Source organism: Mus caroli, unplaced genomic scaffold (assembly GCF_978045245.1).
Source record: "Mus caroli unplaced genomic scaffold, Mus_caroli_1 scaffold_25, whole genome shotgun sequence".
NCBI lineage: Eukaryota > Metazoa > Chordata > Mammalia > Rodentia > Muridae > Mus > Mus caroli.
The window spans coordinates 235537-307625 of record NW_028227280.1 but is presented as its reverse complement, the minus strand read 5'-3'; positions in this window follow the sequence as shown (position 1 = coordinate 307625).

Here is a 72089-nt window from a genome sequence, read left to right as displayed (position 1 = left end):
AGTGAGTTGCACTGAAAAACTTAGAATATAAGAAACGCACAGTGTAGTACATAGTATATGAGTGAGTTGCACAGAAAAACTTAGAATATAAGAAACGCACAGTGTAGTACATTGTATATGAGTGAGTTGCACTGAAAAACTTAGAATTTAAGAAACGCACAGTGTAGTACATAGTATATGAGTGAGTTGCACTGAAAAACTTAGAATATAAGAAACGCACAGTGTAGTACATAGTATATGAGTGAGTTGCACTGAAAAACTTAGAATATAAGAAACGCACAGTGTAGTACATAGTATATGAGTGAGTTGCACTGAAAAACTTAGAATATAAGAAACGCACAGTGTATAGTATATGAGTGAGTTGCACTGAAAAACTTAGAATATAAGAAACGCACAGTGTAGTACATAGTATATGAGTGAGTTCCACTGAAAAACTTAGAATATAAGAAACGCACAGTGTAGTACATAATATATGAGTGAGTTGCACTGAAAAACTTAGAATTTACTGAAAAACCCGCATTACACGAAATGCACAGTGTAGTACATAGTATATGAGTGAGATGCACTGAAAAACTTAGAATATAAGAAACGCACAGTGTAGTACATAGTATATGAGTGAGTTGCACTGAAAAACTTAGAATATAAGAAACGCACAGTGTAGTACATAGTATATGAGTGAGTTGCACTGAAAAACTTAGAATATAAGAAACGCACAGTGTACTACATAGTATAAGAGTGAGTTGCACTGAAAAACTTAGAATATAAGAAACGCACAGTGTAGTACATAGTATATGAGTGAGTTGCACTGAAAAACTTAGAATTTACTGAAAAACCCGCATTACACGAATTGCACAGTGTAGTACATAGTATATGAGTGAGTTGCAAAGAAAAACTTAGAATATAAGAAACGCACAGTGTAGTACATAGTATATGAGTGAGTTGCACTGAAAAACTTAGAATATAAGAAACGCACAGTGTAGTACATAGTATATGAGTGAGTTGCACTGAAAAACTTATAATATAAGAAACGCACAGTGTAGTACATAGTATAAGAGTGAGTTGCACTGAAAAACTTAGAATATAAGAAACGCACAGTGTAGTACATAGTATATGAGTGAGTTGCACTGAAAAACTTAGAATTTACTGAAAAACCCGCATTACACGAATTGCACAGTGTAGTACATAGTATATGAGTGAGTTGCACTGAAAAACTTAGAATATAAGAAACGCACAGTGTAGTACATAGTATATGAGTGAGTTGCACTGAAAAACTTAGAATATAAGAAACGCACAGTGTAGTACATAGTATATGAGTGAGTTGCACTGAAAAACTTAGAATATAAGAAACGCACAGTGTATAGTATATGAGTGAGTTGCACTGAAAAACTTAGAATATAAGAAACGCACAGTGTAGTACATAGTATATGAGTGAGTTGCACTGAAAAACTTAGAATATAAGAAACGCACAGTGTAGTACATAGTATATGAGTGAGTTGCACTGAAAAACTTAGAATATAAGAAACGCACAGTGTAGTACATAGTATATGAGTGAGTTGCACTGAAAAACTTAGAATATAAGAAACGCACAGTGTAGTACATAGTATATGAGTGAGTTGCACTGAAAAACTTAGAATATAAGAAACGCACAGTGTAGTACATAGTATATGAGTGAGTTGCACTGAAAAACTTAGAATATAAGAAACGCACAGTGTAGTACGTAGTATATGAGTGAGTTGCACTGAAAAACTTAGAATTTAGAGAAACGCACAGTGTAGTACATAGTATATGAGTGAGTTGCACTGAAAAACTTAGAATTTAGAGAAACGCACAGTGTAGTACATAGTATATGAGTGAGTTGCACTGAAAAACTTAGAATATAAGAAACGTACAGTGTAGTACATAGTATATGAGTGAGTTGCACTGAAAAACTTAGAATATAAGAAACGCACAGTGTAGTACATAGTATATGAGTGAGTTGCACTGAAAAACTTAGAATTTACTGAAAAACCCGCATTACACGAAATGCACAGTGTAGTACATAGTATATGAGTGAGTTGCACTGAAAAACTTAGAATATAAGAAACGCACAGTGTAGTACATAGTATATGAGTGAGTTGCACTGAAAAACTTAGAATATAAGAAACGCACAGTGTAGTACATAGTATATGAGTGAGTTGAACTGAAAAACTTAGAATATAAGAAACGCACAGTGTAGTACTTAGTATATGAGTGAGTTGCACTGAAAAACTTAGAATATAAGAAACGCACAGTGTAGTACATAGTATATGAGTGAGTTGCACTGAAAAACTTAGAATATAAGAAACGCACAGTGTAGTACATAGTATATGAGTGAGTTGCACTGAAAAACTTAGAATATAAGAAACGCACAGTGTAGTACATAGTATATGAGTGAGTTGCATTGAAAAACTTAGAATATAAGAAACGCACAGTGTAGTGCATAGTATATGAGTGAGTTGCCCTGAAAAACTTAGAATATAAGAAACGCACAGTATAGTACATAGTATATGAATGAGTTGCACTGAAAAACTTAGAATTTACTGAAAAACCCGCATTACACGAAATGCACAGTGTAGTACATAGTACATGAGTGAGTTGCACTGAAAAACTTAGAATATAAGAAACACACAGTGTAGTACATAGTATATGAGTGAGTTGCACTGAAAAACTTAGAATATAAGAAACGCAGTGTAGTACATAGTATATGAGTGAGTTGCACTGAAAAACTTAGAATATAAGAAACGCACAGTGTAGTACATAGTATATGAGTGAGTTGCACTGAAAAACTTAGAATATAAGAAACGCACAGTGTAGTACATAGTATATGAGTGAGTTGCACTGAAAAACTTAGAATATAAGAAACGCACAGTGTAGTACATAGTATATGAGTGAGTTGCACTGAAAAACTTGGAATATAAGAAACGCACAGTGTAGTACATAGTATATGAGTGAGTTGCACTGAAAAACTTGGAATATAAGAAACGCACAGTGTAGTACATAGTATATGAGTGAGTTGCACTGAAAAACATGGAATATAAGAAACGCACAGTGTAGTACATAGTATATGAGTGAGTTGCACTGAAAAACTTAGAATATAAGAAACGCACAGTGTAGTACATAGTATATGAGTGAGTTGCACTGAAAAACTTAGAATATAAGAAACGCACAGTGTAGTACATAGTATATGAGTGAGGTGCACTGAAAAACTTAGAATTTACTGAAAAACCCGCATTACACGAAATGCACAGTGTAGTACATAGTATATGAGTGAGTTGCACTGAAAAACTTAGAATATAAGAAACGCACAGTGTAGTACATAGTATATGAGTGAGTTGCACTGAAAAACTTAGAATATAAGAAACGCACAGTGTAGTACATAGTATATGAGTGAGTTGAACTGAAAAACTTAGAATATAAGAAACGCACAGTGTAGTACATAGTATATGAGTGAGTTGCACTGAAAAACTTAGAATATAAGAAACGCACAGTGTAGTACATAGTATATGAGTGAGTTGCACTGAAAAACTTAGAATATAAGAAACGCACAGTGTAGTACATAGTATATGAGTGAGTTGCACTGAAAAACTTAGAATATAAGAAACGCACAGTGTAGTACATAGTATATGAGTGAGTTGCACTGAAAAACTTAGAATATAAGAAACGCACAGTGTAGTACATAGTATATGAGTGAGTTGCACTGAAAAACTTGGAATATAAGAAACGCACAGTGTAGTACATAGTATATGAGTGAGTTGCACTGAAAAACTTGGAATATAAGAAACGCACAGTGTAGTACATAGTATATGAGTGAGTTGCACTGAAAAACATGGAATATAAGAAACGCACAGTGTAGTACATAGTATATGAGTGAGTTGCACTGAAAAACTTAGAATATAAGAAACGCACAGTGTAGTACATAGTATATGAGTGAGTTGCACTGAAAAACTTAGAATATAAGAAACGCACAGTGTAGTACATAGTATATGAGTGAGGTGCACTGAAAAACTTAGAATTTACTGAAAAACCCGCATTACACGAAATGCACAGTGTAGTACATAGTATATGAGTGAGTTGCACTGAAAAACTTAGAATATAAGAAACGCACAGTGTAGTACATAGTATATGAGTGAGTTGCACTGAAAAACTTAGAATATAAGAAACGCACAGTGTAGTACATAGTATATGAGTGAGTTGAACTGAAAAACTTAGAATATAAGAAACGCACAGTGTAGTACATAGTATATGAGTGAGTTGCACTGAAAAACTTAGAATATAAGAAACGCACAGTGTAGTACATAGTATATGAGTGAGTTGCACTGAAAAACTTAGAATATAAGAAACGCACAGTGTAGTACATAGTATATGAGTGAGTTGCACTGAAAAACTTAGAATATAAGAAACGCACAGTGTAGTACATAGTATATGAGTGAGTTGCACTGAAAAACTTAGAATATAAGAAACGCACAGTGTAGTACATAGTATATGAGTGAGTTGCACTGAAAAACTTAGAATATAAGAAACGCACAGTGTAGTACATAGTATATGAGTGAGTTGCACTGAAAAACTTAGAATATAAGAAACGCACAGTGTAGTACATAGTATATGAGTGAGTTGCACTGAAAAACTTAGAATATTAGAAACGCACAGTGTAGTACATAGTATATGAGTGAGTTGCACTGAAAAACTTAGAATTTAAGAAACGCACAGTGTAGTACATAGTATATGAGTGAGTTGCACTGAAAAACTTAGAATTTAAGAAACGCACAGTGTAGTACAAAGTATAAGAGTGAGTTGCACTGAAAAACTTAGAATATAAGAAACGCACAGTGTAGTACATAGTATATGAGTGAGTTGCACTGAAAAACTTAGAATATAAGAAACGCACAGTGTACTACATAGTATATGAGTGAGTTGCACTGAAAAACTTAGAATATAAGAAACGCACAGTGTAGTACATAGTATATGAGTGAGTTGCACTGAAAAACTTAGAATTTACTGAAAAACCCGCATTACACGAAATGCACAGTGTAGTACATAGTATATGAGTGAGTTGCACTGAAAAACTTAGAATATAAGAAACGCACAGTGTAGTACATAGTATATGAGTGAGTTGCACTGAAAAACTTAGAATATAAGAAACGCACAGTGTAGTACATAGTATATGAGTGAGTTGCACTGAAAAACTTAGAATATAAGAAACGCACAGTGTAGTACATAGTATATGAGTGAGTTGCACTGAAAAACTTAGAATATAAGAAACGCACAGTGTAGTACATAGTATATGAGTGAGTTGCACTGAAAAACTTAGAATATAAGATACGCACAGTGTAGTACATAGTATATGAGTGAGTTGCACTGAAAAACTTAGAATATAAGAAACGCACAGTGTAGTACATAGTATATGAGTGAGTTGCACTGAAAAACTTAGAATATAAGAAACGCACAGTGTAGTACATAGTATATGAGTGAGTTGCACTGAAAAACTTAGAATATAAGAAACGCACAGTGTAGTACATAGTATATGAGTGAGTTGCACTGAAAAACTTAGAATATAAGAAACGCACAGTGTAGTACATAGTACATGAGTGAGTTGCACTGAAAAACTTAGAATATAAGAAACGCACAGTGTAGTACATAGTATATGAGTGAGTTGCACTGAAAAACTTAGAATATAAGAAACGCACAGTGTAGTACATAGTATATGAGTGAGTTGCACTGAAAAACTTAGATTATAAGAAATGCACAGTGTAGTACATAGTATATGAGTGAGTTGCACTGAAAAACTTAGAATATAAGAAACGCACAGTGTAGTACATAGTATATGAGTGAGTTGCACTGAAAAACTTAGAATTTACTGAAAAACCCGCATTACACGAAATGCACAGTGTAGTGAATATTATATGAGTGAGTTGCACTGAAAAACTTAGAATATAAGAAACGCACAGTGTAGTACATAGTATATGAGTGAGTTGCACTGAAAAACTTAGAATATAAGAAACGCACAGTGTAGTACATAGTATATGAGTGAGTTGCACTGAAAAACTTAGAATATAAGAAACGCACAGTGTAGTACATAGTATATGAGTGAGTTGCACTGAAAAACTTAGAATATAAGAAACGCACAGTGTAGTACATAGTATATGAGTGAGTTGCACTGAAAAACTTAGAATATAAGAAACGCACAGTGTAGTACATAGTATATGAGTGAGTTGCATTGAAAAACTTAGAATATAAGAAACGCACAGTGTAGTACATAGTATATGAGTGAGTTGCACTGAAAAACTTAGAATTTAAGAAACGCACAGTGTAGTACATAGTATATGAGTGAGTTGCACTGAAAAACTTAGAATATAAGAAACGCACAGTGTAGTACAAAGTATATGAGTGAGTTGCACTGAAAAACTTAGAATATAAGAAACGCACAGTGTAGTACATAGTATATGAGTGAGTTGCACTGAAAAACTTAGAATTTACTGAAAAACCCGCATTACACGAAATGCACAGTGTAGTACATATTATATGAGTGAGTTGCACTGAAAAACTTAGAATATAAGAAACGCACAGTGTAGTACATAGTATATGAGTGAGTTGCACTGAAAAACTTAGAATATAAGAAACGCACAGTGTAGTACATAGTATATGAGTGAGTTGCACTGAAAAACTTAGAATATAAGAAACGCACAGTGTAGTACATAGTATACGAGTGAGTTGCACTGAAAAACTTAGAATATAAGAAACGCACACTGTAGTACATAGTATATGAGTGAGTTGCACTGAAAAACTTAGAATATAAGAAACGCACAGTGTAGTACATAGTATATGAGTGAGTTGCACTGAAAAACTTAGAATATAAGAAACGCACAGTGTAGTACATAGTATATGAGTGAGTTGCACTGAAAAACTTAGAATATAAGAAACGCACAGTGTAGTACATAGTATATGAGTGAGTTGCACTGAAAAACTTAGAATATAAGAAACGCACAGTGTAGTACATAGTATATGAGTGAGTTGCACTGAAAAACTTAGAATTTAGAGAAACGCACAGTGTAGTACATAGTATATGAGTGAGTTGCACTGAAAAACTTAGAATATAAGAAACGCACAGTGTAGTACATAGTATATGAGTGAGTTGCACTGAAAAACTTAGAATATAAGAAACGCACAGTGTAGTACATAGTATATGAGTGAGTTGCACTGAAAAACTTAGAATATAAGAAACGCACAGTGTAGTACATAGTATATGAGTGAGTTGCACTGAAAAACTTAGAATATAAGAAACGCACAGTGTAGTACATAGTATATGAGTGAGTTGCACTGAAAAACTTAGAATATAAGATACGCACAGTGTAGTACATAGTATATGAGTGAGTTGCACTGAAAAACTTAGAATATAAGAAACGCACAGTGTAGTACATAGTATATGAGTGAGTTGCACTGAAAAACTTAGAATATAAGAAACGCACAGTGTAGTACATAGTATATGAGTGAGTTGCACTGAAAAACTTAGAATATAAGAAACGCACAGTGTAGTACATAGTATATGAGTGAGTTGCACTGAAAAACTTAGAATATAAGAAACGCACAGTGTAGTACATAGTACATGAGTGAGTTGCACTGAAAAACTTAGAATATAAGAAACGCACAGTGTAGTACATAGTATATGAGTGAGTTGCACTGAAAAACTTAGAATATAAGAAACGCACAGTGTAGTACATAGTATATGAGTGAGTTGCACTGAAAAACTTAGATTATAAGAAATGCACAGTGTAGTACATAGTATATGAGTGAGTTGCACTGAAAAACTTAGAATATAAGAAACGCACAGTGTAGTACATAGTATATGAGTGAGTTGCACTGAAAAACTTAGAATTTACTGAAAAACCCGCATTACACGAAATGCACAGTGTAGTACATATTATATGAGTGAGTTGCACTGAAAAACTTAGAATATAAGAAACGCACAGTGTAGTACATAGTATATGAGTGAGTTGCACTGAAAAACTTAGAATATAAGAAACGCACAGTGTAGTACATAGTATATGAGTGAGTTGCACTGAAAAACTTAGAATATAAGAAACGCACAGTGTAGTACATAGTATATGAGTGAGTTGCACTGAAAAACTTAGAATATAAGAAACGCACAGTGTAGTACATAGTATATGAGTGAGTTGCACTGAAAAACTTAGAATATAAGAAACGCACAGTGTAGTACATAGTATATGAGTGAGTTGCACTGAAAAACTTAGAATATAAGAAACGCACAGTGTAGTACATAGTATATGAGTGAGTTGCACTGAAAAACTTAGAATTTAAGAAACGCACAGTGTAGTACATAGTTTATGAGTGAGTTGCACTGAAAAACTTAGAATATAAGAAACGCACAGTGTAGTACAAAGTATATGAGTGAGTTGCACTGAAAAACTTAGAATATAAGAAACGCACAGTGTAGTACATAGTATATGAGTGAGTTGCACTGAAAAACTTAGAATTTACTGAAAAACCCGCATTACACGAAATGCACAGTGTAGTACATATTATATGAGTGAGTTGCACTGAAAAACTTAGAATATAAGAAACGCACAGTGTAGTACATAGTATATGAGTGAGTTGCACTGAAAAACTTAGAATATAAGAAACGCACAGTGTAGTACATAGTATATGAGTGAGTTGCACTGAAAAACTTAGAATATAAGAAACGCACAGTGTAGTACATAGTATATGAGTGAGTTGCACTGAAAAACTTAGAATATAAGAAACGCACAGTGTAGTACATAGTATATGAGTGAGTTGCACTGAAAAACTTAGAATATAAGAAACGCACAGTGTAGTACATAGTATATGAGTGAGTTGCACTGAAAAACTTAGAATTTAGAGAAACGCACAGTGTAGTACATAGTATATGAGTGAGTTGCACTGAAAAACTTAGAATATAAGAAACGCACAGTGTAGTACATAGTATATGAGTGAGTTGCACTGAAAAACTTAGAATATAAGAAACGCACAGTGTAGTACATAGTATATGAGTGAGTTGCACTGAAAAACTTAGAATATAAGAAACGCACAGTGTAGTACATAGTATATGAGTGAGTTGCACTGAAAAACTTAGAATATAAGAAACGCACAGTGTAGTACATAGTATATGAGTGAGTTGCACTGAAAAACTTAGAATATAAGATACGCACAGTGTAGTACATAGTATATGAGTGAGTTGCACTGAAAAACTTAGAATATAAGAAACGCACAGTGTAGTACATAGTATATGAGTGAGTTGCACTGAAAAACTTAGAATATAAGAAACGCACAGTGTAGTACATAGTATATGAGTGAGTTGCACTGAAAAACTTAGAATATAAGAAACGCACAGTGTAGTACATAGTATATGAGTGAGTTGCACTGAAAAACTTAGAATATAAGAAACGCACAGTGTAGTACATAGTACATGAGTGAGTTGCACTGAAAAACTTAGAATATAAGAAACGCACAGTGTAGTACATAGTATATGAGTGAGTTGCACTGAAAAACTTAGAATATAAGAAACGCACAGTGTAGTACATAGTATATGAGTGAGTTGCACTGAAAAACTTAGATTATAAGAAATGCACAGTGTAGTACATAGTATATGAGTGAGTTGCACTGAAAAACTTAGAATATAAGAAACGCACAGTGTAGTACATAGTATATGAGTGAGTTGCACTGAAAAACTTAGAATTTACTGAAAAACCCGCATTACACGAAATGCACAGTGTAGTACATATTATATGAGTGAGTTGCACTGAAAAACTTAGAATATAAGAAACGCACAGTGTAGTACATAGTATATGAGTGAGTTGCACTGAAAAACTTAGAATATAAGAAACGCACAGTGTAGTACATAGTATATGAGTGAGTTGCACTGAAAAACTTAGAATATAAGAAACGCACAGTGTAGTACATAGTATATGAGTGAGTTGCACTGAAAAACTTAGAATATAAGAAACGCACAGTGTAGTACATAGTATATGAGTGAGTTGCACTGAAAAACTTAGAATATAAGAAACGCACAGTGTAGTACATAGTATATGAGTGAGTTGCACTGAAAAACTTAGAATATAAGAAACGCACAGTGTAGTACATAGTATATGAGTGAGTTGCACTGAAAAACTTAGAATATAAGAAACGCACAGTGTAGTACATAGTATATGAGTGAGTTGCACTGAAAAACTTAGAATATAAGAAACGCACAGTGTAGTACATAGTATATGAGTGAGTTGCACTGAAAAACTTAGAATTTAAGAAACGCACAGTGTAGTACATAGTTTATGAGTGAGTTGCACTGAAAAACTTAGAATATAAGAAACGCACAGTGTAGTACAAAGTATATGAGTGAGTTGCACTGAAAAACTTAGAATATAAGAAACGCACAGTGTAGTACATAGTATATGAGTGAGTTGCACTGAAAAACTTAGAATTTACTGAAAAACCCGCATTACACGAAATGCACAGTGTAGTACATATTATATGAGTGAGTTGCACTGAAAAACTTAGAATATAAGAAACGCACAGTTTAGTACATAGTATATGAGTGAGTTGCACTGAAAAACTTAGAATATAAGAAACGCACAGTGTAGTACATAGTATATGAGTGAGTTGCACTGAAAAACTTAGAATATAAGAAACGCACAGTGTAGTACATAGTATATGAGTGAGTTGCACTGAAAAACTTAGAATATAAGAAACGCACAGTGTAGTACATAGTATATGAGTGAGTTGCACTGAAAAACTTAGAATATAAGAAACGCACAGTGTAGTACATAGTATATGAGTGAGTTGCACTGAAAAACTTAGAATTTAGAGAAACGCACAGTGTAGTACATAGTATATGAGTGAGTTGCACTGAAAAACTTAGAATATAAGAAACGCACAGTGTAGTACATAGTATATGAGTGAGTTGCACTGAAAAACTTAGAATATAAGAAACGCACAGTGTAGTACATAGTATATGAGTGAGTTGCACTGAAAAACTTAGAATATAAGAAACGCACAGTGTAGTACATAGTATATGAGTGAGTTGCACTGAAAAACTTAGAATATAAGAAACGCACAGTGTAGTACATAGTATATGAGTGAGTTGCACTGAAAAACTTAGAATATAAGATACGCACAGTGTAGTACATAGTATATGAGTGAGTTGCACTGAAAAACTTAGAATATAAGAAACGCACAGTGTAGTACATAGTATATGAGTGAGTTGCACTGAAAAACTTAGAATATAAGAAACGCACAGTGTAGTACATAGTATATGAGTGAGTTGCACTGAAAAACTTAGAATATAAGAAACGCACAGTGTAGTACATAGTATATGAGTGAGTTGCACTGAAAAACTTAGAATATAAGAAACGCACAGTGTAGTACATAGTACATGAGTGAGTTGCACTGAAAAACTTAGAATATAAGAAACGCACAGTGTAGTACATAGTATATGAGTGAGTTGCACTGAAAAACTTAGAATATAAGAAACGCACAGTGTAGTACATAGTATATGAGTGAGTTGCACTGAAAAACTTAGATTATAAGAAATGCACAGTGTAGTACATAGTATATGAGTGAGTTGCACTGAAAAACTTAGAATATAAGAAACGCACAGTGTAGTACATAGTATATGAGTGAGTTGCACTGAAAAACTTAGAATATAAGAAACGCACAGTGTAGTACATAGTATATGAGTGAGTTGCACTGAAAAACTTAGAATATAAGAAACGCACAGTGTAGTACATAGTATATGAGTGAGTTGCACTGAAAAACTTAGAATTTACTGAAAAACCCGCATTACACGAAATGCACAGTGTAGTACATATTATATGAGTGAGTTGCACTGAAAAACTTAGAATATAAGAAACGCACAGTGTAGTACATAGTATATGAGTGAGTTGCACTGAAAAACTTAGAATATAAGAAACGCACAGTGTAGTACATAGTATATGAGTGAGTTGCACTGAAAAACTTAGAATATAAGAAACGCACAGTGTAGTACATAGTATATGAGTGAGTTGCACTGAAAAACTTAGAATATAAGAAACGCACAGTGTAGTACATAGTATATGAGTGAGTTGCACTGAAAAACTTAGAATATAAGAAACGCACAGTGTAGTACATAGTATATGAGTGAGTTGCACTGAAAAACTTAGAATATAAGAAACGCACAGTGTAGTACATAGTATATGAGTGAGTTGCACTGAAAAACTTAGAATATAAGAAACGCACAGTGTAGTACATAGTATATGAGTGAGTTGCACTGAAAAACTTAGAATATAAGAAACGCACAGTGTAGTACATAGTATATGAGTGAGTTGCACTGAAAAACTTAGAATTTAAGAAACGCACAGTGTAGTACATAGTTTATGAGTGAGTTGCACTGAAAAACTTAGAATATAAGAAACGCACAGTGTAGTACAAAGTATATGAGTGAGTTGCACTGAAAAACTTAGAATATAAGAAACGCACAGTGTAGTACATAGTATATGAGTGAGTTGCACTGAAAAACTTAGAATTTACTGAAAAACCCGCATTACACGAAATGCACAGTGTAGTACATATTATATGAGTGAGTTGCACTGAAAAACTTAGAATATAAGAAACGCACAGTGTAGTACATAGTATATGAGTGAGTTGCACTGAAAAACTTAGAATATAAGAAACGCACAGTGTAGTACATAGTATATGAGTGAGTTGCACTGAAAAACTTAGAATATAAGAAACGCACAGTGTAGTACATAGTATATGAGTGAGTTGCACTGAAAAACTTAGAATATAAGAAACGCACAGTGTAGTACATAGTATATGAGTGAGTTGCACTGAAAAACTTAGAATATAAGAAACGCACAGTGTAGTACATAGTATATGAGTGAGTTGCACTGAAAAACTTAGAATTTAGAGAAACGCACAGTGTAGTACATAGTATATGAGTGAGTTGCACTGAAAAACTTAGAATATAAGAAACGCACAGTGTAGTACATAGTATATGAGTGAGTTGCACTGAAAAACTTAGAATATAAGAAACGCACAGTGTAGTACATAGTATATGAGTGAGTTGCACTGAAAAACTTAGAATATAAGAAACGCACAGTGTAGTACATAGTATATGAGTGAGTTGCACTGAAAAACTTAGAATATAAGAAACGCACAGTGTAGTACATAGTATATGAGTGAGTTGCACTGAAAAACTTAGAATATAAGATACGCACAGTGTAGTACATAGTATATGAGTGAGTTGCACTGAAAAACTTAGAATATAAGAAACGCACAGTGTAGTACATAGTATATGAGTGAGTTGCACTGAAAAACTTAGAATATAAGAAACGCACAGTGTAGTACATAGTATATGAGTGAGTTGCACTGAAAAACTTAGAATATAAGAAACGCACAGTGTAGTACATAGTATATGAGTGAGTTGCACTGAAAAACTTAGAATATAAGAAACGCACAGTGTAGTACATAGTACATGAGTGAGTTGCACTGAAAAACTTAGAATATAAGAAACGCACAGTGTAGTACATAGTATATGAGTGAGTTGCACTGAAAAACTTAGAATATAAGAAACGCACAGTGTAGTACATAGTATATGAGTGAGTTGCACTGAAAAACTTAGATTATAAGAAATGCACAGTGTAGTACATAGTATATGAGTGAGTTGCACTGAAAAACTTAGAATATAAGAAACGCACAGTGTAGTACATAGTATATGAGTGAGTTGCACTGAAAAACTTAGAATTTACTGAAAAACCCGCATTACACGAAATGCACAGTGTAGTACATATTATATGAGTGAGTTGCACTGAAAAACTTAGAATATAAGAAACGCACAGTGTAGTACATAGTATATGAGTGAGTTGCACTGAAAAACTTAGAATATAAGAAACGCACAGTGTAGTACATAGTATATGAGTGAGTTGCACTGAAAAACTTAGAATATAAGAAACGCACAGTGTAGTACATAGTATATGAGTGAGTTGCACTGAAAAACTTAGAATATAAGAAACGCACAGTGTAGTACATAGTATATGAGTGAGTTGCACTGAAAAACTTAGAATATAAGAAACGCACAGTGTAGTACATAGTATATGAGTGAGTTGCACTGAAAAACTTAGAATATAAGAAACGCACAGTGTAGTACATAGTATATGAGTGAGTTGCACTGAAAAACTTAGAATTTAAGAAACGCACAGTGTAGTACATAGTTTATGAGTGAGTTGCACTGAAAAACTTAGAATATAAGAAACGCACAGTGTAGTACAAAGTATATGAGTGAGTTGCACAGAAAAACTTAGAATATAAGAAACGCACAGTGTAGTACATAGTATATGAGTGAGTTGCACTGAAAAACTTAGAATTTACTGAAAAACCCGCATTACACGAAATGCACAGTGTAGTACATATTATATGAGTGAGTTGCACTGAAAAACTTAGAATATAAGAAACGCACAGTGTAGTACATAGTATATGAGTGAGTTGCACTGAAAAACTTAGAATATAAGAAACGCACAGTGTAGTACATAGTATATGAGTGAGTTGCACTGAAAAACTTAGAATATAAGAAACGCACAGTGTAGTACATAGTATACGAGTGAGTTGCACTGAAAAACTTAGAATATAAGAAACGCACACTGTAGTACATAGTATATGAGTGAGTTGCACTGAAAAACTTAGAATATAAGAAACGCACAGTGTAGTACATAGTATATGAGTGAGTTGCACTGAAAAACTTAGAATATAAGAAACGCACAGTGTAGTACATAGTATATGAGTGAGTTGCACTGAAAAACTTAGAATATAAGAAACGCACAGTGTAGTACATAGTATATGAGTGAGTTGCACTGAAAAACTTAGAATATAAGAAACGCACAGTGTAGTACATAGTATATGAGTGAGTTGCACTGAAAAACTTAGAATTTAGAGAAACGCACAGTGTAGTACATAGTATATGAGTGAGTTGCACTGAAAAACTTAGAATTTAGAGAAACGCACAGTGTAGTACATAGTATATGAGTGAGTTGCACTGAAAAACTTAGAATATAAGAAACGCACAGTGTAGTACATAGTATATGAGTGAGTTGCACTGAAAAACTTAGAATATAAGAAACGCACAGTGTAGTACATTGTATATGAGTGAGTTGCACTGAAAAACTTAGAATTTAAGAAACGCACAGTGTAGTACATAGTATATGAGTGAGTTGCACTGAAAAACTTAGAATATAAGAAACGCACAGTGTAGTACATAGTATATGAGTGAGTTGCACTGAAAAACTTAGAATATAAGAAACGCACAGTGTAGTACATAGTATATGAGTGAGTTGCACTGAAAAACTTAGAATATAAGAAACGCACAGTGTAGTACATAGTATATGAGTGAGTTGCACTGAAAAACTTAGAATATAAGAAACGCACAGTGTAGTACATAGTATATGAGTGAGTTGCACTGAAAAACTTAGAATATAAGAAACGCACAGTGTAGTACATAGTATATGAGTGAGTTGCACTGAAAAACTTAGAATATAAGAAACGCACAGTGTAGTACATAGTATATGAGTGAGTTGCACTGAAAAACTTAGAATATAAGAAACGCACAGTGTAGTACATAGTATATGAGTGAGTTGCACTGAAAAACTTAGAATATAAGAAACGCACAGTGTAGTACATAGTATATGAGTGAGTTGCACTGAAAAACTTAGAATATAAGAAACGCACAGTGTAGTACATAGTATATGAGTGAGTTGCACTGAAAAACTTAGAATTTAGAGAAACGCACAGTGTAGTACATAGTATATGAGTGAGTTGCACTGAAAAACTTAGAATTTAGAGAAACGCACAGTGTAGTACATAGTATATGAGTGAGTTGCACTGAAAAACTTAGAATATAAGAAACGCACAGTGTAGTACATAGTATATGAGTGAGTTGCACTGAAAAACTTAGAATATAAGAAACGCACAGTGTAGTACATAGTATATGAGTGAGTTGCACTGAAAAACTTAGAATTTACTGAAAAACCCGCATTACACGAAATGCACAGTGTAGTACATATTATATGAGTGAGTTGCACTGAAAAACTTAGAATATAAGAAACGCACAGTGTAGTACATAGTATATGAGTGAGTTGCACTGAAAAACTTAGAATATAAGAAACGCACAGTGTAGTACATAGTATATGAGTGAGTTGAACTGAAAAACTTAGAATATAAGAAACGCACAGTGTAGTACATAGTATATGAGTGAGTTGCACTGAAAAACTTAGAATATAAGAAACGCACAGTGTAGTACATAGTATATGAGTGAGTTGCACTGAAAAACTTAGAATATAAGAAACGCACAGTGTAGTACATAGTATATGAGTGAGTTGCACTGAAAAACTTAGAATATAAGAAACGCACAGTGTAGTACATAGTATATGAGTGAGTTGCACTGAAAAACTTAGAATATAAGAAACGCACAGTGTAGTACATAGTATATGAGTGAGTTGCACTGAAAAACTTAGAATTTAAGAAACGCACAGTGTAGTACATAGTATATGAGTGAGTTGCACTGAAAAACTTAGAATATAAGAAACGCACAGTGTAGTACAAAGTATATGAGTGAGTTGCACTGAAAAACTTAGAATATAAGAAACGCACAGTGTAGTACATAGTATATGAGTGAGTTGCACTGAAAAACTTAGAATTTACTGAAAAACCCGCATTACACGAAATGCACAGTGTAGTACATATTATATGAGTGAGTTGCACTGAAAAACTTAGAATATAAGAAACGCACAGTTTAGTACATAGTATATGAGTGAGTTGCACTGAAAAACTTAGAATTTAGAGAAACGCACAGTGTAGTACATAGTATATGAGTGAGTTGCACTGAAAAACTTAGAATATAAGAAACGCACAGTGTAGTACATAGTATATGAGTGAGTTGCACTGAAAAACTTAGAATATAAGAAACGCACAGTGTAGTACATAGTATATGAGTGAGTTGCACTGAAAAACTTAGAATATAAGAAACGCACAGTGTAGTACATAGTATATGAGTGAGTTGCACTGAAAAACTTAGAATATAAGAAACGCACAGTGTAGTACATAGTATATGAGTGAGTTGCACTGAAAAACTTAGAATATAAGATACGCACAGTGTAGTACATAGTATATGAGTGAGTTGCACTGAAAAACTTAGAATATAAGAAACGCACAGTGTAGTACATAGTATATGAGTGAGTTGCACTGAAAAACTTAGAATATAAGAAACGCACAGTGTAGTACATAGTATATGAGTGAGTTGCACTGAAAAACTTAGAATATAAGAAACGCACAGTGTAGTACATAGTATATGAGTGAGTTGCACTGAAAAACTTAGAATATAAGAAACGCACAGTGTAGTACATAGTACATGAGTGAGTTGCACTGAAAAACTTAGAATATAAGAAACGCACTGTGTAGTACATAGTATATGAGTGAGTTGCACTGAAAAACTTAGAATATAAGAAACGCACAGTGTAGTACATAGTATATGAGTGAGTTGCACTGAAAAACTTAGATTATAAGAAATGCACAGTGTAGTACATAGTATATGAGTGAGTTGCACTGAAAAACTTAGAATATAAGAAACGCACAGTGTAGTACATAGTATATGAGTGAGTTGCACTGAAAAACTTAGAATTTACTGAAAAACCCGCATTACACGAAATGCACAGTGTAGTACATATTATATGAGTGAGTTGCACTGAAAAACTTAGAATATAAGAAACGCACAGTGTAGTACATAGTATATGAGTGAGTTGCACTGAAAAACTTAGAATATAAGAAACGCACAGTGTAGTACATAGTATATGAGTGAGTTGCACTGAAAAACTTAGAATATAAGAAACGCACAGTGTAGTACATAGTATATGAGTGAGTTGCACTGAAAAACTTAGAATATAAGAAACGCACAGTGTAGTACATAGTATATGAGTGAGTTGCACTGAAAAACTTAGAATATAAGAAACGCACAGTGTAGTACATAGTATATGAGTGAGTTGCACTGAAAAACTTAGAATATAAGAAACGCACAGTGTAGTACATAGTATATGAGTGAGTTGCACTGAAAAACTTAGAATTTAAGAAACGCACAGTGTAGTACATAGTTTATGAGTGAGTTGCACTGAAAAACTTAGAATATAAGAAACGCACAGTGTAGTACAAAGTATATGAGTGAGTTGCACTGAAAAACTTAGAATATAAGAAACGCACAGTGTAGTACATAGTATATGAGTGAGTTGCACTGAAAAACTTAGAATTTACTGAAAAACCCGCATTACACGAAATGCACAGTGTAGTACATATTATATGAGTGAGTTGCACTGAAAAACTTAGAATATAAGAAACGCACAGTGTAGTACATAGTATATGAGTGAGTTGCACTGAAAAACTTAGAATATAAGAAACGCACAGTGTAGTACATAGTATATGAGTGAGTTGCACTGAAAAACTTAGAATATAAGAAACGCACAGTGTAGTACATAGTATACGAGTGAGTTGCACTGAAAAACTTAGAATATAAGAAACGCACACTGTAGTACATAGTATATGAGTGAGTTGCACTGAAAAACTTAGAATATAAGAAACGCACAGTGTAGTACATAGTATATGAGTGAGTTGCACTGAAAAACTTAGAATATAAGAAACGCACAGTGTAGTACATAGTATATGAGTGAGTTGCACTGAAAAACTTAGAATATAAGAAACGCACAGTGTAGTACATAGTATATGAGTGAGTTGCACTGAAAAACTTAGAATATAAGAAACGCACAGTGTAGTACATAGTATATGAGTGAGTTGCACTGAAAAACTTAGAATTTAGAGAAACGCACAGTGTAGTACATAGTATATGAGTGAGTTGCACTGAAAAACTTAGAATTTAGAGAAACGCACAGTGTAGTACATAGTATATGAGTGAGTTGCACTGAAAAACTTAGAATATAAGAAACGCACAGTGTAGTACATAGTATATGAGTGAGTTGCACTGAAAAACTTAGAATATAAGAAACGCACAGTGTAGTACATTGTATATGAGTGAGTTGCACTGAAAAACTTAGAATTTAAGAAACGCACAGTGTAGTACATAGTATATGAGTGAGTTGCACTGAAAAACTTAGAATATAAGAAACGCACAGTGTAGTACATAGTATATGAGTGAGTTGCACTGAAAAACTTAGAATATAAGAAACGCACAGTGTAGTACATAGTATATGAGTGAGTTGCACTGAAAAACTTAGAATATAAGAAACGCACAGTGTAGTACATAGTATATGAGTGAGTTGCACTGAAAAACTTAGAATATAAGAAACGCACAGTGTAGTACATAGTATATGAGTGAGTTGCACTGAAAAACTTAGAATATAAGAAACGCACAGTGTAGTACATAGTATATGAGTGAGTTGCACTGAAAAACTTAGAATATAAGAAACGCACAGTGTAGTACATAGTATATGAGTGAGTTGCACTGAAAAACTTAGAATATAAGAAACGCACAGTGTAGTACATAGTATATGAGTGAGTTGCACTGAAAAACTTAGAATATAAGAAACGCACAGTGTAGTACATAGTATATGAGTGAGTTGCACTGAAAAACTTAGAATATAAGAAACGCACAGTGTAGTACATAGTATATGAGTGAGTTGCACTGAAAAACTTAGAATTTAGAGAAACGCACAGTGTAGTACATAGTATATGAGTGAGTTGCACTGAAAAACTTAGAATTTAGAGAAACGCACAGTGTAGTACATAGTATATGAGTGAGTTGCACTGAAAAACTTAGAATATAAGAAACGCACAGTGTAGTACATAGTATATGAGTGAGTTGCACTGAAAAACTTAGAATATAAGAAACGCACAGTGTAGTACATAGTATATGAGTGAGTTGCACTGAAAAACTTAGAATTTACTGAAAAACCCGCATTACACGAAATGCACAGTGTAGTACATATTATATGAGTGAGTTGCACTGAAAAACTTAGAATATAAGAAACGCACAGTGTAGTACATAGTATAAGAGTGAGTTGCACTGAAAAACTTAGAATATAAGAAACGCACAGTGTAGTACATAGTATATGAGTGAGTTGAACTGAAAAACTTAGAATATAAGAAACGCACAGTGTAGTACATAGTATATGAGTGAGTTGCACTGAAAAACTTAGAATATAAGAAACGCACAGTGTAGTACATAGTATATGAGTGAGTTGCACTGAAAACTTAGAATATAAGAAACGCACAGTGTAGTACATAGTATATGAGTGAGTTGCACTGAAAAACTTAGAATATAAGAAACGCACAGTGTAGTACATAGTATATGAGTGAGTTGCACTGAAAAACTTAGAATATAAGAAACGCACAGTGTAGTACATAGTATATGAGTGAGTTGCACTGAAAAACTTAGAATTTTAGAAACGCACAGTGTAGTACATAGTATATGAGTGAGTTGCACTGAAAAACTTAGAATATAAGAAACGCACAGTGTAGTACAAAGTATATGAGTGAGTTGCACTGAAAAACTTAGAATATAAGAAACGCACAGTGTAGTACATAGTATATGAGTGAGTTGCACTGAAAAACTTAGAATTTACTGAAAAACCCGCATTACACGAAATGCACAGTGTAGTACATATTATATGAGTGAGTTGCACTGAAAAACTTAGAATATAAGAAACGCACAGTGTAGTGCATAGTATATGAGTGAGTTGCACTGAAAAACTTAGAATATAAGAAACGCACAGTGTAGTGCATAGTATATGAGTGAGTTGCACTGAAAAACTTAGAATATAAGAAACGCACAGTGTAGTACATAGTATACGAGTGAGTTGCACTGAAAAACTTAGAATATAAGAAACGCACAGTGTAGTACATAGTATACGAGTGAGTTGCACTGAAAAACTTAGAATATAAGAAACGCACAGTGTAGTACATAGTATATGAGTGAGATGCACTGAAAAACTTAGAATATAAGAAACGCACAGTGTAGTACATAGTATATGAGTGAGTTGCACTGAAAAACTTAGAATATAAGAAACGCACAGTGTAGTACATAGTATATGAGTGAGTTGCACTGAAAAACTTAGAATATAAGAAACGCACAGTGTAGTACATAGTATATGAGTGAGTGGCACTGAAAAACTTAGAATTTAGAGAAACGCACAGTGTAGTACATAGTATATGAGTGAGTTGCACTGAAAAACTTAGAATTTAGAGAAACGCACAGTGTAGTACATAGTATATGAGTGAGTTGCACTGAAAAACTTAGAATATAAGAAACGCACAGTGTAGTACATAGTATATGAGTGAGTTGCACTGAAAAACTTAGAATATAAGAAACGCACAGTGTAGTACATTGTATATGAGTGAGTTGCACTGAAAAACTTAGAATTTAAGAAACGCACAGTGTAGTACATAGTATATGAGTGAGTTGCACTGAAAAACTTAGAATATAAGAAACGCACAGTGTAGTACATAGTATATGAGTGAGTTGCACTGAAAAACTTAGAATATAAGAAACGCACAGTGTAGTACATAGTATATGAGTGAGTTGCACTGAAAAACTTAGAATATAAGAAACGCACAGTGTATAGTATATGAGTGAGTTGCACTGAAAAAACTTAGAATATAAGAAACGCACAGTGTAGTACATAGTATATGAGTGAGTTGCACTGAAAAACTTAGAATATAAGAAACGCACAGTGTAGTACATAGTATATGAGTGAGTTGCACTGAAAAACTTAGAATATAAGAAACGCACAGTGTAGTACATAGTATATGAGTGAGTTGCACTGAAAAACTTAGAATATAAGAAACGCAAAGTGTAGTACATAGTATATGAGTGAGTTGCACTGAAAAACTTAGAATATAAGAAACGCACAGTGTAGTACATAGTATATGAGTGAGTTGCACTGAAAAACTTAGAATATAAGAAACGCACAGTGTAGTACATAGTATATGAGTGAGTTGCACTGAAAAACTTAGAATTTAGAGAAACGCACAGTGTAGTACATAGTATATGAGTGAGTTGCACTGAAAAACTTAGAATTTAGAGAAACGCACAGTGTAGTACATAGTATATGAGTGAGTTGCACTGAAAAACTTAGAATATAAGAAACGCACAGTGTAGTACATAGTATATGAGTGAGTTGCACAGAAAAACTTAGAATATAAGAAACGCACAGTGTAGTACATTGTATATGAGTGAGTTGCACTGAAAAACTTAGAATTTAAGAAACGCACAGTGTAGTACATAGTATATGAGTGAGTTGCACTGAAAAACTTAGAATATAAGAAACGCACAGTGTAGTACATAGTATATGAGTGAGTTGCACTGAAAAACTTAGAATATAAGAAACGCACAGTGTAGTACATAGTATATGAGTGAGTTGCACTGAAAAACTTAGAATATAAGAAACGCACAGTGTATAGTATATGAGTGAGTTGCACTGAAAAACTTAGAATATAAGAAACGCACAGTGTAGTACATAGTATATGAGTGAGTTCCACTGAAAAACTTAGAATATAAGAAACGCACAGTGTAGTACATAATATATGAGTGAGTTGCACTGAAAAACTTAGAATTTACTGAAAAACCCGCATTACACGAAATGCACAGTGTAGTACATAGTATATGAGTGAGATGCACTGAAATACTTAGAATATAAGAAACGCACAGTGTAGTACATAGTATATGAGTGAGTTGCACTGAAAAACTTAGAATATAAGAAACGCACAGTGTAGTACATAGTATATGAGTGAGTTGCACTGAAAAACTTAGAATATAAGAAACGCACAGTGTACTACATAGTATAAGAGTGAGTTGCACTGAAAAACTTAGAATATAAGAAACGCACAGTGTAGTACATAGTATATGAGTGAGTTGCACTGAAAAACTTAGAATTTACTGAAAAACCCGCATTACACGAATTGCACAGTGTAGTACATAGTATATGAGTGAGTTGCAAAGAAAAACTTAGAATATAAGAAACGCACAGTGTAGTACATAGTATATGAGTGAGTTGCACTGAAAAACTTAGAATATAAGAAACGCACAGTGTAGTACATAGTATATGAGTGAGTTGCACTGAAAAAATTAGAATATAAGAAACGCACAGTGTAGTACATAGTATAAGAGTGAGTTGCACTGAAAAACTTAGAATATAAGAAACGCACAGTGTAGTACATAGTATATGAGTGAGTTGCACTGAAAAACTTAGAATTTACTGAAAAACCCGCATTACACGAATTGCACAGTGTAGTACATAGTATATGAGTGAGTTGCACTGAAAAACTTAGAATATAAGAAACGCACAGTGTAGTACATAGTATATGAGTGAGTTGCACTGAAAAACTTAGAATATAAGAAACGCACAGTGTAGTAGATAGTATATGAGTGAGTTGCACTGAAAAACTTAGAATATAAGAAACGCACAGTGTATAGTATATGAGTGAGTTGCACTGAAAAACTTAGAATATAAGAAACGCACAGTGTAGTACATAGTATATGAGTGAGTTGCACTGAAAAACTTAGAATATAAGAAACGCACAGTGTAGTACATAGTATATGAGTGAGTTGCACTGAAAAACTTAGAATATAAGAAACGCACAGTGTAGTACATAGTATATGAGTGAGTTGCACTGAAAAACTTAGAATATAAGAAAAGCACAGTGTAGTACATAGTATATGAGTGAGTTGCACTGAAAAACTTAGAATATAAGAAACGCACAGTGTAGTACATAGTATATGAGTGAGTTGCACTGAAAAACTTAGAATATAAGAAACGCACAGTGTAGTACGTAGTATATGAGTGAGTTGCACTGAAAAACTTAGAATTTAGAGAAACGCACAGTGTAGTACATAGTATATGAGTGAGTTGCACTGAAAAACTTAGAATTTAGAGAAACGCACAGTGTAGTACATAGTATATGAGTGAGTTGCACTGAAAAACTTAGAATATAAGAAACGCACAGTGTAGTACATAGTATATGAGTGAGTTGCACTGAAAAACTTAGAATATAAGAAACGCACAGTGTAGTACATAGTATATGAGTGAGTTGCACTGAAAAACTTAGAATTTACTGAAAAACCCGCATTACACGAAATGCACAGTGTAGTACATAGTATATGAGTGAGTTGCACTGAAAAACTTAGAATATAAGAAACGCACAGTGTAGTACATAGTATATGAGTGAGTTGCACTGAAAAACTTAGAATATAAGAAACGCACAGTGTAGTACATAGTATATGAGTGAGTTGAACTGAAAAACTTAGAATATAAGAAACGCACAGTGTAGTACTTAGTATATGAGTGAGTTGCACTGAAAAACTTAGAATATAAGAAACGCACAGTGTAGTACATAGTATATGAGTGAGTTGCACTGAAAAACTTAGAATATAAGAAACGCACAGTGTAGTACATAGTATATGAGTGAGTTGCACTGAAAAACTTAGAATATAAGAAACGCACAGTGTAGTACATAGTATATGAGTGAGTTGCACTGAAAAACTTAGAATATAAGAAACGCACAGTGTAGTACATAGTATATGAGTGAGTTGCACTGAAAAACTTAGAATTTAAGAAACGCACAGTGTAGTACATAGTATATGAGTGAGTTGCACTGAAAAACTTAGAATATAAGAAACGCACAGTGTAGTACAAAGTATATGAGTGAGTTGCACTGAAAAACTTAGAATATAAGAAACGCACAGTGTAGTACATAGTATATGAGTGAGTTGCACTGAAAAACTTAGAATTTACTGAAAAACCCGCATTACACGAAATGCACAGTGTAGTACATATTATATGAGTGAGTTGCACTGAAAAACTTAGAATATAAGAAAAGCACAGTGTAGTGCATAGTATATGAGTGAGTTGCACTGAAAAACTTAGAATATAAGAAACGCACAGTGTAGTACATAGTATATGAGTGAGTTGCACTGAAAAACTTAGAATATAAGAAACGGACAGTGTAGTACATAGTATACGAGTGAGTTGCACTGAAAAACTTAGAATATAAGAAACGCACAGTGTAGTACATAGTATATGAGTGAGTTGCACTGAAAAACTTAGAATATAAGAAACGCACAGTGTAGTACATAGTATATAGGTGAGTTGCACTGAAAAACTTAGAATATAAGAAACGCACAGTGTAGTACATAGTATATGAGTGAGTTGCACTGAAAAACTTAGAATATAAGAAACGCACAGTGTAGTACATAGTATATGAGTGAGTTGCACTGAAAAACTTAGAATATAAGAAACGCACAGTGTAGTACATAGTATATGAGTGAGTTGCACTGAAAAACTTAGAATATAAGAAACGCACAGTGTAGTACATAGTATATGAGTGAGTTGCACTGAAAAACTTAGAATTTAGAGAAACGCACAGTGTAGTACATAGTATATGAGTGAGTTGCACTGAAAAACTTAGAATATAAGAAACGCACAGTGTAGTACATAGTATATGAGTGAGTTGCACTGAAAAACTTAGAATATAAGAAACGCACAGTGTAGTACATTGTATATGAGTGAGTTGCACTGAAAAACTTAGAATTTAAGAAACGCACAGTGTAGTACATAGTATATGAGTGAGTTGCACTGAAAAACTTAGAATATAAGAAACGCACAGTGTATAGTATATGAGTGAGTTGCACTGAAAAAACTTAGAATATAAGAAACGCACAGTGTAGTACATAGTATATGAGTGAGTTGCACTGAAAAACTTAGAATATAAGAAACGCACAGTGTAGTACATAGTATATGAGTGAGTTGCACTGAAAAACTTAGAATATAAGAAACGCACAGTGTAGTACATAGTATATAGGTGAGTTGCACTGAAAAACTTAGAATATAAGAAACGCACAGTGTAGTACATAGTATATGAGTGAGTTGCACTGAAAAACTTAGAATATAAGAAACGCACAGTGTAGTACATAGTATATGAGTGAGTTGCACTGAAAAACTTAGAATATAAGAAACGCACAGTGTAGTACATAGTATATGAGTGAGTTGCACTGAAAAACTTAGAATATAAGAAACGCACAGTGTAGTACATAGTATATGAGTGAGTTGCACTGAAAAACTTAGAATTTAGAGAAACGCACAGTGTAGTACATAGTATATGAGTGAGTTGCACTGAAAAACTTAGAATTTAGAGAAACGCACAGTGTAGTACATAGTATATGAGTGAGTTGCACTGAAAAACTTAGAATATAAGAAACGCACAGTGTAGTACATAGTATATGAGTGAGTTGCACTGAAAAACTTAGAATATAAGAAACGCACAGTGTAGTACATTGTATATGAGTGAGTTGCACTGAAAAACTTAGAATTTAAGAAACGCACAGTGTAGTACATAGTATATGAGTGAGTTGCACTGAAAAACTTAGAATATAAGAAACGCACAGTGTAGTACATAGTATATGAGTGAGTTGCACTGAAAAACTTAGAATATAAGAAACGCACAGTGTAGTACATAGTATATGAGTGAGTTGCACTGAAAAACTTAGAATATAAGAAACGCACAGTGTATAGTATATGAGTGAGTTGCACTGAAAAACTTAGAATTTAGAGAAACGCACAGTGTAGTACATAGTATATGAGTGAGTTGCACTGAAAAACTTAGAATATAAGAAACGCACAGTGTAGTACATAGTATATGAGTGAGTTGCACTGAAAAACTTAGAATATAAGAAACGCACAGTGTAGTACATTGTATATGAGTGAGTTGCACTGAAAAACTTAGAATTTAAGAAACGCACAGTGTAGTACATAGTATATGAGTGAGTTGCACTGAAAAACTTAGAATATAAGAAACGCACAGTGTATAGTATATGAGTGAGTTGCACTGAAAAAACTTAGAATATAAGAAACGCACAGTGTAGTACATAGTATATGAGTGAGTTGCACTGAAAAACTTAGAATATAAGAAACGCACAGTGTAGTACATAGTATATGAGTGAGTTGCACTGAAAAACTTAGAATATAAGAAACGCACAGTGTAGTACATAGTATATAGGTGAGTTGCACTGAAAAACTTAGAATATAAGAAACGCACAGTGTAGTACATAGTATATGAGTGAGTTGCACTGAAAAACTTAGAATATAAGAAACGCACAGTGTAGTACATAGTATATGAGTGAGTTGCACTGAAAAACTTAGAATATAAGAAACGCACAGTGTAGTACATAGTATATGAGTGAGTTGCACTGAAAAACTTAGAATATAAGAAACGCACAGTGTAGTACATAGTATATGAGTGAGTTGCACTGAAAAACTTAGAATTTAGAGAAACGCACAGTGTAGTACATAGTATATGAGTGAGTTGCACTGAAAAACTTAGAATTTAGAGAAACGCACAGTGTAGTACATAGTATATGAGTGAGTTGCACTGAAAAACTTAGAATATAAGAAACGCACAGTGTAGTACATAGTATATGAGTGAGTTGCACTGAAAAACTTAGAATATAAGAAACGCACAGTGTAGTACATTGTATATGAGTGAGTTGCACTGAAAAACTTAGAATTTAAGAAACGCACAGTGTAGTACATAGTATATGAGTGAGTTGCACTGAAAAACTTAGAATATAAGAAACGCACAGTGTAGTACATAGTATATGAGTGAGTTGCACTGAAAAACTTAGAATATAAGAAACGCACAGTGTAGTACATAGTATATGAGTGAGTTGCACTGAAAAACTTAGAATATAAGAAACGCACAGTGTATAGTATATGAGTGAGTTGCACTGAAAAAACTTGGAATATAAGAAACGCACAGTGTAGTACATAGTATATGAGTGAGTTGCACTGAAAAACTTAGAATATAAGAAACGCACAGTGTAGTACATAGTATATGAGTGAGTTGCACTGAAAAACTTAGAATATAAGAAACGCACAGTGTAGTACATAGTATATGAGTGAGTTGCACTGAAAAACTTAGAATATAAGAAACGCACAGTGTAGTACATAGTATATGAGTGAGTTGCACTGAAAAACTTAGAATTTAGAGAAACGCACAGTGTAGTACATAGTATATGAGTGAGTTGCACTGAAAAACTTAGAATTTAGAGAAACGCACAGTGTAGTACATAGTATATGAGTGAGTTGCACTGAAAAACTTAGAATATAAGAAACGCACAGTGTAGTACATAGTATATGAGTGAGTTGCACAGAAAAACTTAGAATATAAGAAACGCACAGTGTAGTACATTGTATATGAGTGAGTTGCACTGAAAAACTTAGAATTTAAGAAACGCACAGTGTAGTACATAGTATATGAGTGAGTTGCACTGAAAAACTTAGAATATAAGAAACGCACAGTGTAGTACATAGTATATGAGTGAGTTGCACTGAAAAACTTAGAATATAAGAAACGCACAGTGTAGTACATAGTATATGAGTGAGTTGCACTGAAAAACTTAGAATATAAGAAACGCACAGTGTATAGTATATGAGTGAGTTGCACTGAAAAACTTAGAATATAAGAAACGCACAGTGTAGTACATAGTATATGAGTGAGTTCTACTGAAAAACTTAGAATATAAGAAACGCACAGTGTAGTACATAATATATGAGTGAGTTGCACTGAAAAACTTAGAATTTACTGAAAAACCCACATTACACGAAATGCACAGTGTAGTACATAGTATATGAGTGAGATGCACTGAAAAACTTAGAATATAAGAAACGCACAGTGTAGTACATAGTATATGAGTGAGTTGCACTGAAAAACTTAGAATATAAGAAACGCACAGTGTAATACATAGTATATGAGTGAGTTGCACTGAAAAACTTAGAATATAAGAAACGCACAGTGTAGTACATAGTATATGAGTGAGTTGAACTGAAAAACTTAGAATATAAGAAACGCACAGTGTAGTACATAGTATATGAGTGAGTTGAACTGAAAAACTTAGAATATAAGAAACGCACAGTGTAGTACATAGTATATGAGTGAGTTGCACTGAAAAACTTAGAATATAAGAAACGCACAGTGTAGTACATAGTATATGAGTGAGTTGCACTGAAAACTTAGAATATAAGAAACGCACAGTGTAGTACATAGTATATGAGTGAGTTGCACTGAAAAACTTAGAATATAAGAAACGCACAGTGTAGTACATAGTATATGAGTGAGTTGCACTGAAAAACTTAGAATATAAGAAACGCACAGTGTAGTACATAGTATATGAGTGAGTTGCACTGAAAAACTTAGAATATAAGAAACGCACAGTGTAGTACATAGTATATGAGTGAGTTGCACTGAAAAACTTAGAATATAAGAAACGCACAGTGTAGTACATAGTATATGAGTGAGTTGCACTGAAAAACTTAGAATATAAGAAACGCACAGTATAGTACATAGTATATGAGTGAGTTGCACTGAAAAACTTAGAATTTAAGAAACGCACAGTGTAGTACATAGTATATGAGTGAGTTGCACTGAAAACTTAGAATTTAAGAAACGCACAGTGTAGTACAAAGTATAAGAGTGAGTTGCACTGAAAAACTTAGAATATAAGAAACGCACAGTGTAGTTCATAGTATATGAGTGAGTTGCACTGAAAAACTTAGAATATAAGAAACGCACAGTGTAGTACATAGTATATGAGTGAGTTGCACTGAAAAACTTAGAATATAAGAAACGCACAGTGTAGTACATAGTATATGAGTGAGTTGCACTGAAAAACTTAGAATTTACTGAAAAACCCGCATTACACGAAATGCACAGTGTAGTACATAGTATATGAGTGAGTTGCACTGAAAAACTTAGAATATAAGAAACGCAATGTGTAGTACATAGTATATGAGTGAGTTGCACTGAAAAACTTAGAATATAAGAAACGCACAGTGTAGTACATAGTATAAGAGTGAGTTGCACTGAAAAACTTAGAATATAAGAAACGCACAGTGTAGTACATAGTATATGAGTGAGTTGTACTGAAAAACTTAGAATTTACTGAAAAACCCGCATTACACGAATTGCACAGTGTAGTACATAGTATATGAGTGAGTTGCACTGAAAAACTTAGAATATAAGAAACGCACAGTGTAGTACATAGTATATGAGTGAGTTGCACTGAAAAACTTAGAATATAAGAAACGCACAGTGTAGTACATAGTATATGAGTGAGTTGAACTGAAAAACTTAGAATATAAGAAACGCACAGTGTAGTACATAGTATATGAGTGAGTTGCACTGAAAAACTTAGAATATAAGAAACGCACAGTGTAGTACATAGTATATGAGTGAGTTGCACTGAAAAACTTAGAATATAAGAAACGCACAGTGTAGTACATAGTATATGAGTGAGTTGCACTGAAAAACTTAGAATATAAGAAACGCACAGTGTAGTACATAGTATATGAGTGAGTTGCACTGAAAAACTTAGAATATAAGAAACGCTCAGTGTAGTACATAGTATATGAGTGAGTTGCACTGAAAAACTTAGAATATAAGAAACGCACAGTGTAGTACATAGTATATGAGTGAGTTGCACTGAAAAACTTAGAATATAAGAAACGCACAGTGTAGTACATAGTATATGAGTGAGTTGCACTGAAAAACTTAGAATATAAGAAACGCACAGTATAGTACATAGTATATGAGTGAGTTGCACTGAAAAACTTAGAATATAAGAAACGCACAGTGTAGTACAAAGTATATGAGTGAGTTGCACTGAAAAACTTAGAATATAAGAAACGCACAGTGTAGTACATAGTATATGAGTGAGTTGCACTGAAAAACTTAGAATTTACTGAAAAACCCGCATTACACGAATTGCACAGTGTAGTACATAGTATATGAGTGAGTTGCACTGAAAAACTTAGAATATAAGAAACGCACAGTGTAGTACATAGTATATGAGTGAGTTGCACTGAAAAACTTAGAATATAAGAAACGCACAGTGTAGTACATAGTATATGAGTGAGTTGCACTGAAAAACTTAGAATATAAGAAACGCACAGTATAGTACATAGTATATGAGTGAGTTGCACTGAAAAACTTAGAATATAAGAAACGCACAGTGTAGTACAAAGTATATGAGTGAGTTGCACTGAAAAACTTAGAATATAAGAAACACACAGTGTAGTACATAGTTTATGAGTGAGTTGCACTGAAAAACTTAGAATTTACTGAAAAACCCGCATTACACGAAATGCAGAGTGTAGTACATATTATATGAGTGAGTTGCACTGAAAAACTTAGAATATAAGAAACGCACAGTGTAGTACATAGTATATGAGTGAGTTGCACTGAAAAACTTAGAATATAAGAAACGCACAGTGTAGTACATAGTATATGAGTGAGTTGCACTGAAAAACTTAGAATATAAGAAACGCACAGTGTAGTACATAGTATACGTGTGAGTTGCACTGAAAAACTTAGAATATAAGAAACGCACAGTGTAGTACATAGTATATGAGTGAGTTGCACTTAAAAACTTAGAATATAAGAAACGCACAGTGTAGTACATAGTATATGAGTGAGTTGCACTGAAAAACTTAGAATATAAGAAACGCACAGTGTAGTACATAGTATATGAGTGAGTTGCACTGAAAAACTTAGAATATAAGAAACGCACAGTGTAGTACATAGTATATGAGTGAGTTGCACTGAAAAACTTAGAATATAAGAAACGCACAGTGTAGTACATAGTATATGAGTGAGTTGCACTGAAAAACTTAGAATTTAGAGAAACGCACAGTGTAGTACATAGTATATGAGTGAGTTGCACTGAAAAACTTAGAATTTAGAGAAACGCACAGTGTAGTACATAGTATATGAGTGAGTTGCACTGAAAAACTTAGAATATAAGAAACGCACAGTGTAGTATATAGTATATGAGTGAGTTGCACTGAAAAACTTAGAATATAAGAAACGCACAGTGTAGTACATTGTATATGAGTGAGTTGCACTGAAAAACTTAGAATTTAAGAAACGCACAGTGTAGTACATAGTATATGAGTGAGTTGCACTGAAAAACTTAGAATATAAGAAACGCACAGTGTAGTACATAGTATATGAGTGAGTTGCACTGAAAAACTTAGAATATAAGAAACGCACAGTGTAGTACATAGTATATGAGTGAGTTGCACTGAAAAACTTAGAATATAAGAAACGCACAGTGTATAGTATATGAGTGAGTTGCACTGAAAAACTTAGAATATAAGAAACGCACAGTGTAGTACATAGTATATGAGTGAGTTCCACTGAAAAACTTAGAATATAAGAAACGCACAGTGTAGTACATAATATATGAGTGAGTTGCACTGAAAAACTTAGAATTTACTGAAAAACCCACATTACACGAAATGCACAGTGTAGTACATAGTATATGAGTGAGATGCACTGAAAAACTTAGAATATAAGAAACGCACAGTGTAGTACATAGTATATGAGTGAGTTGCACTGAAAAACTTAGAATATAAGAAACGCACAGTGTAATACATAGTATATGAGTGAGTTGCACTGAAAAACTTAGAATATAAGAAACGCACAGTGTAGTACATAGTATAAGAGTGAGTTGCACTGAAAAACTTAGAATATAAGAAACGCACAGTGTAGTACATAGTATATGAGTGAGTTGAACTGAAAAACTTAGAATATAAGAAACGCACAGTGTAGTACATAGTATATGAGTGAGTTGCACTGAAAAACTTAGAATATAAGAAACGCACAGTGTAGTACATAGTATATGAGTGAGTTGCACTGAAAACTTAGAATATAAGAAACGCACAGTGTAGTACATAGTATATGAGTGAGTTGCACTGAAAAACTTAGAATATAAGAAACGCACAGTGTAGTACATAGTATATGAGTGAGTTGCACTGAAAAACTTAGAATATAAGAAACGCACAGTGTAGTACATAGTATATGAGTGAGTTGCACTGAAAAACTTAGAATATAAGAAACGCACAGTGTAGTACATAGTATATGAGTGAGTTGCACTGAAAAACTTAGAATATAAGAAACGCACAGTGTAGTACATAGTATATGAGTGAGTTGCACTGAAAAACTTAGAATATAAGAAACGCACAGTATAGTACATAGTATATGAGTGAGTTGCACTGAAAAACTTAGAATTTAAGAAACGCACAGTGTAGTACATAGTATATGAGTGAGTTGCACTGAAAACTTAGAATTTAAGAAACGCACAGTGTAGTACAAAGTATAAGAGTGAGTTGCACTGAAAAACTTAGAATATAAGAAATGCACAGTGTAGTTCATAGTATATGAGTGAGTTGCACTGAAAAACTTAGAATATAAGAAACGCACAGTGTAGTACATAGTATATGAGTGAGTTGCACTGAAAAACTTAGAATATAAGAAACGCACAGTGTAGTACATAGTATATGAGTGAGTTGCACTGAAAAACTTAGAATTTACTGAAAAACCCGCATTACACGAAATGCACAGTGTAGTACATAGTATATGAGTGAGTTGCACTGAAAAACTTAGAATATAAGAAACGCAATGTGTAGTACATAGTATATGAGTGAGTTGCACTGAAAAACTTAGAATATAAGAAACGCACAGTGTAGTACATAGTATAAGAGTGAGTTGCACTGAAAAACTTAGAATATAAGAAACGCACAGTGTAGTACATAGTATATGAGTGAGTTGTACTGAAAAACTTAGAATTTACTGAAAAACCCGCATTACACGAATTGCACAGTGTAGTACATAGTATATGAGTGAGTTGCACTGAAAAACTTAGAATATAAGAAACGCACAGTGTAGTACATAGTATATGAGTGAGTTGCACTGAAAAACTTAGAATATAAGAAACGCACAGTGTAGTACATAGTATATGAGTGAGTTGAACTGAAAAACTTAGAATATAAGAAACGCACAGTGTAGTACATAGTATATGAGTGAGTTGCACTGAAAAACTTAGAATATAAGAAACGCACAGTGTAGTACATAGTATATGAGTGAGTTGCACTGAAAAACTTAGAATATAAGAAACGCACAGTGTAGTACATAGTATATGAGTGAGTTGCACTGAAAAACTTAGAATATAAGAAACGCACAGTGTAGTACATAGTATATGAGTGAGTTGCACTGAAAAACTTAGAATATAAGAAACGCTCAGTGTAGTACATAGTATATGAGTGAGTTGCACTGAAAAACTTAGAATATAAGAAACGCACAGTGTAGTACATAGTATATGAGTGAGTTGCACTGAAAAACTTAGAATATAAGAAACGCACAGTGTAGTACATAGTATATGAGTGAGTTGCACTGAAAAACTTAGAATATAAGAAACGCACAGTATAGTACATAGTATATGAGTGAGTTGCACTGAAAAACTTAGAATATAAGAAACGCACAGTGTAGTACAAAGTATATGAGTGAGTTGCACTGAAAAACTTAGAATATAAGAAACACACAGTGTAGTACATAGTTTATGAGTGAGTTGCACTGAAAAACTTAGAATTTACTGAAAAAACGCATTACACGAAATGCACAGTGTAGTACATATTATATGAGTGAGTTGCACTGAAAAACTTAGAATATAAGAAACGCACAGTGTAGTACATAGTATATGAGTGAGTTGCACTGAAAAACTTAGAATATAAGAAACGCACAGTGTAGTACATAGTATATGAGTGAGTTGCACTGAAAAACTTAGAATATAAGAAACGCACAGTGTAGTACATAGTATATGAGTGAGTTGCACTGAAAAACTTAGAATATAAGAAACGCACAGTGTAGTACATAGTATATGAGTGAGTTGCACTGAAAAACTTAGAATATAAGAAACGCACAGTGTAGTACATAGTATATGAGTGAGTTGCACTGAAAAACTTAGAATTTAGAGAAACGCACAGTGTAGTACATAGTATATGAGTGAGTTGCACTGAAAAACTTAGAATTTAGAGAAACGCACAGTGTAGTACATAGTATATGAGTGAGTTGCACTGAAAAACTTAGAATATAAGAAACGCACAGTGTAGTATATAGTATATGAGTGAGTTGCACTGAAAAACTTAGAATATAAGAAACGCACAGTGTAGTACATTGTATATGAGTGAGTTGCACTGAAAAACTTAGAATTTAAGAAACGCACAGTGTAGTACATAGTATATGAGTGAGTTGCACTGAAAAACTTAGAATATAAGAAACGCACAGTGTAGTACATAGTATATGAGTGAGTTGCACTGAAAAACTTAGAATATAAGAAACGCACAGTGTAGTACATAGTATATGAGTGAGTTGCACTGAAAAACTTAGAATATAAGAAACGCACAGTGTATAGTATATGAGTGAGTTGCACTGAAAAACTTAGAATATAAGAAACGCACAGTGTAGTACATAGTATATGAGTGAGTTCCACTGAAAAACTTAGAATATAAGAAACGCACAGTGTAGTACATAATATATGAGTGAGTTGCACTGAAAAACTTAGAATTTACTGAAAAACCCACATTACACGAAATGCACAGTGTAGTACATAGTATATGAGTGAGATGCACTGAAAAACTTAGAATATAAGAAACGCACAGTGTAGTACATAGTATATGAGTGAGTTGCACTGAAAAACTTAGAATATAAGAAACGCACAGTGTAATACATAGTATATGAGTGAGTTGCACTGAAAAACTTAGAATATAAGAAACGCACAGTGTAGTACATAGTATAAGAGTGAGTTGCACTGAAAAACTTAGAATATAAGAAACGCACAGTGTAGTACATAGTATATGAGTGAGTTGAACTGAAAAACTTAGAATATAAGAAACGCACAGTGTAGTACATAGTATATGAGTGAGTTGCACTGAAAAACTTAGAATATAAGAAACGCACAGTGTAGTACATAGTATATGAGTGAGTTGCACTGAAAACTTAGAATATAAGAAACGCACAGTGTAGTACATAGTATATGAGTGAGTTGCACTGAAAAACTTAGAATATAAGAAACGCACAGTGTAGTACATAGTATATGAGTGAGTTGCACTGAAAAACTTAGAATATAAGAAACGCACAGTGTAGTACATAGTATATGAGTGAGTTGCACTGAAAAACTTAGAATATAAGAAACGCACAGTGTAGTACATAGTATATGAGTGAGTTGCACTGAAAAACTTAGAATATAAGAAACGCACAGTGTAGTACATAGTATATGAGTGAGTTGCACTGAAAAACTTAGAATATAAGAAACGCACAGTATAGTACATAGTATATGAGTGAGTTGCACTGAAAAACTTAGAATTTAAGAAACGCACAGTGTAGTACATAGTATATGAGTGAGTTGCACTGAAAACTTAGAATTTAAGAAACGCACAGTGTAGTACAAAGTATAAGAGTGAGTTGCACTGAAAAACTTAGAATATAAGAAACGCACAGTGTAGTTCATAGTATATGAGTGAGTTGCACTGAAAAACTTAGAATATAAGAAACGCACAGTGTAGTACATAGTATATGAGTGAGTTGCACTGAAAAACTTAGAATATAAGAAACGCACAGTGTAGTACATAGTATATGAGTGAGTTGCACTGAAAAACTTAGAATTTACTGAAAAACCCGCATTACACGAAATGCACAGTGTAGTACATAGTATATGAGTGAGTTGCACTGAAAAACTTAGAATATAAGAAACGCAATGTGTAGTACATAGTATATGAGTGAGTTGCACTGAAAAACTTAGAATATAAGAAACGCACAGTGTAGTACATAGTATAAGAGTGAGTTGCACTGAAAAACTTAGAATATAAGAAACGCACAGTGTAGTACATAGTATATGAGTGAGTTGTACTGAAAAACTTAGAATTTACTGAAAAACCCGCATTACACGAATTGCACAGTGTAGTACATAGTATATGAGTGAGTTGCACTGAAAAACTTAGAATATAAGAAACGCACAGTGTAGTACATAGTATATGAGTGAGTTGCACTGAAAAACTTAGAATATAAGAAACGCACAGTGTAGTACATAGTATATGAGTGAGTTGAACTGAAAAACTTAGAATATAAGAAACGCACAGTGTAGTACATAGTATATGAGTGAGTTGCACTGAAAAACTTAGAATATAAGAAACGCACAGTGTAGTACATAGTATATGAGTGAGTTGCACTGAAAAACTTAGAATATAAGAAACGCACAGTGTAGTACATAGTATATGAGTGAGTTGCACTGAAAAACTTAGAATATAAGAAACGCACAGTGTAGTACATAGTATATGAGTGAGTTGCACTGAAAAACTTAGAATATAAGAAACGCTCAGTGTAGTACATAGTATATGAGTGAGTTGCACTGAAAAACTTAGAATATAAGAAACGCACAGTGTAGTACATAGTATATGAGTGAGTTGCACTGAAAAACTTAGAATATAAGAAACGCACAGTGTAGTACATAGTATATGAGTGAGTTGCACTGAAAAACTTAGAATATAAGAAACGCACAGTATAGTACATAGTATATGAGTGAGTTGCACTGAAAAACTTAGAATATAAGAAACGCACAGTGTAGTACAAAGTATATGAGTGAGTTGCACTGAAAAACTTAGAATATAAGAAACACACAGTGTAGTACATAGTTTATGAGTGAGTTGCACTGAAAAACTTAGAATTTACTGAAAAACCCGCATTACACGAAATGCACAGTGTAGTACATATTATATGAGTGAGTTGCACTGAAAAACTTAGAATATAAGAAACGCACAGTGTAGTACATAGTATATGAGTGAGTTGCACTGAAAAACTTAGAATATAAGAAACGCACAGTGTAGTACATAGTATATGAGTGAGTTGCACTGAAAAACTTAGAATATAAGAAACGCACAGTGTAGTACATAGTATACGAGTGAGTTGCACTGAAAAACTTAGAATATAAGAAACGCACAGTGTAGTACATAGTATATGAGTGAGTTGCACTGAAAAACTTAGAATATAAGAAACGCACAGTGTAGTACATAGTATATGAGTGAGTTGCACTGAAAACTTAGAATATAAGAAACGCACAGTGTAGTACATAGTATATGAGTGAGTTGCACTGAAAAACTTAGAATATAAGAAACGCACAGTGTAGTACATAGTATATGAGTGAGTTGCACTGAAAAACTTAGAATATAAGAAACGCACAGTGTAGTACATAGTATATGAGTGAGTTGCACTGAAAAACTTAGAATATAAGAAACGCACAGTGTAGTACATAGTATATGAGTGAGTTGCACTGAAAAACTTAGAATATAAGAAACGCACAGTGTAGTACATAGTATATGAGTGAGTTGCACTGAAAAACTTAGAATATAAGAAACGCACAGTATAGTACATAGTATATGAGTGAGTTGCACTGAAAAACTTAGAATTTAAGAAACGCACAGTGTAGTACATAGTATATGAGTGAGTTGCACTGAAAACTTAGAATTTAAGAAACGCACAGTGTAGTACAAAGTATAAGAGTGAGTTGCACTGAAAAACTTAGAATATAAGAAACGCACAGTGTAGTTCATAGTATATGAGTGAGTTGCACTGAAAAACTTAGAATATAAGAAACGCACAGTGTAGTACATAGTATATGAGTGAGTTGCACTGAAAAACTTAGAATATAAGAAACGCACAGTGTAGTACATAGTATATGAGTGAGTTGCACTGAAAAACTTAGAATTTACTGAAAAACCCGCATTACACGAAATGCACAGTGTAGTACATAGTATATGAGTGAGTTGCACTGAAAAACTTAGAATATAAGAAACGCAATGTGTAGTACATAGTATATGAGTGAGTTGCACTGAAAAACTTAGAATATAAGAAACGCACAGTGTAGTACATAGTATAAGAGTGAGTTGCACTGAAAAACTTAGAATATAAGAAACGCACAGTGTAGTACATAGTATATGAGTGAGTTGTACTGAAAAACTTAGAATTTACTGAAAAACCCGCATTACACGAATTGCACAGTGTAGTACATAGTATATGAGTGAGTTGCACTGAAAAACTTAGAATATAAGAAACGCACAGTGTAGTACATAGTATATGAGTGAGTTGCACTGAAAAACTTAGAATATAAGAAACGCACAGTGTAGTACATAGTATATGAGTGAGTTGAACTGAAAAACTTAGAATATAAGAAACGCACAGTGTAGTACATAGTATATGAGTGAGTTGCACTGAAAAACTTAGAATATAAGAAACGCACAGTGTAGTACATAGTATATGAGTGAGTTGCACTGAAAAACTTAGAATATAAGAAACGCACAGTGTAGTACATAGTATATGAGTGAGTTGCACTGAAAAACTTAGAATATAAGAAACGCACAGTGTAGTACATAGTATATGAGTGAGTTGCACTGAAAAACTTAGAATATAAGAAACGCTCAGTGTAGTACATAGTATATGAGTGAGTTGCACTGAAAAACTTAGAATATAAGAAACGCACAGTGTAGTACATAGTATATGAGTGAGTTGCACTGAAAAACTTAGAATATAAGAAACGCACAGTGTAGTACATAGTATATGAGTGAGTTGCACTGAAAAACTTAGAATATAAGAAACGCACAGTATAGTACATAGTATATGAGTGAGTTGCACTGAAAAACTTAGAATATAAGAAACGCACAGTGTAGTACAAAGTATATGAGTGAGTTGCACTGAAAAACTTAGAATATAAGAAACACACAGTGTAGTACATAGTTTATGAGTGAGTTGCACTGAAAAACTTAGAATTTACTGAAAAACCCGCATTACACGAAATGCACAGTGTAGTACATATTATATGAGTGAGTTGCACTGAAAAACTTAGAATATAAGAAACGCACAGTGTAGTACATAGTATATGAGTGAGTTGCACTGAAAAACTTAGAATATAAGAAACGCACAGTGTAGTACATAGTATATGAGTGAGTTGCACTGAAAAACTTAGAATATAAGAAACGCACAGTGTAGTACATAGTATACGAGTGAGTTGCACTGAAAAACTTAGAATATAAGAAACGCACAGTGTAGTACATAGTATATGAGTGAGTTGCACTGAAAAACTTAGAATATAAGAAACGCACAGTGTAGTACATAGTATATGAGTGAGTTGCACTGAAAAACTTAGAATATAAGAAACGCACAGTGTAGTACATAGTATATGAGTGAGTTGCACTGAAAAACTTAGAATATAAGAAACGCACAGTGTAGTACATAGTATATGAGTGAGTTGCACTGAAAAACTTAGAATATAAGAAACGCACAGTGTAGTACATAGTATATGAGTGAGTTGCACTGAAAAACTTAGAATTTAGAGAAACGCACAGTGTAGTACATAGTATATGAGTGAGTTGCACTGAAAAACTTAGAATTTAGAGAAACGCACAGTGTAGTACATAGTATATGAGTGAGTTGCACTGAAAAACTTAGAATATAAGAAACGCACAGTGTAGTATATAGTATATGAGTGAGTTGCACTGAAAAACTTAGAATATAAGAAACGCACAGTGTAGTACATTGTATATGAGTGAGTTGCACTGAAAAACTTAGAATTTAAGAAACGCACAGTGTAGTACATAGTATATGAGTGAGTTGCACTGAAAAACTTAGAATATAAGAAACGCACAGTGTAGTACATAGTATATGAGTGAGTTGCACTGAAAAACTTAGAATATAAGAAACGCACAGTGTAGTACATAGTATATGAGTGAGTTGCACTGAAAAACTTAGAATATAAGAAACGCACAGTGTATAGTATATGAGTGAGTTGCACTGAAAAACTTAGAATATAAGAAACGCACAGTGTAGTACATAGTATATGAGTGAGTTGCACTGAAAAACTTAGAATATAAGAAACGCACAGTGTAGTACATAGTATATGAGTGAGTTGCACTGAAAAACTTAGAATATAAGAAACGCACAGTGTAGTACATAGTATATGAGTGAGTTGCACTGAAAAACTTAGAATATAAGAAACGCACAGTGTAGTACATAGTATATGAGTGAGTTGCACTGAAAAACTTAGAATATAAGAAACGCACAGTGTAGTACATAGTATATGAGTGAGTTGCACTGAAAAACTTAGAATATAAGAAACGCACAGTGTAGTACATAGTATATGAGTGAGTTGCACTGAAAAACTTAGAATTTAGAGAAACGCACAGTGTAGTACATAGTATATGAGTGAGTTGCACTGAAAAACTTAGAATTTAGAGAAACGCACAGTGTAGTACATAGTATATGAGTGAGTTGCACTGAAAAACTTAGAATATAAGAAACGCACAGTGTAGTACATAGTATATGAGTGAGTTGCACTGAAAAACTTAGAATATAAGAAACGCACAGTGTAGAACATTGTATATGAGTGAGTTGCACTGAAAAACTTAGAATTTAAGAAACGCACAGTGTAGTACATAGTATAGGAGTGAGTTGCACTGAAAAACTTAGAATATAAGAAACGCACAGTGTAGTACATAGTATATGAGTGAGTTGCACTGAAAAACTTAGAATATAAGAAACACACAGTGTAGTACATAGTATATGAGTGAGTTGCACTGAAAAACTTAGAATATAAGAAACGCACAGTGTATAGTATATGAGTGAGTTGCACTGAAAAACTTAGAATATAAGAAACGCACAGTGTAGTACATAGTATATGAGTGAGTTCCACTGAAAAACTTAGAATATAAGAAACGCACAGTGTAGTACATAATATATGAGTGAGTTGCACTGAAAAACTTAGAATTTACTGAAAAACCCGCATTACACGAAATGCACAGTGTAGTACATAGTATATGTGTGATTTGCACTGAAAAACTTAGAATATAAGAAACGCACAGTGTAGTACATAGTATATGAGTGAGTTGCACTGAAAAACTTAGAATTTACTGAAAAACCCGCATTACACGAAATGCACAGTGTAGTACATAGTATATGAGTGAGTTGCACTGAAAAACTTAGAATATAAGAAACGCACAGTGTAGTACATAGTATATGAGTGAGTTGCACTGAAAAACTTAGAATATAAGAAACGCACAGTGTAGTACATAGTATATGAGTGAGTTGCACTGAAAAACTTAGAATATAAGAAACGCACAGTGTAGTACATAGTATATGAGTGAGTTGCACTGAAAAACTTAGAATATAAGAAACGCACAGTGTAGTACATAGTATATGAGTGAGTTGCACTGAAAAACTTAGAATATAAGAAACGCACAGTGTAGTACATAGTATATGAGTGAGTTGCACTGAAAAACTTAGAATTTACTGAAAAACCCGCATTACACGAAATGCACAGTGTAGTACATAGTATATGAGTGAGTTGCACTGAAAAACTTAGAATATAAGAAACGCACAGTGTAGTACATAGTATATGAGTGAGTTGCACTGAAAAACTTAGAATATAAGAAACGCACAGTGTAGTACATAGTATAAGAGTGAGTTGCACTGAAAAACTTAGAATATAAGAAACGCACAGTGTAGTACATAGTATATGAGTGAGTTGCACTGAAAAACTTAGAATTTACTGAAAAACCCGCATTACACGAATTGCACAGTCTAGTACATAGTATATGAGTGAGTTGCACTGAAAAACTTAGAATATAAGAAACGCACAGTGTAGTACATAGTATATGAGTGAGTTGCACTGAAAAACTTAGAATATAAAAACGCACAGTGTAGTACATAGTATATGAGTGAGTTGAACTGAAAAACTTAGAATATAAGAAACGCACAGTGTAGTACATAGTATATGGGTGAGTTGCACTGAAAAACTTAGAATATAAGAAACGCACAGTGTAGTACATAGTATATGAGTGAGTTGCACTGAAAAACTTAGAATATAAGAAACGCACAGTGTAGTACATAGTATATGAGTGAGTTGCACTGAAAAACTTAGAATATAAGAAACGCACAGTGTAGTACATAGTATATGAGTGAGTTGCACTGAAAAACTTAGAATATAAGAAACGCTCAGTGTAGTACATAGTATATGAGTGAGTTGCACTGAAAAACTTAGAATATAAGAAACGCACAGTGTAGTACATAGTATATGAGTGAGTTGCACTGAAAAACTTAGAATATAAGAAACGCACAGTGTAGTACATAGTATATGAGTGAGTTGCACTGAAAAACTTAGAATATAAGAAACGCACAGTATAGTACATAGTATATGAGTGAGTTGCACTGAAAAACTTAGAATATAAGAAACGCACAGTGTAGTACAAAGTATATGAGTGAGTTGCACTGAAAAACTTAGAATATAAGAAACACACAGTGTAGTACATAGTTTATGAGTGAGTTGCACTGAAAAACTTAGAATTTACTGAAAAACCCGCATTACACGAAATGCACAGTGTAGTACATATTATATGAGTGAGTTGCACTGAAAAACTTAGAATATAAGAAACGCAAAGTGTAGTACATAGTATATGAGTGAGTTGCACTGAAAAACTTAGAATATAAGAAACGCACAGTGTAGTACATAGTATATGAGTGAGTTGCACTGAAAAACTTAGAATATAAGAAACGCACAGTGTAGTACATAGTATACGAGTGAGTTGCACTGAAAAACTTAGAATATAAGAAACGCACAGTGTAGTACATAGTATATGAGTGAGTTGCACTGAAAAACTTAGAATATAAGAAACGCACAGTGTAGTACATAGTATATGAGTGAGTTGCACTGAAAAACTTAGAATATAAGAAACGCACAGTGTAGTACATAGTATATGAGTGAGTTGCACTGAAAAACTTAGAATATAAGAAACGCACAGTGTAGTACATAGTATATGAGTGAGTTGCACTGAAAAACTTAGAATATAAGAAACGCACAGTGTAGTACATAGTATATGAGTGAGTTGCACTGAAAAACTTAGAATTTAGAGAAACGCACAGTGTAGTACATAGTATATGAGTGAGTTGCACTGAAAAACTTAGAATTTAGAGAAACGCACAGTGTAGTACATAGTATATGAGTGAGTTGCACTGAAAAACTTAGAATATAAGAAACGCACAGTGTAGTATATAGTATATGAGTGAGTTGCACTGAAAAACTTAGAATATAAGAAACGCACAGTGTAGTACATTGTATATGAGTGAGTTGCACTGAAAAACTTAGAATTTAAGAAACGCACAGTGTAGTACATAGTATATGAGTGAGTTGCACTGAAAAACTTAGAATATAAGAAACGCACAGTGTAGTACATAGTATATGAGTGAGTTGCACTGAAAAACTTAGAATATAAGAAACGCACAGTGTAGTACATAGTATATGAGTGAGTTGCACTGAAAAACTTAGAATATAAGAAACGCACAGTGTATAGTATATGAGTGAGTTGCACTGAAAAACTTAGAATATAAGAAACGCACAGTGTAGTACATAGTATAAGAGTGAGTTGCACTGAAAAACTTAGAATATAAGAAACGCACAGTGTAGTACATAGTATATGAGTGAGTTGAACTGAAAAACTTAGAATATAAGAAACGCACAGTGTAGTACATAGTATATGAGTGAGTTGCACTGAAAAACTTAGAATATAAGAAACGCACAGTGTAGTACATAGTATATGAGTGAGTTGCACTGAAAAACTTAGAATATAAGAAACGCACAGTGTAGTACATAGTATATGAGTGAATTGCACTCAAAAACTTAGAATATAAGAAACGCACAGTGTAGTACATAGTATATGAGTGAGTTGCACTGAAAAACTTAGAATATAAGAAACGCACAGTGTAGTACATAGTATATGAGTGAGTTGCACTGAAAAACTTAGAATATAAGAAACGCACAGTGTAGTACATAGTATATGAGTGAGTTGCACTGAAAAACTTAGAATTTAGAGAAACGCACAGTGTAGTACATAGTATATGAGTGAGTTGCACTGAAAAACTTAGAATTTAGAGAAACGCACAGTGTAGTACATAGTATATGAGTGAGTTGCACTGAAAAACTTAGAATATAAGAAACGCACAGTGTAGTATATAGTATATGAGTGAGTTGCACTGAAAAACTTAGAATATAAGAAACGCACAGTGTAGTACATTGTATATGAGTGAGTTGCACTGAAAAACTTAGAATTTAAGAAACGCACAGTGTAGTACATAGTATATGAGTGAGTTGCACTGAAAAACTTAGAATATAAGAAACGCACAGTGTAGTACATAGTATATGAGTGAGTTGCACTGAAAAACTTAGAATATAAGAAACGCACAGTGTAGTACATAGTATATGAGTGAGTTGCACTGAAAAACTTAGAATATAAGAAACGCACAGTGTATAGTATATGAGTGAGTTGCACTGAAAAACTTAGAATATAAGAAACGCACAGTGTAGTACATAGTATATGAGTGAGTTCCACTGAAAAACTTAGAATATAAGAAACGCACAGTGTAGTACATAATATATGAGTGAGTTGCACTGAAAAACTTAGAATTTACTGAAAAACCCACATTACACGAAATGCACAGTGTAGTACATAGTATATGAGTGAGATGCACTGAAAAACTTAGAATATAAGAAACGCACAGTGTAGTACATAGTATATGAGTGAGTTGCACTGAAAAACTTAGAATATAAGAAACGCACAGTGTAATACATAGTATATGAGTGAGTTGCACTGAAAAACTTAGAATATAAGAAACGCACAGTGTAGTACATAGTATAAGAGTGAGTTGCACTGAAAAACTTAGAATATAAGAAACGCACAGTGTAGTACATAGTATATGAGTGAGTTGCACTGAAAAACTTAGAATATAAGAAACGCACAGTGTAGTACATAGTATATGAGTGAGTTGCACTGAAAAACTTAGAATATAAGAAACGCACAGTGTAGTACATAGTATATGAGTGAGTTGCACTGAAAAACTTAGAATATAAGAAACGCACAGTGTAGTACATAGTATATGAGTGAGTTGCACTGAAAAACTTAGAATATAAGAAACGCACAGTGTAGTACATAGTATATGAGTGAGTTGCACTGAAAAACTTAGAATATAAGAAACGCACAGTGTAGTACATAGTATATGAGTGAGTTGCACTGAAAAACTTAGAATATAAGAAACGCACAGTATAGTACATAGTATATGAGTGAGTTGCACTGAAAAACTTAGAATTTAAGAAACGCACAGTGTAGTACATAGTATATGAGTGAGTTGCACTGAAAACTTAGAATTTAAGAAACGCACAGTGTAGTACAAAGTATAAGAGTGAGTTGCACTGAAAAACTTAGAATATAAGAAACGCACAGTGTAGTTCATAGTATATGAGTGAGTTGCACTGAAAAACTTAGAATATAAGAAACGCACAGTGTAGTACATAGTATATGAGTGAGTAGCACTGAAAAACTTAGAATATAAGAAACGCACAGTGTAGTACATAGTATATGAGTGAGTTGCACTGAAAAACTTAGAATTTACTGAAAAACCCGCATTACACGAAATGCACAGTGTAGTACATAGTATATGAGTGAGTTGCACTGAAAAACTTAGAATATAAGAAACGCACAGTGTAGTACATAGTATATGAGTGAGTTGCACTGAAAAACTTAGAATATAAGAAACGCACAGTGTAGTACATAGTATAAGAGTGAGTTGCACTGAAAAACTTAGAATATAAGAAACGCACAGTGTAGTACATAGTATATGAGTGAGTTGCACTGAAAAACTTAGAATTTACTGAAAAACCCGCATTACACGAATTGCACAGTGTAGTACATAGTATATGAGTGAGTTGCACTGAAAAACTTAGAATATAAGAAACGCACAGTGTAGTACATAGTATATGAGTGAGTTGCACTGAAAAACTTAGAATATAAGAAACGCACAGTGTAGTACATAGTATATGAGTGAGTTGCACTGAAAAACTTAGAATATAAGAAACGCACAGTGTAGTACATAGTATATGAGTGAGTTGCACTGAAAAACTTAGAATATAAGAAACGCACAGTGTAGTACATAGTATATGAGTGAGTTGCACTGAAAAACTTAGAATATAAGAAACGCACAGTGTAGTACATAGTATATGAGTGAGTTGCACTGAAAAACTTAGAATATAAGAAACGCACAGTGTAGTACATAGTATATGAGTGAGTTGCACTGAAAAACTTAGAATATAAGAAATGCTCAGTGTAGTACATAGTATATGAGTGAGTTGCACTGAAAAACTTAGAATATAAGAAACGCACAGTGTAGTACATAGTATATGAGTGAGTTGCACTGAAAAACTTAGAATATAAGAAACGCACAGTGTAGTACATAGTATATGAGTGAGTTGCACTGAAAAACTTAGAATATAAGAAACGCACAGTATAGTACATAGTATATGAGTGAGTTGCACTGAAAAACTTAGAATATAAGAAACGCACAGTGTAGTACAAAGTATATGAGTGAGTTGCACTGAAAAACTTAGAATATAAGAAACACACAGTGTAGTACATAGTTTATGAGTGAGTTGCACTGAAAAACTTAGAATTTACTGAAAAACCCGCATTACACGAAATGCACAGTGTAGTACATATTATATGAGTGAGTTGCACTGAAAAACTTAGAATATAAGAAACGCACAGTGTAGTACATAGTATATGAGTGAGTTGCACTGAAAAACTTAGAATATAAGAAACGCACAGTGTAGTACATAGTATATGAGTGAGTTGCACTGAAAAACTTAGAATATAAGAAACGCACAGTGTAGTACATAGTATATGAGTGAGTTGCACTGAAAAACTTAGAATATAAGAAACGCACAGTGTAGTACATAGTATATGAGTGAGTTGAACTGAAAAACTTAGAATATAAGAAACGCACAGTGTAGTACATAGTATATGAGTGAGTTGCACTGAAAAACTTAGAATATAAGAAACGCACAGTGTAGTACATAGTATATGAGTGAGTTGCACTGAAAAACTTAGAATATAAGAAACGCACAGTGTAGTACATAGTATATGAGTGAGTTGCACTGAAAAACTTAGAATTTAGAGAAACGCACAGTGTAGTACATAGTATATGAGTGAGTTGCACTGAAAAACTTAGAATTTAGAGAAACGCACAGTGTAGTACATAGTATATGAGTGAGTTGCACTGAAAAACTTAGAATTTAGAGAAACGCACAGTGTAGTACATAGTATATGAGTGAGTTGCACTGAAAAACTTAGAATATAAGAAACGCACAGTGTAGTATATAGTATATGAGTGAGTTGCACTGAAAAACTTAGAATATAAGAAACGCACAGTGTAGTACATTGTATATGAGTGAGTTGCACTGAAAAACTTAGAATTTAAGAAACGCACAGTGTAGTACATAGTATATGAGTGAGTTGCACTGAAAAACTTAGAATATAAGAAACGCACAGTGTAGTACATAGTATATGAGTGAGTTGCACTGAAAAACTTAGAATATAAGAAACGCACAGTGTAGTACATAGTATATGAGTGAGTTGCACTGAAAAACTTAGAATATAAGAAACGCACAGTGTATAGTATATGAGTGAGTTGCACTGAAAAACTTAGAATATAAGAAACGCACAGTGTAGTACATAGTATATGAGTGAGTTGCACTGAAAAACTTAGAATATAAGAAACGCACAGTGTAGTATATAGTATATGAGTGAGTTGCACTGAAAAACTTAGAATATAAGAAACGCACAGTGTAGTACATAGTATATGAGTGAGTTGCACTGAAAAACTTAGAATATAAGAAACGCACAGTGTAGTACATAGTATATGAGTGAGTTGCACTGAAAAACTTAGAATATAAGAAACGCACAGTGTAGTACATAGTATATGAGTGAGTTGCACTGAAAAACTTAGAATATAAGAAACGCACAGTGTAGTACATAGTATATGAGTGAGTTGCACTGAAAAACTTAGAATTTAGAGAAACGCACAGTGTAGTACATAGTATATGAGTGAGTTGCACTGAAAAACTTAGAATTTAGAGAAACGCACAGTGTAGTACATAGTATATGAGTGAGTTGCACTGAAAAACTTAGAATATAAGAAACGCACAGTGTAGTACATAGTATATGAGTGAGTTGCACTGAAAAACTTAGAATATAAGAAACGCACAGTGTAGTACATAGTATATGAGTGAGTTGCACTGAAAAACTTAGAATATAAGAAACGCTCAGTGTAGTACATAGTATATGAGTGAGTTGCACTGAAAAACTTCGAATATAAGAAACGCACAGTGTAGTACATAGTATATGAGTGAGTTGCACTGAAAAACTTAGAATATAAGAAACGCACAGTGTAGTACATAGTATATGAGTGAGTTGCACTGAAAAACTTAGAATATAAGAAACGCACAGTATAGTACATAGTATATGAGTGAGTTGCACTGAAAAACTTAGAATATAAGAAACGCACAGTGTAGTACAAAGTATATGAGTGAGTTGCACTGAAAAACTTAGAATATAAGAAACACACAGTGTAGTACATAGTTTATGAGTGAGTTGCACTGAAAAACTTAGAATTTACTGAAAAACCCGCATTACACAAAATGCACAGTGTAGTACATATTATATGAGTGAGTTGCACTGAAAAACTTAGAATATAAGAAACGCACAGTGTAGTACATAGTATATGAGTGAGTTGCACTGAAAAACTTAGAATATAAGAAACGCACAGTGTAGTACATAGTATATGAGTGAGTTGCACTGAAAAACTTAGAATATAAGAAACGCACAGTGTAGTACATAGTATACGAGTGAGTTGCACTGAAAAACTTAGAATATAAGAAACGCACAGTGTAGTACATAGTATATGAGTGAGTTGAACTGAAAAACTTAGAATATAAGAAACGCACAGTGTAGTACATAGTATATGAGTGAGTTGCACTGAAAAACTTAGAATATAAGAAACGCACAGTGTAGTACATAGTATATGAGTGAGTTGCACTGAAAAACTTAGAATATAAGAAATGCACAGTGTAGTACATAGTATATGAGTGAGTTGCACTGAAAAACTTAGAATATAAGAAACGCACAGTGTAGTACATAGTATATGAGTGAGTTGCACTGAAAAACTTAGAATTTAGAGAAACGCACAGTGTAGTACATAGTATATGAGTGAGTTGCACTGAAAAACTTAGAATTTAGAGAAACGCACAGTGTAGTACATAGTATATGAGTGAGTTGCACTGAAAAACTTAGAATATAAGAAACGCACAGTGTAGTATATAGTATATGAGTGAGTTGCACTGAAAAACTTAGAATATAAGAAACGCACAGTGTAGTACATTGTATATGAGTGAGTTGCACTGAAAAACTTAGAATTTAAGAAACGCACAGTGTAGTACATAGTATATGAGTGAGTTGCACTGAAAAACTTAGAATATAAGAAACGCACAGTGTAGTACATAGTATATGAGTGAGTTGCACTGAAAAACTTAGAATATAAGAAACGCACAGTGTAGTACATAGTATATGAGTGAGTTGCACTGAAAAACTTAGAATATAAGAAACGCACAGTGTATAGTATATGAGTGAGTTGCACTGAAAAACTTAGAATATAAGAAACGCACAGTGTAGTACATAGTATATGAGTGAGTTGCACTGAAAAACTTAGAATATAAGAAACGCACAGTGTAGTACATAGTATATGAGTGAGTTGCACTGAAAAACTTAGAATATAAGAAACGCACAGTGTAGTACATAGTATATGAGTGAGTTGCACTGAAAAACTTAGAATATAAGAAACGCACAGTGTAGTACATAGTATATGAGTGAGTTGCACTGAAAAACTTAGAATATAAGAAACGCACAGTGTAGTACATAGTATATGAGTGAGTTGCACTGAAAAACTTAGAATATAAGAAACGCACAGTGTAGTACATAGTATATGAGTGAGTTGCACTGAAAAACTTAGAATTTAGAGAAACGCACAGTGTAGTACATAGTATATGAGTGAGTTGCACTGAAAAACTTAGAATTTAGAGAAACGCACAGTGTAGTACATAGTATATGAGTGAGTTGCACTGAAAAACTTAGAATATAAGAAACGCACAGTGTAGTACATAGTATATGAGTGAGTTGCACTGAAAAACTTAGAATATAAGAAACGCACAGTGTAGTACATTGTATATGAGTGAGTTGCACTGAAAAACTTAGAATATAAGAAACGCACAGTGTAGTACATAGTATATGAGTGAGTTGCACTGAAAAACTTAGAATATAAGAAACGCACAGTGTAGTACATAGTATATGAGTGAGTTGCACTGAAAAACTTAGAATATAAGAAACACACAGTGTAGTACATAGTATATGAGTGAGTTGCACTGAAAAACTTAGAATATAAGAAACGCACAGTGTATAGTATATGAGTGAGTTGCACTGAAAAACTTAGAATATAAGAAACGCACAGTGTAGTACATAGTATATGAGTGAGTTCCACTGAAAAACTTAGAATATAAGAAACGCACAGTGTAGTACATAGTATATGAGTGAGTTGCACTGAAAAACTTAGAATATAAGAAACGCACAGTGTAGTACATAGTATATGAGTGAGTTGCACTGAAAAACTTAGAATATAAGAAACGCACAGTGTAGTACATAGTATATGAGTGAGTTGCACTGAAAAACTTAGAATTTAGAGAAACGCACAGTGTAGTACATAGTATATGAGTGAGTTGCACTGAAAAACTTAGAATTTAGAGAAACGCACAGTGTAGTACATAGTATATGAGTGAGTTGCACTGAAAAACTTAGAATATAAGAAACGCACAGTGTAGTACATAGTATATGAGTGAGTTGCACTGAAAAACTTAGAATATAAGAAACGCACAGTGTAGTACATAGTATATGAGTGAGTTGCACTGAAAAACTTAGAATTTACTGAAAAACCCGCATTACACGAAATGCACAGTGTAGTACATAGTATATGAGTGAGTTGCACTGAAAAACTTAGAATATAAGAAACGCACAGTGTAGTACATAGTATATGAGTGAGTTGCACTGAAAAACTTAGAATATAAGAAACGCACAGTGTAGTACATAGTATATGAGTGAGTTGCACTGAAAAACTTAGAATATAAGAAACGCACAGTGTAGTACATAGTATATGAGTGAGTTGCACTGAAAAACTTAGAATTTAGAGAAACGCACAGTGTAGTACATAGTATATGAGTGAGTTGCACTGAAAAACTTAGAATTTAGAGAAACGCACAGTGTAGTACATAGTATATGAGTGAGTTGCACTGAAAAACTTAGAATATAAGAAACGCACAGTGTAGTATATAGTATATGAGTGAGTTGCACTGAAAAACTTAGAATATAAGAAACGCACAGTGTAGTACATTGTATATGAGTGAGTTGCACTGAAAAACTTAGAATTTAAGAAACGCACAGTGTAGTACATAGTATATGAGTGAGTTGCACTGAAAAACTTAGAATATAAGAAACGCACAGTGTAGTACATAGTATATGAGTGAGTTGCACTGAAAAACTTAGAATATAAGAAACGCACAGTGTAGTACATAGTATATGAGTGAGTTGCACTGAAAAACTTAGAATATAAGAAATGCACAGTGTATAGTATATGAGTGAGTTGCACTGAAAAACTTAGAATATAAGAAACGCACAGTGTAGTACATAGTATATGAGTGAGTTGCACTGAAAAACTTAGAATATAAGAAACGCACAGTGTAGTACATAGTATATGAGTGAGTTGCACTGAAAAACTTAGAATATAAGAAACGCACAGTGTAGTACATAGTATATGAGTGAGTTGCACTGAAAAACTTAGAATATAAGAAACGCACAGTGTAGTACATAGTATATGAGTGAGTTGCACTGAAAAACTTAGAATATAAGAAACGCACAGTGTAGTACATAGTATATGAGTGAGTTGCACTGAAAAACTTAGAATTTAGAGAAACGCACAGTGTAGTACATAGTATATGAGTGAGTTGCACTGAAAAACTTAGAATTTAGAGAAACGCACAGTGTAGTACATAGTATATGAGTGAGTTGCACTGAAAAACTTAGAATATAAGAAACGCACAGTATAGTACATAGTATATGAGTGAGTTGCACTGAAAAACTTAGAATATAAGAAACGCACAGTGTAGTACATTGTATATGAGTGAGTTGCACTGAAAAACTTAGAATTTAAGAAACGCATAGTGTAGTACATAGTATATGAGTGAGTTGCACTGAAAAACTTAGAATATAAGAAACGCACAGTGTAGTACATAGTATATGAGTGAGTTGCACTGAAAAACTTAGAATATAAGAAACACACAGTGTAGTACATAGTATATGAGTGAGTTGCACTGAAAAACTTAGAATATAAGAAACGCACAGTGTATAGTATATGAGTGAGTTGCACTGAAATACTTAGAATATAAGAAACGCACAGTGTAGTACATAGTATATGAGTGAGTTCCACTGAAAAACTTAGAATATAAGAAACGCACAGTGTAGTACATAATATATGAGTGAGTTGCACTGAAAAACTTAGAATTTACTGAAAAACCGGCATTACACGAAATGCACAGTGTAGTACATAGTATATGAGTGATTTGCACTGAAAAACTTAGAATATAAGAAACGCACAGTGTAGTACATAGTATATGAGTGAGTTGCACTGAAAAACTTAGAATTTACTGAAAAACCCGCATTACACGAAATGCACAGTGTAGTACATAGTATATGAGTGAGTTGCACTGAAAAACTTAGAATATAAGAAACGCACAGTGTAGTACATAGTATATGAGTGAGTTGCACTGAAAAACTTAGAATATAAGAAACGCACAGTGTAGTACATAGTATATGAGTGAGTTGCACTGAAAAACTTAGAATATAAGAAACGCACAGTGTAGTACATAGTATATGAGTGAGTTGCACTGAAAAACTTAGAATATAAGAAACGCACAGTGTAGTACATAGTATATGAGTGAGTTGCACTGAAAAACTTAGAATTTAGAGAAACGCACAGTGTAGTACATAGTATATGAGTGAGTTGCACTGAAAAACTTAGAATTTAGAGAAACGCACAGTGTAGTACATAGTATATGAGTGAGTTGCACTGAAAAACTTAGAATATAAGAAACGCACAGTGTAGTACATAGTATATGAGTGAGTTGCACTGAAAAACTTAGAATATAAGAAACGCACAGTGTAGTACATTGTATATGAGTGAGTTGCACTGAAAAACTTAGAATTTAAGAAACGCACAGTGTAGTACATAGTATATGAGTGAGTTGCACTGAAAAACTTAGAATATAAGAAACGCACAGTGTAGTACATAGTATATGAGTGAGTTGCACTGAAAAACTTAGAATATAAGAAACGCACAGTGTATAGTATATGAGTGAGTTGCACTGAAAAACTTAGAATATAAGAAACGCACAGTGTAGTACATAGTATATGAGTGAGTTGCACTGAAAAACTTAGAATTTAGAGAAACGCACAGTGTAGTACATAGTATATGAGTGAGTTGCACTGAAAAACTTAGAATTTAGAGAAACGCACAGTGTAGTACATAGTATATGAGTGAGTTGCACTGAAAAACTTAGAATATAAGAAACGCACAGTGTAGTACATAGTATATGAGTGAGTTGCACTGAAAAACTTAGAATATAAGAAACGCACAGTGTAGTACATTGTATATGAGTGAGTTGCACTGAAAAACTTAGAATTTAAGAAACGCACAGTGTAGTACATAGTATATGAGTGAGTTGCACTGAAAAACTTAGAATATAAGAAACGCACAGTGTAGTACATAGTATATGAGTGAGTTGCACTGAAAAACTTAGAATATAAGAAACGCACAGTGTAGTACATAGTATATGAGTGAGTTGCACTGAAAAACTTAGAATATAAGAAACGCACAGTGTAGTACATAGTATATGAGTGAGTTGCACTGAAAAACTTAGAATTTACTGAAAAACCCGCATTACACGAAATGCACAGTGTAGTACATAGTATATGAGTGAGTTGCACTGAAAAACTTAGAATATAAGAAACGCATAGTGTAGTACATAGTATATGAGTGAGTTGCACTGAAAAACTTAGAATATAAGAAACGCACAGTGTAGTACATAGTATATGAGTGAGTTGCACTGAAAAACTTAGAATATAAGAAACGCACAGTGTAGTACATAGTATATGAGTGAGTTGCACTGAAAAACTTAGAATATAAGAAACGCACAGTGTAGTACATAGTATATGAGTGAGTTGCACTGAAAAACTTAGAATATAAGAAACGCACAGTGTAGTACATAGTATATGAGTGAGTTGCACTGAAAAACTTAGAATATAAGAAACGCACAGTGTAGTACATAGTATATGAGTGAGTTGCACTGAAAAACTTAGAATATAAGAAACGCACAGTGTAGTACATAGTATATGAGTGAGTTGCACTGAAAAACTTAGAATATAAGAAACGCACAGTGTAGTACATAGTATATGAGTGAGTTGCACTGAAAAACTTAGAATATAAGAAACGCACAGTGTAGTACATAGTATATGAGTGAGTTGCACTGAAAAACTTAGAATATAAGAAACGCACAGTGTAGTACATAGTATATGAGTGAGTTGCACTGAAAAACTTAGAATATAAGAAACGCACAGTGTAGTACATAGTATATGAGTGAGTTGCACTGAAAAACTTAGAATATAAGAAACGCACAGTGTAGTACATAGTATATGAGTGAGTTGCACTGAAAAACTTAGAATATAAGAAACGCACAGTGTAGTACATAGTATATGAGTGAGTTGCACTGAAAAACTTAGAATATAAGAAACGCACAGTGTAGTACATAGTATATGAGTGAGTTGCACTGAAAAACTTAGAATATAAGAAACGCACAGTGTAGTACATAGTATATGAGTGAGTTGCACTGAAAAACTTAGAATATAAGAAACGCACAGTGTAGTACATAGTATATGAGTGAGTTGCACTGAAAAACTTAGAATTTAGAGAAACGCACAGTGTAGTACATAGTATATGAGTGAGTTGCACTGAAAAACTTAGAATTTAGAGAAACGCACAGTGTAGTACATAGTATATGAGTGAGTTGCACTGAAAAACTTAGAATATAAGAAACGCACAGTGTAGTACATAGTATATGAGTGAGTTGCACTGAAAAACTTAGAATATAAGAAACGCACAGTGTAGTACATAGTATATGAGAGAGTTGCACTGAAAAACTTAGAATATAAGAAACGCACAGTGTAGTACATAGTATATGAGTGAGTTGCACTGAAAAACTTAGAATATAAGAAACGCACAGTGTAGTACATAGTATATGAGTGAGTTGCACTGAAAAACTTAGAATATAAGAAACGCACAGTGTAGTACATAGTATATGAGTGAGTTGCACTGAAAAACTTAGAATTTAGAGAAACGCACAGTGTAGTACATAGTATATGAGTGAGTTGCACTGAAAAACTTAGAATTTAGAGAAACGCACAGTGTAGTACATAGTATATGAGTGAGTTGCACTGAAAAACTTAGAATATAAGAAACGCACAGTGTAGTACTTAGTATATGAGTGAGTTGCACTGAAAAACTTAGAATATAAGAAACGCACAGTGTAGTACATAGTATATGAGTGAGTTGCACTGAAAAACTTAGAATATAAGAAACGCACAGTGTAGTACAAAGTATATGAGTGAGTTGCACTGAAAAACTTAGAATATAAGAAACGCACAGTGTAGTACATAGTATATGAGTGAGTTGCACTGAAAAACTTAGAATATAAGAAACGCACAGTGTAGTACATAGTATATGAGTGAGTTGCACTGAAAAACTTAGAATTTAAGAAACGCACAGTGTTTTTCATAGTATATGAGTGAGTTGCACTGAAAAACTTAGAATATAAGAAACGCACAGTGTAGTACAAAGTATATGAGTGAGTTGCACTGAAAAACTTAGAATATAAGAAACGCACAGTGTAGTACATAGTATATGAGTGAGTTGCACTGAAAAACTTAGAATTTACTGAAAAACCCGCATTACACGAAATGCACAGTGTAGTACATAGTATATGAGTGAGTTGCACTGAAAAACTTAGAATATAAGAAACGCACAGTGTAGTACATAGTATATGAGTGAGTTGCACTGAAAAACTTAGAATATAAGAAACGCACAGTGTAGTACATAGTATATGAGTGAGTTGCACTGAAAAACTTAGAATTTAAGAAACGCACAGTGTAGTACATAGTATATGAGTGAGTTGCACTGAAAAACTTAGAATATAAGTAACGCACAGTGTAGTACATAGTATATGAGTGAGTTGCACTGAAAAACTTAGAATATAAGAAACGCACAGTGTAGTACATAGTATATGAGTGAGTTGCACTGAAAAACTTAGAATATAAGAAACGCACAGTGTAGTACATAGTATATGAGTGAGTTGCACTGAAAAACTTAGAATATAAGAAACGCACAGTGTAGTACATAGTATATGAGTGAGTTGCACTGAAAAACTTAGAATTTAGAGAAACGCACAGTGTAGTACATAGTATATGAGTGAGTTGCACTGAAAAACTTAGAATTTAGAGAAACGCACAGTGTAGTACATAGTATATGAGTGAGTTGCACTGAAAAACTTAGAATATAAGAAACGCACAGTGTAGTATATAGTATATGAGTGAGTTGCACTGAAAAACTTAGAATATAAGAAACGCACAGTGTAGTACATTGTATATGAGTGAGTTGCACTGAAAAACTTAGAATTTAAGAAACGCACAGTGTAGTACATAGTATATGAGTGAGTTGCACTGAAAAACTTAGAATATAAGAAACGCACAGTGTAGTACATAGTATATGAGTGAGTTGCACTGAAAAACTTAGAATATAAGAAACGCACAGTGTAGTACATTGTATATGAGTGAGTTGCACTGAAAAACTTAGAATATAAGAAACGCACAGTGTATAGTATATGAGTGAGTTGCACTGAAAAACTTAGAATATAAGAAACGCACAGTGTAGTACATAGTATATGAGTGAGTTGCACTGAAAAACTTAGAATATAAGAAACGCACAGTGTAGTACATAGTATATGAGTGAGTTGCACTGAAAAACTTAGAATATAAGAAACGCACAGTGTAGTACATAGTATATGAGTGAGTTGCACTGAAAAACTTAGAATATAAGAAACGCACAGTGTAGTACATAGTATATGAGTGAGTTGCACTGAAAAACTTAGAATATAAGAAACGCACAGTGTAGTACATAGTATATGAGTGAGTTGCACTGAAAAACTTAGAATATAAGAAACGCACAGTGTAGTACATAGTATATGAGTGAGTTGCACTGAAAAACTTAGAATTTAGAGAAACGCACAGTGTAGTACATAGTATATGAGTGAGTTGCACTGAAAAACTTAGAATTTAGAGAAACGCACAGTGTAGTACATAGTATATGAGTGAGTTGCACTGAAAAACTTAGAATATAAGAAACGCACAGTGTAGTACATAGTATATGAGTGAGTTGCACTGAAAAACTTAGAATATAAGAAACGCACAGTGTAGTACATTGTATATGAGTGAGTTGCACTGAAAAACTTAGAATTTAAGAAACGCACAGTGTAGTACATAGTATATGAGTGAGTTGCACTGAAAAACTTAGAATATAAGAAACGCACAGTGTAGTACATAGTATATGAGTGAGTTGCACTGAAAAACTTAGAATTTAAGAAACGCACAGTGTAGTACATAGTATATGAGTGAGTTGCACTGAAAAACTTAGAATATAAGTAACGCACAGTGTAGTACATAGTATATGAGTGAGTTGCACTGAAAAACTTAGAATATAAGAAACGCACAGTGTAGTACATAGTATATGAGTGAGTTGCACTGAAAAACTTAGAATATAAGAAACGCACAGTGTAGTACATAGTATATGAGTGAGTTGCACTGAAAAACTTAGAATATAAGAAACGCACAGTGTAGTACATAGTATATGAGTGAGTTGCACTGAAAAACTTAGAATTTAGAGAAACGCACAGTGTAGTACATAGTATATGAGTGAGTTGCACTGAAAAACTTAGAATTTAGAGAAACGCACAGTGTAGTACATAGTATATGAGTGAGTTGCACTGAAAAACTTAGAATATAAGAAACGCACAGTGTAGTATATAGTATATGAGTGAGTTGCACTGAAAAACTTAGAATATAAGAAACGCACAGTGTAGTACATTGTATATGAGTGAGTTGCACTGAAAAACTTAGAATTTAAGAAACGCACAGTGTAGTACATAGTATATGAGTGAGTTGCACTGAAAAACTTAGAATATAAGAAACGCACAGTGTAGTACATAGTATATGAGTGAGTTGCACTGAAAAACTTAGAATATAAGAAACGCACAGTGTAGTACATAGTATATGAGTGAGTTGCACTGAAAAACTTAGAATATAAGAAACGCACAGTGTATAGTATATGAGTGAGTTGCACTGAAAAACTTAGAATATAAGAAACGCACAGTGTAGTACATAGTATATGAGTGAGTTGCACTGAAAAACTTAGAATATAAGAAACGCACAGTGTAGTACATAGTATATGAGTGAGTTGCACTGAAAAACTTAGAATATAAGAAACGCACAGTGTAGTACATAGTATATGAGTGAGTTGCACTGAAAAACTTAGAATATAAGAAACGCACAGTGTAGTACATAGTATATGAGTGAGTTGCACTGAAAAACTTAGAATATAAGAAACGCACAGTGTAGTACATAGTATATGAGTGAGTTGCACTGAAAAACTTAGAATATAAGAAACGCACAGTGTAGTACATAGTATATGAGTGAGTTGCACTGAAAAACTTAGAATTTAGAGAAACGCACAGTGTAGTACATAGTATATGAGTGAGTTGCACTGAAAAACTTAGAATTTAGAGAAACGCACAGTGTAGTACATAGTATATGAGTGAGTTGCACTGAAAAACTTAGAATATAAGAAACGCACAGTGTAGTACATAGTATATGAGTGAGTTGCACTGAAAAACTTAGAATATAAGAAACGCACAGTGTAGTACATGGTATATGAGTGAGTTGCACTGAAAAACTTAGAATTTAAGAAACGCACAGTGTAGTACATAGTATATGAGTGAGTTGCACTGAAAAACTTAGAATATAAGAAACGCACAGTGTAGTACATAGTATATGAGTGAGTTGCACTGAAAAACTTAGAATATAAGAAACACACAGTGTAGTACATAGTATATGAGTGAGTTGCACTGAAAAACTTAGAATATAAGAAACGCACAGTGTATAGTATATGAGTGAGTTGCACTGAAAAACTTAGAATATAAGAAACGCACAGTGTAGTACATAGTATATGAGTGAGTTCCACTGAAAAACTTAGAATATAAGAAACGCACAGTGTAGTACATAATATATGAGTGAGTTGCACTGAAAAACTTAGAATTTACTGAAAAACCCGCATTACACGAAATGCACAGTGTAGTACATAGTATATGAGTGATTTGCACTGAAAAACTTAGAATATAAGAAACGCACAGTGTAGTACATAGTATATGAGTGAGTTGCACTGAAAAACTTAGAATTTACTGAAAAACCCGCATTACACGAAATGCACAGTGTAGTACATAGTATATGAGTGAGTTGCACTGAAAAACTTAGAATATAAGAAACGCACAGTGTAGTACATAGTATATGAGTGAGTTGCACTGAAAAACTTAGAATATAAGAAACGCACAGTGTAGTACATAGTATATGAGTGAGTTGCACTGAAAAACTTAGAATATAAGAAACGCACAGTGTAGTACATAGTATATGAGTGAGTTGCACTGAAAAACTTAGAATATAAGAAACGCACAGTGTAGTACATAGTATATGAGTGAGTTGCACTGAAAAACTTAGAATTTAAGAAACGCACAGTGTTTTTCATAGTATATGAGTGAGTTGCACTGAAAAACTTAGAATATAAGAAACGCACAGTGTAGTACAAAGTATATGAGTGAGTTGCACTGAAAAACTTAGAATATAAGAAACGCACAGTGTAGTACATAGTATATGAGTGAGTTGCACTGAAAAACTTAGAATTTACTGAAAAACCCGCATTACACGAAATGCACAGTGTAGTACATAGTATATGAGTGAGTTGCACTGAAAAACTTAGAATATAAGAAACGCACAGTGTAGTACATAGTATATGAGTGAGTTGCACTGAAAAACTTAGAATATAAGAAACGCACAGTGTAGTACATAGTATATGAGTGAGTTGCACTGAAAAACTTAGAATTTAAGAAACGCACAGTGTAGTACATAGTATATGAGTGAGTTGCACTGAAAAACTTAGAATATAAGTAACGCAAAGTGTAGTACATAGTATATGAGTGAGTTGCACTGAAAAACTTAGAATATAAGAAACGCACAGTGTAGTACATAGTATATGAGTGAGTTGCACTGAAAAACTTAGAATATAAGAAACGCACAGTGTAGTACATAGTATATGAGTGAGTTGCACTGAAAAACTTAGAATATAAGAAACGCACAGTGTAGTACATAGTATATGAGTGAGTTGCACTGAAAAACTTAGAATTTAGAGAAACGCACATTGTAGTACATAGTATATGAGTGAGTTGCACTGAAAAACTTAGAATTTAGAGAAACGCACAGTGTAGTACATAGTATATGAGTGAGTTGCACTGAAAAACTTAGAATATAAGAAACGCACAGTGTAGTATATAGTATATGAGTGAGTTGCACTGAAAAACTTAGAATATAAGAAACGCACAGTGTAGTACATTGTATATGAGTGAGTTGCACTGAAAAACTTAGAATTTAAGAAACGCACAGTGTAGTACATAGTATATGAGTGAGTTGCACTGAAAAACTTAGAATATAAGAAACGCACAGTGTAGTACATAGTATATGAGTGAGTTGCACTGAAAAACTTAGAATATAAGAAACGCACAGTGTAGTACATAGTATATGAGTGAGTTGCACTGAAAAACTTAGAATATAAGAAACGCACAGTGTATAGTATATGAGTGAGTTGCACTGAAAAACTTAGAATATAAGAAACGCACAGTGTAGTACATAGTATATGAGTGAGTTGCACTGAAAAACTTAGAATATAAGAAACGCACAGTGTAGTACATAGTATATGAGTGAGTTGCACTGAAAAACTTAGAATATAAGAAACGCACAGTGTAGTACATAGTATATGAGTGAGTTGCACTGAAAAACTTAGAATATAAGAAACGCACAGTGTAGTACATAGTATATGAGTGAGTTGCACTGAAAAACTTAGAATATAAGAAACGCACAGTGTAGTACATAGTATATGAGTGAGTTGCACTGAAAAACTTAGAATATAAGAAACGCACAGTGTAGTACATAGTATATGAGTGAGTTGCACTGAAAAACTTAGAATTTAGAGAAACGCACAGTGTAGTACATAGTATATGAGTGAGTTGCACTGAAAAACTTAGAATTTAGAGAAACGCACAGTGTAGTACATAGTATATGAGTGAGTTGCACTGAAAAACTTAGAATATAAGAAACGCACAGTGTAGTACATAGTATATGAGTGAGTTGCACTGAAAAACTTAGAATATAAGAAACGCACAGTGTAGTACATTGTATATGAGTGAGTTGCACTGAAAAACTTAGAATTTAAGAAACGCACAGTGTAGTACATAGTATATGAGTGAGTTGCACTGAAAAACTTAGAATATAAGAAACGCACAGTGTAGTACATAGTATATGAGTGAGTTGCACTGAAAAACTTAGAATATAAGAAACACACAGTGTAGTACATAGTATATGAGTGAGTTGCACTGAAAAACTTAGAATATAAGAAACGCACAGTGTATAGTATATGAGTGAGTTGCACTGAAAAACTTAGAATATAAGAAACGCACAGTGTAGTACATAGTATATGAGTGAGTTGCACTGAAAAACTTAGAATTTAGAGAAACGCACAGTGTAGTACATAGTATATGAGTGAGTTGCACTGAAAAACTTAGAATTTAGAGAAACGCACAGTGTAGTACATAGTATATGAGTGAGTTGCACTGAAAAACTTAGAATATAAGAAACGCACAGTGTAGTACATAGTATATGAGTGAGTTGCACTGAAAAACTTAGAATATAAGAAACGCACAGTGTAGTACATTGTATATGAGTGAGTTGCACTGAAAAACTTAGAATTTAAGAAACGCACAGTGTAGTACATAGTATATGAGTGAGTTGCACTGAAAAACTTAGAATATAAGAAACGCACAGTGTAGTACATAGTATATGAGTGAGTTGCACTGAAAAACTTAGAATATAAGAAACGCACAGTGTAGTACATAGTATATGAGTGAGTTGCACTGAAAAACTTAGAATATAAGAAACGCACAGTGTAGTACATAGTATATGAGTGAGTTGCACTGAAAAACTTAGAATTTACTGAAAAACCCGCATTACACGAAATGCACAGTGTAGTACATAGTATATGAGTGAGTTGCACTGAAAAACTTAGAATATAAGAAACGCACAGTGTAGTACATAGTATATGAGTGAGTTGCACTGAAAAACTTAGAATATAAGAAACGCACAGTGTAGTACATAGTATATGAGTGAGTTGCACTGAAAAACTTAGAATATAAGAAACGCACAGTGTAGTACATAGTATATGAGTGAGTTGCACTGAAAAACTTAGAATATAAGAAACGCACAGTGTAGTACATAGTATATGAGTGAGTTGCACTGAAAAACTTAGAATATAAGAAACGCACAGTGTAGTACATAGTATATGAGTGAGTTGCACTGAAAAACTTAGAATATAAGAAACGCACAGTGTAGTACATAGTATATGAGTGAGTTGCACTGAAAAACTTAGAATATAAGAAACGCACAGTGTAGTACATAGTATATGAGTGAGTTGCACTGAAAAACTTAGAATATAAGAAACGCACAGTGTAGTACATAGTATATGAGTGAGTTGCACTGAAAAACTTAGAATATAAGAAACGCACAGTGTAGTACATAGTATATGAGTGAGTTGCACTGAAAAACTTAGAATATAAGAAACGCACAGTGTAGTACATAGTATATGAGTGAGTTGCACTGAAAAACTTAGAATATAAGAAACGCACAGTGTAGTACATAGTATATGAGTGAGTTGCACTGAAAAACTTAGAATATAAGAAACGCACAGTGTAGTACATAGTATATGAGTGAGTTGCACTGAAAAACTTAGAATATAAGAAACGCACAGTGTAGTACATAGTATATGAGTGAGTTGCACTGAAAAACTTAGAATATAAGAAACGCACAGTGTAGTACATAGTATATGAGTGAGTTGCACTGAAAAACTTAGAATATAAGAAACGCACAGTGTAGTACATAGTATATGAGTGAGTTGCACTGAAAAACTTAGAATATAAGAAACGCACAGTGTAGTACATAGTATATGAGTGAGTTGCACTGAAAAACTTAGAATATAAGAAACGCACAGTGTAGTACATAGTATATGAGTGAGTTGCACTGAAAAACTTAGAATTTAGAGAAACGCACAGTGTAGTACATAGTATATGAGTGAGTTGCACTGAAAAACTTAGAATATAAGAAACGCACAGTGTAGTACATAGTATATGAGTGAGTTGCACTGAAAAACTTAGAATATAAGAAACGCACAGTGTAGTACATAGTATATGAGTGAGTTGCACTGAAAAACTTAGAATATAAGAAACGCACAGTGTAGTACATAGTATATGAGTGAGTTGCACTGAAAAACTTAGAATATAAGAAACGCACAGTGTAGTACATAGTATATGAGTGAGTTGCACTGAAAAACTTAGAATATAAGAAACGCACAGTGTAGTACATAGTATATGAGTGAGTTGCACTGAAAAACTTAGAATATAAGAAACGCACAGTGTAGTACATAGTATATGAGTGAGTTGCACTGAAAAACTTAGAATTTAGAGAAACGCACAGTGTAGTACATAGTATATGAGTGAGTTGCACTGAAAAACTTAGAATTTAGAGAAACGCACAGTGTAGTACATAGTATATGAGTGAGTTGCACTGAAAAACTTAGAATATAAGAAACGCACAGTGTAGTATTTAGTATATGAGTGAGTTGCACTGAAAAACTTAGAATATAAGAAACGCACAGTGTAGTACATAGTATATGAGTGAGTTGCACTGAAAAACTTAGAATATAAGAAACGCACAGTGTAGTACATAGTATATGAGTGAGTTGCACTGAAAAACTTAGAATATAAGAAACGCACAGTGTAGTACATAGTATATGAGTGAGTTGCACTGAAAAACTTAGAATATAAGAAACGCACAGTGTAGTACATAGTATATGAGTGAGTTGCACTGAAAAACTTAGAATTTAAGAAACGCACATGTTTTTCATAGTATATGAGTGATTTGCACCGAAAAACTTAGAATATAAGAAACGCACAGTGTAGTACAAAGTATATGAGTGAGTTGCACTGAAAAACTTAGAATATAAGAAACGCACAGTGTAGTACATAGTATATGAGTGAGTTGCACTGAAAAACTTAGAATTTACTGAAAAACCCGCATTACACGAAATGCACAGTGTAGTACATAGTATATGAGTGAGTTGCACTGAAAAACTTAGAATATAAGAAACGCACAGTGTAGTACATAGTATATGAGTGAGTTGCACTGAAAAACTTAGAATATAAGAAACGCACAGTGTAGTACATAGTATATGAGTGAGTTGCACTGAAAAACTTAGAATATAAGAAACGCACAGTGTAGTACATAGTATATGAGTGAGTTGCACTGAAAAACTTAGAATATAAGAAACGCACAGTGTAGTACATAGTATATGAGTGAGTTGCACTGAAAAACTTAGAATATAAGAAACGCACAGTGTAGTACATAGTATATGAGTGAGTTGCACTGAAAAACTTAGAATATAAGAAACGCACAGTGTAGTACATAGTATATGAGTGAGTTGCACTGAAAAACTTAGAATATAAGAAACGCACAGTGTAGTACATAGTATATGAGTGAGTTGCACTGAAAAACTTAGAATATAAGAAACGCACAGTGTAGTACATAGTATATGAGTGAGTTGCACTGAAAAACTTAGAATATAAGAAACGCACAGTGTAGTACATAGTATATGAGTGAGTTGCACTGAAAAACTTAGAATATAAGAAACGCACAGTGTAGTACATAGTATATGAGTGAGTTGCACTGAAAAACTTAGAATATAAGAAACGCACAGTGTAGTACATAGTATATGAGTGAGTTGCACTGAAAAACTTAGAATATAAGAAACGCACAGTGTAGTACATAGTATATGAGTGAGTTGCACTGAAAAACTTAGAATATAAGAAACGCACAGTGTAGTACATAGTATATGAGTGAGTTGCACTGAAAAACTTAGAATTTAGAGAAACGCACAGTGTAGTACATAGTATATGAGTGAGTTGCACTGAAAAACTTAGAATATAAGAAACGCACAGTGTAGTACATAGTATATGAGTGAGTTGCACTGAAAAACTTAGAATATAAGAAACGCACAGTGTAGTACATAGTATATGAGTGAGTTGCACTGAAAAACTTAGAATATAAGAAACGCACAGTGTAGTACATAGTATATGAGTGAGTTGCACTGAAAAACTTAGAATATAAGAAACGCACAGTGTAGTACATAGTATATGAGTGAGTTGCACTGAAAAACTTAGAATATAAGAAACGCACAGTGTAGTACATAGTATATGAGTGAGTTGCACTGAAAAACTTAGAATATAAGAAACGCACAGTGTAGTACATAGTATATGAGTGAGTTGCACTGAAAAACTTAGAATTTAGAGAAACGCACAGTGTAGTACATAGTATATGAGTGAGTTGCACTGAAAAACTTAGAATTTAGAGAAACGCACAGTGTAGTACATAGTATATGAGTGAGTTGCACTGAAAAACTTAGAATATAAGAAACGCACAGTGTAGTATTTAGTATATGAGTGAGTTGCACTGAAAAACTTAGAATATAAGAAACGCACAGTGTAGTACATAGTATATGAGTGAGTTGCACTGAAAAACTTAGAATATAAGAAACGCACAGTGTAGTACATAGTATATGAGTGAGTTGCACTGAAAAACTTAGAATATAAGAAACGCACAGTGTAGTACATAGTATATGAGTGAGTTGCACTGAAAAACTTAGAATATAAGAAACGCACAGTGTAGTACATAGTATATGAGTGAGTTGCACTGAAAAACTTAGAATTTAAGAAACGCACATGTTTTTCATAGTATATGAGTGAGTTGCACTGAAAAACTTAGAATATAAGAAACGCACAGTGTAGTACAAAGTATATGAGTGAGTTGCACTGAAAAACTTAGAATATAAGAAACGCACAGTGTAGTACATAGTATATGAGTGAGTTGCACTGAAAAACTTAGAATTTACTGAAAAACCCGCATTACACGAAATGCACAGTGTAGTACATAGTATATGAGTGAGTTGCACTGAAAAACTTAGAATATAAGAAACGCACAGTGTAGTACATAGTATATGAGTGAGTTGCACTGAAAAACTTAGAATATAAGAAACGCACAGTGTAGTACATAGTATATGAGTGAGTTGCACTGAAAAACTTAGAATATAAGAAACGCACAGTGTAGTACATAGTATATGAGTGAGTTGCACTGAAAAACTTAGAATATAAGAAACGCACAGTGTAGTACATAGTATATGAGTGAGTTGCACTGAAAAACTTAGAATATAAGAAACGCACAGTGTAGTACATAGTATATGAGTGAGTTGCACTGAAAAACTTAGAATTTAAGAAACGCACAGTGTTTTTCATAGTATATGAGTGAGTTGCACTGAAAAACTTAGAATATAAGAAACGCACAGTGTAGTACAAAGTATATGATTGAGTTGCACTGAAAAACTTAGAATATAAGAAACGCACAGTGTAGTACATAGTATATGAGTGAGTTGCACTGAAAAACTTAGAATTTACTGAAAAACCCGCATTACACGAAATGCACAGTGTAGTACATAGTATATGAGTGAGTTGCACTGAAAAACTTAGAATATAAGAAACGCACAGTGTAGTACATAGTATATGAGTGAGTTGCACTGAAAAACTTAGAATATAAGAAACGCACAGTGTAGTACATAGTATATGAGTGAGTTGCACTGAAAAACTTAGAATATAAGAAACGCACAGTGTAGTACATAGTATATGAGAGAGTTGCACTGAAAAACTTAGAATATAAGAAACGCACAGTGTAGTACATAGTATATGAGTGAGTTGCACTGAAAAACTTAGAATATAAGAAACGCACAGTGTAGTACATTGTATATGAGTGAGTTGCACTGAAAAACTTAGAATTTAAGAAACGCACAGTGTAGTACATAGTATATGAGTGAGTTGCACTGAAAAACTTAGAATATAAGAAACGCACAGTGTAGTACATAGTATATGAGTGAGTTGCACTGAAAAACTTAGAATATAAGAAACGCACAGTGTAGTACATAGTATATGAGTGAGTTGCACTGAAAAACTTAGAATATAAGAAACGCACAGTGTATAGTATATGAGTGAGTTGCACTGAAAAACTTAGAATATAAGAAACGCACAGTGTAGTACATAGTATATGAGTGAGTTGCACTGAAAAACTTAGAATATAAGAAACGCACAGTGTAGTACATAGTATATGAGTGAGTTGCACTGAAAAACTTAGAATATAAGAAACGCACAGTGTAGTACATAGTATATGAGTGAGTTGCACTGAAAAACTTAGAATATAAGAAACGCACAGTGTAGTACATAGTATATGAGTGAGTTGCACTGAAAAACTTAGAATATAAGAAACGCACAGTGTAGTACATAGTATATGAGTGAGTTGCACTGAAAAACTTAGAATATAAGAAACGCACAGTGTAGTACATAGTATATGAGTGAGTTGCACTGAAAAACTTAGAATTTAGAGAAACGCACAGTGTAGTACATAGTATATGAGTGAGTTGCACTGAAAAACTTAGAATTTAGAGAAACGCACAGTGTAGTACATAGTATATGAGTGAGTTGCACTGAAAAACTTAGAATATAAGAAACGCACAGTGTAGTACATAGTATATGAGTGAGTTGCACTGAAAAACTTAGAATATAAGAAACGCACAGTGTAGTACATTGTATATGAGTGAGTTGCACTGAAAAACTTAGAATTTAAGAAACGCACAGTGTAGTACATAGTATATGAGTGAGTTGCACTGAAAAACTTAGAATATAAGAAACGCACAGTGTAGTACATAGTATATGAGTGAGTTGCACTGAAAAACTTAGAATATAAGAAACACACAGTGTAGTACATAGTATATGAGTGAGTTGCACTGAAAAACTTAGAATATAAGAAACGCACAGTGTATAGTATATGAGTGAGTTGCACTGAAAAACTTAGAATATAAGAAACGCACAGTGTAGTACATAGTATATGAGTGAGTTGCACTGAAAAACTTAGAATTTAGAGAAACGCACAGTGTAGTACATAGTATATGAGTGAGTTGCACTGAAAAACTTAGAATTTAGAGAAACGCACAGTGTAGTACATAGTATATGAGTGAGTTGCACTGAAAAACTTAGAATATAAGAAACGCACAGTGTAGTACATAGTATATGAGTGAGTTGCACTGAAAAACTTAGAATATAAGAAACGCACAGTGTAGTACATTGTATATGAGTGAGTTGCACTGAAAAACTTAGAATTTAAGAAACGCACAGTGTAGTACATAGTATATGAGTGAGTTGCACTGAAAAACTTAGAATATAAGAAACGCACAGTGTAGTACATAGTATATGAGTGAGTTGCACTGAAAAACTTAGAATATAAGAAACGCACAGTGTAGTACATAGTATATGAGTGAGTTGCACTGAAAAACTTAGAATATAAGAAACGCACAGTGTAGTACATAGTATATGAGTGAGTTGCACTGAAAAACTTAGAATTTACTGAAAAACCCGCATTACACGAAATGCACAGTGTAGTACATAGTATATGAGTGAGTTGCACTGAAAAACTTAGAATATAAGAAACGCACAGTGTAGTACATAGTATATGAGTGAGTTGCACTGAAAAACTTAGAATATAAGAAACGCACAGTGTAGTACATAGTATATGAGTGAGTTGCACTGAAAAACTTAGAATATAAGAAACGCACAGTGTAGTACATAGTATATGAGTGAGTTGCACTGAAAAACTTAGAATATAAGAAACGCACAGTGTAGTACATAGTATATGAGTGAGTTGCACTGAAAAACTTAGAATATAAGAAACGCACAGTGTAGTACATAGTATATGAGTGAGTTGCACTGAAAAACTTAGAATATAAGAAACGCACAGTGTATAGTATATGAGTGAGTTGCACTGAAAAACTTAGAATATAAGAAACGCACAGTGTAGTACATAGTATATGAGTGAGTTGCACTGAAAAACTTAGAATATAAGAAACGCACAGTGTAGTACATAGTATATGAGTGAGTTGCACTGAAAAACTTAGAATATAAGAAACGCACAGTGTAGTACATAGTATATGAGTGAGTTGCACTGAAAAACTTAGAATATAAGAAACGCACAGTGTAGTACATAGTATATGAGTGAGTTGCACTGAAAAACTTAGAATATAAGAAACGCACAGTGTAGTACATAGTATATGAGTGAGTTGCACTGAAAAACTTAGAATATAAGAAACGCACAGTGTAGTACATAGTATATGAGTGAGTTGCACTGAAAAACTTAGAATTTAGAGAAACGCACAGTGTAGTACATAGTATATGAGTGAGTTGCACTGAAAAACTTAGAATTTAGAGAAACGCACAGTGTAGTACATAGTATATGAGTGAGTTGCACTGAAAAACTTAGAATATAAGAAACGCACAGTGTAGTACATAGTATATGAGTGAGTTGCACTGAAAAACTTAGAATATAAGAAACGCACAGTGTAGTACATTGTATATGAGTGAGTTGCACTGAAAAACTTAGAATTTAAGAAACGCACAGTGTAGTACATAGTATATGAGTGAGTTGCACTGAAAAACTTAGAATATAAGAAACGCACAGTGTAGTACATAGTATATGAGTGAGTTGCACTGAAAAACTTAGAATATAAGAAACACACAGTGTAGTACATAGTATATGAGTGAGTTGCACTGAAAAACTTAGAATATAAGAAACGCACAGTGTATAGTATATGAGTGAGTTGCACTGAAAAACTTAGAATATAAGAAACGCACAGTGTAGTACATAGTATATGAGTGAGTTGCACTGAAAAACTTAGAATTTAGAGAAACGCACAGTGTAGTACATAGTATATGAGTGAGTTGCACTGAAAAACTTAGAATTTAGAGAACGCACAGTGTAGTACATAGTATATGAGTGAGTTGCACTGAAAAACTTAGAATATAAGAAACGCACAGTGTAGTACATAGTATATGAGTGAGTTGCACTGAAAAACTTAGAATATAAGAAACGCACAGTGTAGTACATTGTATATGAGTGAGTTGCACTGAAAAACTTAGAATTTAAGAAACGCACAGTGTAGTACATAGTATATGAGTGAGTTGCACTGAAAAACTTAGAATATAAGAAACGCACAGTGTAGTACATAGTATATGAGTGAGTTGCACTGAAAAACTTAGAATATAAGAAACGCACAGTGTAGTACATAGTATATGAGTGAGTTGCACTGAAAAACTTAGAATATAAGAAACGCACAGTGTAGTACATAGTATATGAGTGAGTTGCACTGAAAAACTTAGAATTTACTGAAAAACCCCGCATTACACGAAATGCACAGTGTAGTACATAGTATATGAGTGAGTTGCACTGAAAAACTTAGAATATAAGAAACGCACAGTGTAGTACATAGTATATGAGTGAGTTGCACTGAAAAACTTAGAATATAAGAAACGCACAGTGTAGTACATAGTATATGAGTGAGTTGCACTGAAAAACTTAGAATATAAGAAACGCACAGTGTAGTACATAGTATATGAGTGAGTTGCACTGAAAAACTTAGAATATAAGAAACGCACAGTGTAGTACATAGTATATGAGTGAGTTGCACTGAAAAACTTAGAATATAAGAAACGCACAGTGTGAGTACATAGTATATGAGTGAGTTGCACTGAAAAACTTAGAATATAAGAAACGCACAGTGTAGTACAT